This window comes from Enhydra lutris, unplaced genomic scaffold (assembly GCF_002288905.1).
Source record: "Enhydra lutris kenyoni isolate GAN:26980312 unplaced genomic scaffold, ASM228890v2 scaffoldscaffold39, whole genome shotgun sequence".
In the NCBI taxonomy this organism is placed as follows: Eukaryota; Metazoa; Chordata; class Mammalia; order Carnivora; family Mustelidae; genus Enhydra; species Enhydra lutris.
In genome coordinates this window covers 17,423,475-17,491,331 of record NW_019154123.1, presented here as the reverse complement: position 1 = coordinate 17,491,331, position 67,857 = coordinate 17,423,475, and the positions used below count along the sequence as shown (strand labels likewise).

The 67,857-nt window shown below is 51.1% G+C and overlaps 1 protein-coding gene across 2 annotated transcripts; it reads left to right on the top strand.

Annotated features, from left to right (window-relative positions):
* Positions 1-26,748: 26,748 nt before the first annotated feature.
* Positions 26,749-44,623, top strand: LOC111155112 (angiomotin like 2). Of its 2 annotated transcripts, none has more exons than XM_022515173.1 (10): positions 26,749-26,852; positions 29,433-30,222; positions 32,961-33,267; positions 34,270-34,414; positions 34,807-34,899; positions 38,928-39,223; positions 40,020-40,327; positions 41,045-41,262; positions 41,839-42,015; positions 42,803-44,623. In XM_022515173.1, exons 2-10 carry the CDS (start codon positions 29,489-29,491, stop codon positions 42,859-42,861), a joined length of 2,337 nt encoding a protein of 778 aa, XP_022370881.1. In that variant the 5' UTR covers positions 26,749-26,852; positions 29,433-29,488; the 3' UTR covers positions 42,862-44,623. The 2 variants fall into 2 exon arrangements, with proteins under 2 accessions (XP_022370881.1, XP_022370880.1); XM_022515172.1 differs by having other exon boundaries at positions 41,836-42,015.
* Positions 44,624-67,857: the final 23,234 nt, after the last annotated feature.

Here is a 67,857-nt window from a genome sequence, read left to right as displayed (position 1 = left end):
CCCCCCCCCCCCCCCCCCCCCCCCCGCTGCCTTTAGCTCCTCAACAACAAAAGTGGGCCTGCCACTCGGTGTGCTGGGTCCTGCCTCCATTTGCCTTGGACTCGCCCGATTTGTTCGACTACCCTAAGGGCTGAACACTCCCCTAAGCTCACCAGAGTGCCTCCCTGACTTCAGGAAAACTTGAGGCCGGAGGGGATGGGCAGAAAGGGCTGCGGTCCTGTCTCCTGCTTTGCCCGATTCCGGTTCGCTTTGTTTAAGGGGCACGAAGCCCAGGGAGGGGACCTGGCCTGCAACAGCGGTTGCGAAAGCCTGCGGGCTTCGGGGCGAAATGACCGTTCTAGAAAAGGCGCTCTGCCGCGGGCGCACCGACTTGGCCCCAGCAAGTGGCAGAGCCAGGGCCAGGCTGCAGCCCTCCCAGCTCTGACCCAGGGCTTTCTGTGTCGCTGCCCTGGCTGAGAGCCCCTGAGACCCTGATAATGGGGCCTGTCGCTCCACAGCAAACGCCTCTGTGCCAGCAGAGAAAGCCCCTGCGCCTTTGGCGCGGGGCTCGCCACACCTGTGACCGTTTCAAGGCCTCCCTGGCCCCGAGCCCCGCGTGAGCGGAAGCACGTGAGTGTGCGTGCGCGTGTGCGTGCCCGAGCACACTCGCGGCTCCGGCTGGGCACCCTGGCCCAGCCCGGAGGCTCCGGCGCACTGGCATGGGCGAGCTCTGCCCGCGCCGCACAAGGGTCCGCCCGCCCGGCTGGCGCGTGGCCCAGCCCTGCAGGGGGTGTGGGGGGGTCGGAGAATTCGGTCATTGTTCGCAGGGCCCGGCGGCCGCCGCTGCAGCCGGCGGGCCGCAAGCCATTGAGCTGACAGACGGCGTCTCGCGCTGCGGCGGCGCGTCTCCCCCGCGCACCTGCCCGCGCCCCTCCCCGCCCGCCATCTGTCGTCTGAGCGCCATTGTAAGCAGCCGTGCCGGCGTCCTGGACGACACCCAAGGGGACCCGGGGCTTAGGCCGGGCGAGAGGCAAACAAGGAGAGTTTATTCCCATTCGCGTTTGGGGGTGACTTTGAGCAAAATAACCAAGCCGGGTGGGGGGGGGGCAACACATGACCCCCGCCCACTCTCCCACCCTCCAGCTCCAGCTTTTGGCGCAGGGTTTCTTTTGGGGCCCCTCCTGGACCCGGACACCCAGGAGCCGTGATCAGAACGGGAGCCTCCTGCTTGAGCGTTCTGGGATGTTCTCTGGACTGGCGGAACCTGTCAGCTGGCTGATCCTGGCTCTAGCTTCCCAGAAGAGCCCCTGGGAGCCCGTTTCAAATGCAGATGCTGGTTTTGTCTGCGCGTCTGATCCTCCAAGTCTACCCTAATTGTCCAGGCCTCTTGGGACACTGGATTGAAAGGAGAGTTTCTCTTTTCTGCAACTGCAAATGCAACCTTTTCAAGTCCCACCAGCCAGCCTGCTGTCCTGGCAGTCCTTTCTTCACCCACATTTGTTTAATATCTCACATCTATCTTCCTTTAATGTCACTGGAAGTTTCAAATGCTTTGATGTATCCCGACCAAAAAGAAAACAAACATACCAAAACAAAACAGAGCTATGCTCACTGTGGTCATTGTGAGCTTGCCTTTTCAGAGTAGGACTTTTGTCCCCCCCAAAGATTCTAATCCTCCCTTCCTCCTAGATACCTCTCCAGCCCCAGCCTGAGGAGCACACCCTCCCCTCGCCCTATCCCACCCCACCGTCCTTGCACCCCCCCCCATCACATCTTTTCATAGATGGGAATCCAAAAGCAGACAGACAGGAGAGGCTGTGGATTGATGTGGATATTACCTCCCTGGATTTACAACAAAAAGCAACCATATGCAACTGGGACTACTATTTCTAGCAGGCGTTTCCATGCAAAGAGGGGTGTCAGAGCTCTAGGGTGTTAGAGGTAGGGCTTCTCCGGGCTGACATGTCAATAGCTGTCTGTCTCTCCAGCCTGCTGCCAGAAAAAGGAAGCACTGGCACCCCAGACGTTTCTGAACCCGGAAGCATGCTTACCACACAAGGCAGGGTAGGATCCCATGCAGAGGCTCTCCTCCTCTAGAAATTTCAGGGCTTCTGACTCATAATTCCCCATCCAAACAAGGGCCTGATAGGGAGAAATCAGAATTAGGCATGGAGAAGCCTTGCTTGGATAATGTACTTCAGGCCTCCTCCCTTGGACAGATCTAGAAACAGAAAAAATGTACTTCTGGGAATCCCTTTTCCAATCCCCATCAACTCAAAGATGGATTCTTTAAATGCATTAATATTACACATGATTCCTGGGCCTGTGTGTGTGTGTGTGTGTGTGTGTGTGTGTGTGTGTGTGTGTGTGTGTGTGTAATACATGCATGTGGTACAGAATTCAAAAGGAACAGGTGATTATTCTGTGAAAAACAAGTTTCCCTTCCACCCTGTACCCATAAGATCCATGTTTGGTTTTCTGTTTCTGCTTGGCCCCAAGAAAACTAGACTTCCCTCTGGGCCTCTGGGCTCCTGATTTTCCTCCAGCTGTGGGGTCTGGTACAAGACTCTCCTTCTCCCTGACCCTCCACTGCCTCCCCAGTACAACAAGGACCAATGAGAACATGTAAAATGTGTTCTAGGACTGTTGAAGCATTGTGAGTTATCACTACTAGAAACAAAGCACTTTTCTCATACCCCTCCCCTGGTCTAGCAAGATCTGAGGAAATGCGATTTGAAGGTCTTGGATAAGAAGAGGAAAGCTTTGGGGACACGTGGGTGGCTCAGTCAGTTAAGCACCTGCCTTTGGCTCAGGTCAGGATCCCCGGGTCCTGAGATTGAGTCCCACATTAGGCTCCTTGCTAGGCGGGGAGCCTGCTTCTCCCTCTGCCTGCTACTCCTCCTGCTTGTGCATGATCTATCTCTGTCAAATTAAAAAAAAAAATTTTTTTAAGAAGAGGAAAGCTTTGGCAACTGGGAGACTCTAAATTGTTACAATGCAGAGGACAGGTGGAGTTAAGAAAAAATGGGAACCAGAGGTTGAAGGGAGGTATGTGTGTCAGTCAGGTTATGCCACATAACAAACAACCACAAACTGTATGTGACAATAAGGATTTTATTCTTCCTTAGCATTTGTGGGTCAGCTGCAACTCTGCTTGAGGTGGTGAATTTGTGGGGTAGTAGGAGTGGTTCCATTCCACATGTCTTATTCAGGGGCTAGACTGAGGGGTCAGCTCCCTAGGGGGTATTCTTCCAGCAATGACAGAAGCATGAGGCACGAAGCCAAACTACACATGCATAATATCTACTAACATCTTATTGGGCAAACTAAGTCACATGGTTAATCCAAAGTCAAGGGAATAAGATTCACTCTACCCAGTTTGAAACAGTGGCAAAGGTATATATTGCCATGGAGCCAAGAATTAGGAGCAGTCTTTCAATTCCTTCTCTCTACATTCCCTGCCTAGATAATACCCATCCTTATGGCCTTAATACCATGCATTTGCTAAGGATTCTCTAACTTACATTCCAGTCCCACAGCTGTCCCCTAAGTTCCAAACAACCTTCCCACCCCCATCTCTACTTACAGATATCATGCACTTCTCTAAGTGAAACTCCTGGTTCCTTGTCCCTACCCCAAATCTGACTCCAGCAGTGGTCCCTCCTTCTACCCTCCTACTCAAATAAGACACAAAGGATCACCTTTCACCCATTTTCTCCCTTACCCCCAGCACCAAACTTGACTCATCAACCTGAGGCTGTCTCCACAGTGTGCCTCACCCTGGTCCAAAGCACCTGAATGACTATCATATCTCCATAACCACTCTCCCTGCTCTGCCTTTGCTCCTTCAGTCTTTCCTTAACACAGCGACCAGAGTGATACTCAGAAGCTCTAGACCTTCAGCTCCTTACCCCAATGGTTCCCATCTCAGAGAAAAGCAAAGTCCTTATAATGTTCTACAAAGCCCCATATAATCTGCCCTCTCTCCTCCACCTCTCTAGTACTCTGGTCTTCACATTTTCTTCTCCAGCCACACTGCCCTCCTTACTGCTCTGCAAACACCATTGGGCATACACTGGCCTCAGAACCTTTGCATCTCTGTTCACTCTACCTGGAAAACTCCTCCCCCAAACTTCAACACTGTTAGTCTCCTTGATTCACCTCCCCACGAAAACTCCCACTAGCCATCTTATCCAAAACTTCACCCTTCACCCAAACTTTCAGATTCCCTTCCTTACCATTATTGAACTAATTAAACAATTTACTTGTTTGTTTTGCTTATTTTCTATGGTCACCATCCATGGATGGTGACCATCCCAGTTTGGCCAGTGTGGTCCCTATTCTAGCACTGAAATTACTGTGTCCCAGGAAATCCTTGGAAAACTGGGCTATAGGTTACCTACAGGGTAGGATTTTTTCTCTATTTTGTTCATGACTTCTTTTTCTGGTGCCTTTCACATTGCCTGGCACTCAATAAATAGTGGTTGAATGAATGAATGAACAGCCACAGGAATCATCTGAGAACTTTGGTCAGATCACATCTTTCCCAAGCTAAAAATTTTTCAACAGCTCCACGTTGCACTTAAAACAAAATCTCAACTGCTTACCATGGCTACAAAACCTGCTTATGCTGGCGCTCGCCCACAGCATCTCGTACCTTCTCTTCCAACACTCTCCCTGAGCTCAAGACAATCTAACCCTCTTCCTACCTCCTCAAGTACACCAGCCCTTTCACGCCTCTAGATCTTTGCTTGTTTTCTTGGCCTGGAATACTCTTCCCTTGAGGCTCCTAGTCATTCTTCAGTTCAGATGGGGTCCTCAGAGGAGCCTTCCTAGGGTACCCTATCTAAAAGCACCCTCCCAGCCCTCCAGCTCTCCACCCTGTTTATTTCCTGCACACCACTCATCACTAACTGTAATCACTCCTGTTTATTTATTTGTCTGTTTATGACCTGCTGCCCATGAGGGCAGGAGCTGGGTTTGCCTCATCCTTTGCCATAACACCACTGTCTAGAATGTACTGAATGCCCCTGAATGTTTGCTGCAGCCATGCTCTGTGGTCAGGAAAGGAATTGGCAAGACATCGTGTCCAGAGAAAGGAGTTAATTTCACTGGGAACCAAATGGGCTTTTTGAGCAATGAAGGCCATCTTTGGACTCTGTCGAGGAAGATACTAACTATAATAAAAATAATATATACCATTTATTCAGCACTTAACATGGGCCAGGCATAGCAGTAAGCACCTTCTATGTACTACCTCATTTAAACCCACAATGACCTCATTATTATCTCCATTCTCAGGTAAGAGAACCAAGTGTAAAAGACACCATCCATTGCCTGCCTAATACCCATTCTCTACGTCTTCTTTGCTCCTTTGTGTGGGGTGAGAATGTGTCTAAGCCTGGGTGACAGCTCACAGAAATTCTACTCCCAGACTCTCTTGCAGCTAGGGCTGGCTATGCAAGCCTCATCTAGACAATGTGAAATAAGCAGAAGTCTAGTGGGGAAGGAAGTATTCTGAGAAAGCTTCTATTCCACATCCTTCTTTCTGCCTTAAAGTAATATGTTGTCTGGAGCCATGGCAGCTATCTTGTGGCTATGAGAAAATGAGCCCAAGAGTGAAAGCTAATAAGGCTAAGCATGGCAGATCAGAAAAGGAAGGCCTTTGGTATTCTGGTAAATAACCTGAGCCAACACAAGCAACTGCCTACCTCCACTGCTTGTGTTACGTGAGCGAAATAAACCCCTATTTCTTCAAGGTACCATTATCCAAATTCATTGTGACTTGCAACTGAATGCATTTTTAACCAATAGACTGGAGGTCAGACAACTTCAAAGAGAATCAAACCTAGAGAGGAAGAGTCAAGGCAGTAGGTTGACTGTGGAAATCCAGCAGGTAATGACTGGAACTTGAGTTGAGATTTTATTGTGGTGATTGAGAGTAAACAGACCTTGAAGACATTGATTTTGAGGCCACTTAAAAGACAGAAGGCCAGGACACCTGAGTGGCACAGTCAGTTAGGCATCCAACTCTTGGTTTTGGCTCAGGTTGAGATCCTAAGGTCATGAGATAGAGCCCTGTGATGGGCTCTGTGCTTAGCGCTAAGTCTGCTTAAGACTCTCCTCTCTCAGGCCCTGCTCCCCACACTCTCTGTCTCTCTAATAAATAAATAAGTTAAAAAAAAAAGTCAAAAAAGGGAGGCAGGGGGTGTCACATATATTCCTGACCAGGATATAATGGTGAAATTTCCAAAAATGACAGAGGGAAATCTACAGGGAGGGTTAGGGATAAAAGATGCAAGGTTTTGTTATAGAACAAGGTATTAAAAAAAAACTAACAAATTTCAGTTTCTATTATGCCCCAGGCACTGTCAGAAATTTTATAGTATGAGCTCATATGGACCTCCCAATTGCCTTGCAATGCAGGAATCATCTCCACATTAAAGAAGAGGAGATTAAAGCCCAGGGAAGAAGTAAAGTACAATATACAAGATTTATAAATTCAAAGCAATCCCAATCAAAATCTTGACAAACCTTTTTAAATATAAATTGGCAAGCTGCTCCTAAAAATTCATATGGGAATACAAATGACTTGGGATACTCAAAACAGCTCTGAGGAAAAAGGTAAAAGTGGAGAGCTAACATGTGATTTTAGAAGTTATTATAAAGCTATAGTAATAAAAACAACTTAGTGTTAAATAAAAAGCATCTGCACAGTTAAGAGAACAATCAACAAAACAAATCAACAAAACAACAAAACAAAATCAATGTACTGAATGGGAGAAGATATTTGCAAATGACATATCTGATAAAGGGCTAGTATCCAAACTATATAAAGAATTTATATAACTCACCACCCAAAAAACAAATAATCCAATGAAAACATGGGCAGAAGACATGAACAGACAGACATTTCTCCAGAGAAGACATCCAGATGGCCAATAGACATATGAAAAGATGCTCAACATCACTCATCATCAGGGAAATGCAAATCAAAATGACAATGAGATATCACACCTGTCCGAATGGCTAAAACCAACAGCCCCGGAAACAAGTGTTGGCGAGGATGTGGAGAAAAAGGAACTTTGCATAAGCAAAGTGGTGCAACCACTGTGGAGAAGAGTGTGGAGGTTCCTCAAAAAGTTAAAAATAGAACTAAACTATGATCCAGTTATTGTACCACTGAGTATTTACCCAAAAAAATACAAAAACACTAATTCAAAGGGATACGTGCACATCTCTGTTTATAGGAGCATTATTTACAATAACCAAATTAGGGAAACAGGTCAAGTGTTCATTGACTAATGAATAAAGAATATCCTATATATACATATATATATATATATATGATATATATGTGTATAGATATCTATATACATAGGATATATATATCCTATGTGTGTGTGTGTGTGTGTGTATCTCACATATATGTGGAATATTATTCAACCATCAAAAAGAATGTAATCTTGCCATATGCAACAACATGGATGGAGCTAGAAAGCATAATACAAAATGAAATAAATCAGTCAGAGAAAGATACCATATGATTTCCCACATATGTGAAATTTGTTTTAAAGATTTTATTTATTTATTTGAGAGAAAGAAGGGTGAGAGTGGGGGGAGGGGCAGAGAAAGAAGGAGAGGAAATCTCAGACTCCACGCCAAGCATGACACGGATCTTGATCCCATGATCCTGAGATAATGACCTGAGCCAAAATCAAGAGTTGGACACTAAACTGACTGAGCTATCCAGGTCCCCCTCATGCACAGAATTTAAGAAATAAAACAAACCAGCAAAGGGAAAAAGGGAGAGAGACAAATGAAGACACTGACTCTTAATTATAGGCAACAAACTGATGGTTACCAGAGGAGACATGGGTAGGGAGATGGGTTAAATAGGTGATGGGGATTAAGGAGGGCACTTGTGATGAGCACAGTTTGATGTAGGGAATTGTTGAATCACTATATTGTACGCCTGAAACTAAAATAACACTATATGTTAACTAACTGGAATTAAAATAAAAATTTCAAAAAAATAAAGTCTATCTTGTCATAAGATAGGAAGGAAGGAAGGAGGGAAGGAAGGAAGGGGCAAAGATAAACAAAGAAATCAATAGACTAGAATAGAGAATCCAGAAGGAAACCATGCATATAAAAACAACTGGTCTCTGACAAAGGCACAAAAGTAATGTGTTGGAGAAAGGACAGAATTTGCAACAAATAGTGCTGGAGTAGTTGGATATGTACATGCAAAATGAAGACAATGAAGAAAGAGGAGAAGGGCTGGGGAGGAGGGAACTTGGAGTCACTTCATAGACCACTAATAAAAATTAACTCAAAATGGATCACAATCCTTAATGTAAGAGCTGATACTATACAAGTCTTAGAAAACAAAGGCGTAAATCTTCATGACTTCGTGTTATTCATTATTCATAGCAGCTTTGTGTAAAATAGCCAAAAACTGGGCAGAAAGAGCAAATGTTCCTCAAAAGATGAATTGATCCACAAATTATGGTACAACCATTCAGTGGAATGCTACCTAGAATCAAAGAAAGCGAACTACTGAGACAGACAACGGTGTGGATGAATCCCAAGGGAACTATGCTGAGTGAGAGGAGCCAGATAAAAGGAGCACCTATTGGATGATTCTATTTCTGTAGAAGTTCAGAAAAGGCAAACTCATATATAGGAACAGAAAGCAGATCAGTGGTTACCTGGGGAGAGGAGGGGCAACCAAGGGGCACAGGAAACTTCAGAGGTGATGGGTATCTTCATTACCTTGATTGTGATGTCAATCTCGTGGGTGTATATATTAAGCCAACAGTTGACGCATGGTTCAGTGTAGTGTACTACATGCCAATGGTACCTTCATAAGACTGTTTTTTTAAAATATCCAAAAGCTTGTAGGGGCTCAGCAGAAAAGCCCTTGCCAGATCGCTGGAGCTTAAGAGCAGAGCTCACTCCACCACCACAGGCTGCCCCCAGATGGCCGAAGTCTGCTGGCAGGAGCTGTATGTGTGTGAAAACTATGGCTGGAATAGCTGGAATTCTTCAGATAAATTCCAGGAAATCCAGGGACTTCTGGGCACCAAATGAAAACACAAGAAGGAAAAAATGGCTCATTTTCTGAGAAAAATTGAAGCATATTTTATGGGGTCATGGAGCCTCTGAAACACCACCAACAGCCCTTCTTACTGCTCGTTGGGCTGGAAGACCCAGTTCTGCCTGCCCTTTCCAGCCAGGATCTCACACAGAGGCAGGCCAACATGGAAGCCAGGAAGGGGGCTGAGGAGATGGAATTCCCACAGGCATCCAGGGAGGTAGAGGCAGGCTGGTACAGGAGCCCCGAACTCAAGGGCTCTTGAGTGGCTCAGTCAGTTAAGCGTCTGCCTTTGGCTCAGGTCATGATCCCAGGGTCCTGGGATCGACCCCCACATCGGGCTCCCTGCTCAGAGGAGAGCCAGCTTCTCCCTCTCCCACTTCCTCTGCTTGCGTTCCCTCTTTCGCTGTCTCTCTCTGTCAAATAAATAAATAAAATTTAAAAAAAAAAAAAGAAGAAGAAGAAAGAAAGAAAGAAAAGAAAAGAAGCCCTGAACTCAGAGACAGGAAGTTGAGCCATTCAGGTGAGTCAAAGCTTTGGCGCCTGCAGGACCCCAGGGAGGCTGTGTGTGCTTTCCCTGTTGTCCAGATGGAGGTGGAGGCTGTTCCCAGCCAGGGCCAGCTCCTCTCTGCAGGTAAAGCTGTACACACATACACAGCTGTGGCGGCCAAGGCCCTGGCGCGGCAGCAAATTGAGGACCCCGTCTTCCTAAGCAGCTCTGGCTCCTTCTTAGTACCATTAATCACCTTGTAACAAGCCCTCTTCCGTTCAACCGATACTGAGTGTTTTCCTATGCTAGGAATTCGTCTGCAAGTCCCGGCCCTCACGGAGCTTATATCGCAGTGGGAAACACAGACCATATACAAGACAGATGTAAACACACAAAGTGTCAGGGAGCTGCGAATTCAGTGCCACAAGATAAAGCAGAGACAGGAGGTGAGGAGCAAGGGAGGGGGTGCGGGTACAACCAGGAGAGGAAAGCGGGGAAGTCACAAGAAGTTCTAGTGGGACCCTGTCTTTTCTCTCTGTGGTGAGTTTTTCCCTCAGAGCAGACCACGAAGAGTCCAGGTGAACTTTCTTGTTCTCCTGGCAGCTTTTACCAAGACCCACTTGTATTCCTCAGCAGCTTCTGACAGGAAGAAATCACGGTGCCCTCCACCCGCCCACCCACCCACTGCCCCATCACAGGTTGTTCCTGGGGGCTATTCAGCCCTGGGCCCAGTAGCTAGGCTAGTCTTGGAAGTAGCTAGGCTGGTCTTGGAAGGGAAATGAAGAAAATACTAAATTTTGGAAGGTAGTTAGCCCTCCAAAATTCAGTTATTTTCTCCATTTCCCTTCCCAAACTAGTTTCACTAATCCCACCTTCTAAACTCAGGAAGGTCCTGCCCCTCAGAGTTTCATGACTTTGAGTTGCGATCACATACATACCTTCCATTTATTCAGGCCGATTTGCCTGCCCAAGGTCATACTGCACCAATTCCCATTTCTAGGCCTTTCTCCTATGCTGCTCCTTGCCTAGAATGCCCTCCAATTCAAACACTTTTCGTACTCAAAGGAAAACTCTAACCCACCTATTTCCAGAACCTCTCTCTGCCTTGTCAGCGCTATAAATCCCCTCTTCTTGATCTCCAGTAGCGCACTACATTCAGACAGTGTTGTCCCCGTGCCTCTCTGTTGTCCCCCTAATGCTAGCCTGGTCCCTGCAGCAACTTAGGTGTTCCTCCTGCGTCTTTATTTCTTCTGTATGCCTGAGGTGCAAGTTCATGCTTGAGCACACAGAACTACGCCACAGTTATAATCCATGTCTCCCTCAAAAATAAGACGTTGCTTTGTGCAGATTTCCTCCTCTCCATTTGAGAAATAGAAATGGTTTGGAAAATTCCAGAGGGGAGTGTTCAGCCTTACTTGAGTTGTGCAAGTGGGAAAAAATGTACTTTTCCCCAAATTAACAAATTCCCCAGCCTTTCCTCTGAAAGCAACTCACAAACCTCTGAGCCCAGTAGTAAGCTTGCCAGTGTCTTCGCCTCTCTGAAGAATGAACTGTCCTCCTGTCTATATGTCTTATGCGCGCATGCATTTGTGGGTGAAGGAGGAGGACGGAATCAGAGTCGAAGTTAACCAATCTTGAAAGTGAAGCATGTGACAAGTGGGAAGAAGCAAGCCCTTAGAGGTCCACGTCTCCTGGCTTTTCCCACATGCTAAGAAAACAATTTCTTAGCAGCAGTATGCCCCTACCTTTCTCTGTTCTCCCTCCATATGTATCCAAATTCACTCATCCATCCATTTAACAAACACTAATTGAAAGTCCAATGTGGTTGGCAGTTTCTAAAATGGCTCCCAGTGACCGCATTTCCTGGTACTTGTATTCTTGTGGAATCCCCTCCCCTTGAGTGTGCCCTGGGTCTAATAACTTGCCTCTAATGACTAGGATACAAAGTGATGGGAAATCAAATTCAACATTAGTTTACCAAAGGCAGCAGCTTCCATCTTGCCCACATTCTCTCTGAGGTCCTTCTTGTTTCCTTACGCTGATGACGTCAGCTGCCACGTTGTGAGATGCTCTGAAGAGAAGCCTGAGTGCCGGGAAATGGAGGGCAGCTCCTGGCCAGCAGCCTGGCAGGGATCTGAGGTCCTCGGTCAGCAGATTGCAAGACAGCAAATGCTGCCAACAGCCCTGGGAGCTGGAAGCTGGTCCTCTCCACTTGAGCCTTCAGAGGAGAATTCAACCACAGCAGTCCTGGCCAGAGAGGCTGAGTGGTAGACCCAGCCCCCTGCATCCATGCTCCTGACCCACAGTCACTGTAAGATAGTAAGTGTTGTTGTCTCAAGCCTCTACATTTCAGAGTGATTTGTCATGAGGCAATACAGAATTCACACACCAACAATGTGCTAAGCATTGTTGTTGGCCCCGGGGACATAGCACAGGACAAAACTTGCCCTCGTGTAGCTGACAGTCTAGAAGGGGAGGCAGATGGTAAATAAACACAGAAAAGAATCAAGCAGTGGAAGGGAATGAGAAATTGCCAGGGTTTTGGGTGGCTGGTGAGGTGGGCAGGCGTGGGGGGGGTGTGGTCAGCAAGGACAGTGGTTGTAGCTTTTTAAATGGGACATTTGGAGAGGCCCGAGGTGCTGCCATTTGAGCAGAACCCTGCAGGGAGAGCATGACCCCTGGGCATCCGGGGGAAAAGTGTTCCAGACAGAGGAACAGTCTAGAATGAGTTTTCATTTTGCTCAGCAAAATAACCTTCGCAAAGGAAAGACTTTCAGCTTCTCTTTTTAGCCTTTAGAAAAATAACTAAACATAGACCACCAGAAATGCATTCCAGCTTTCTTCCGGCTCCAGAAAGAGCTCAGAGTCCAGACAGAGGTAACTGCATTTCTATTTTGTTTGTTTCCTGTGTCCTTGGTAGAGACAGTTACTCAGCTCCGCAGGTGGGGCTTTGTGATTTTGAGGGGAGGAAGGAGCCCATCAGATGCCTCTCTGCCTGCTGGCTTTCCTGCCTGATATGGAGGAGAGGATGTGGGGGCTGGACTGCTGGGACCCCAGCCCAGAGGGATACCCGCCTGGAGAAGACATGAACTGCCCGATTCACTCTGGGATCCTTGGGGCCTCCAGTTCTCTTTGGGCCGACCCTCTTAGGGTTTACGAATTCCAGCCAGAGCCACTCTGGCTGCCGAGCGTTGGCTGGAGTTGGGGGCGTAGAAGACCCCTCACCTGCATCTGCAGAGGCCTTAGTCTGATCTGAGGAATTCATGGGGAGAACAGTTCACAAAATGTTTTTTGAGTTGCCCTATGACGAAAGGAGGCCTGGGCAGCCTGGGTGGCTCAGTCGGTTAAGCTTCTGCCCCAGCTCAGGTCATGATCCCAGGGTCCTGGGATTGAGTCTGGCATCAGGCTCCCTGTTTTGCAGGGAGTCTGCTTCTCTCCCACCCTCTGCTTGCGGCTCCTCCTGCTTGGGCTCTCTCTTGCTCTCTCTGTGTCCAATAAATAAAATCTAAAAGAAGAAGAAGAAGAAGAAAGAAAGTAGGCCTGATAAAGTTCTTCTGAAGTGTGGGAAAGTGAAGGTTTGGGTAGACACAGCAATTCTCCTCCCCACACCACCTGCTCACAGGGAGGCTGGACACTGAGGCCCTGATGACAGGGCTGCCCAATGGACAATGCTGATTTGTCCCAGGGGCTGCCAAGAACAGCTCTCCTTCCCAAATCTGACCAGAGCCATATCTGATCCCCTGGCCCCAGTCCGAATTGAATGATTGCCTCTGACTTTTGTCAAACACTGGCTTTACTTGATGCCTCTCGCACCCAAGAAACAGGATGTGAGCTTTCCACCCGGCCCATGTTATCCAGAAGGGCAGGCTGGCTCTACAGGGGCCTTCCCTTGGCGGTCTTCCAGACACAGAGGAAGGATGAAATAAAGATATTCCCAACCAATAAAAATGGGGAGCGGTGCTACCGGCAAGCCCTCTTTCAAGGAACACTTACAGAGCGAGAGGAAAATGATCCCACGTGGGAGCATGGAGATGAAGAAAGGAATGGAGAGTAATGACAAGGGTAAATACATGGGTAAAACCAAATAAATATTGGCGATATATAAGAAAATCTTAATAATGTCTTGTGAGGTTTAAAATACATGGAATGATGGGGCACCGAGGTGGCTCAGTCTCCTGACTCTGGGTTTCAGCTCAGGTCATGATCTCAGGGTTGTGAAATCGAGCCTGGGGTTGGGCTTGGTGGTCAGCGCAGGGTCTGCTTGAGATTCTGTCTGCCCCTCTCCCTGCTTCAAATAAATAAATAAAATCTGTAAAAAATATATACGCGGAATTAAAATTCATGACACAAGGATGGGAGGGCAGTCATGAGATTAACATGTTCTGAAATCTTTGCATTGTCCGGAAGTGGCAAAACTAGAAACTTATATTAAACTTTAATAAGTCACGGAGTGTATTGTAATCTCTAGGATGAGCCCTGAAAACATTAATAAAATATTACATAACTAATGAGCCAAATGGAACAGGATAATAAAAAGTACTTATAAAGCAAGAAAGGAGGATAAAGGGAACATAAAACAAGTGAAACAAATAAAAAGACAGTGACATGGCAGATATAAACCCAAATATGTTAGTTATTTCATTAAACGTAAATAGGCTAAATGCTCTAGTTAAAATCAAAAATGGTTAGCCCAGATTTTTTTTCAAAGGAAGACTGACTCGGGGGACATGTACCCTCTTTCCTGACTCCTCTTAGCCTTAACCCTCTAAATATTTGGGAGGCTAACTTGATAGCTGGAGCTGCAGTGGTCATCTTGCCACCTTGCAGCTCACACTAGAAACTGTGGGCAAAGGATGAAGGAGCAGAAGGATAAAAGGAGCCTGGGACACCAAAAATGCTGAGAGCTACTATAACAGCCATCGGAGACCTACCTCCAGAGTTCATGCCTTATGAGAGAAAAGTAAATCCCTAACTTCTGCCACTCAGTAGGTTGACTCTTCATTTTGTCGATGGTTTCCTTTGCTGTGCAAACCTCCTTATTTGGTTGTAGTCCCAGTAGTTTATTTTTGCTCTTGTTTCCCTTGCCTAAGGAGACATACCTAGAAAAATGTTGCTAATGCCAATGTCCAAGAGATTACAACGTATGTTTTCTTCTAGGAATTTTATGGTTTCAGGTCTCATATTTAACTATTTAATCCATTTTGAGTTTATTTTTGTGTGTGGTATAAGAAAGTGCTCCAGTTTCATTCGTTTCTATGTGGCTGTCTAGTTTTCCCAACACCATTTGTTGAAGAAACGGTCTTTTCCTTATTGTGTATTCTTGCCTCCTTTGTCATAGATGAATTAACCATATACACATGGGCTTACTTCTAGGGTCTCTATGTTCAATTGATCTCTGTGTTTATTTTTCTGCCAGGAGAGAAGGAAACCCTCAGACACTCTTTTTTGGTGGGAATGTAAATTGGCACAACCACTGTGGAAAACAGTATGGAGCTTCCTCAAAAATTAAAAGTACCATGTGATCCAGGAATTCCACTACTGGGTATTTACCCAAAGAAAACAGAAATACCAATTCAAAAAGATATATGCACCCTTGTGTTTACTGAAGCATTTTTTTAAAGATTTTTGAAATTTAATTATTTGAGAGTAAAAGAGTGTGTGTGTGTCAATGCATATATGAGCAGGGGTGGGGGGCTTGAGGGCAGAGAGAGAAGCTGACTCATGCAGGGCTCGATCTCAGGACCCTGGGATCATGACCTGAGCCGAAGACAGATGCTTAACCAACTGAGCCACCCAGGTGTCCTGTGGCGTTTTCTTTTACAATAGCCAAGTTATGGAAGCAACCCAAGTGTCCATCCATAGATGAATGGATAAAGAAGATGTGATATGCACACATACACACACATACACATATACAAGGGAATATCACCCAGCAATAAAAAAGAATGAAATCTTGCCATTTGCAATGACATGGATGGAACTGGAGGGGGTTATGCTAGGTGAAATAAGTCAGATAGAGAAAGACAAATACCATATGATTTCACTTATATGTGGAATCTAAACAAACAAAGCAAAAAACAGAAACAGAATCATAAAACAGGATAAATTGGTCATTGCCAGAGGGGAAGGAATTAGAGGGATGGCTGAAATATGTAAAAGAAATTAAGAGGTACAAACCCACAGTTATAAAATAAATAAGACAAGAGGATGAAAAACAAGGCAGAGGGAATATAATCAAAGATATTGTAATAATGTATGATGACTCCACTTACCATGGTGAGCATAGGGCACTGGATAGAATTGTCAAATCACTGTGAATCTTGTACACCTGAACCCATATAACACTGTATTTCAAATGTATGTCAATAAAAATAAAATAAATCCCTAACTTGTTCAAGCCACTCTTTGTGTGTTGGTGTCTAATACTCACACCCAAGCACAATCCCTGATACACAAGGTTTAGGATGTTACAGCTGCAAAACTCACTCGACGTCAATACTGACCTTAAACCAATTAAACCCACTGGGTTGTGTACCATGTAAAGCTTCTGAGGATTACAGTGTGACCTCACTCTAAGAGCAGAGGCCGCTTAGACCAATTAGACCTAAGGGGAGTTTAATGGATTGAGACCAGTCACACAAATTCCCCTAAGTGCCCATCTTACAGCCAAAGGGATGTTGCTATAGGGCTTCTTAAGAAAATTAAATGAGTTGGGTGGGTGCTATTTCTTGTAGGCAGCCAACAGTTATAAAACAATATGGATCTTGCCATGGCAAGAAAAAATGTCCATGAGTTTATTCCATTCATTCAGCAGTAGCCCCAGAGCACTTACTCTGTGCCAAGCATTGTGCTAGCCATCAGGGATACAGCAATGAACAAAACACAAAGCTCACCAGCCTCGCACAGTTCACACTCTAGTGAGGGAGACAAACAATAAGCAAATACATACGTGAGACTAATTGCATGTAAAAGGTCAAAAAGTTGATGGAGGAAAAAGTGGAAGGAAGAGAACAGGGAATGGGGTAAGTTGCAACATAAATAATGATCATTCAGTATGATCAGGGAAGGTCATCCTGGAAGATGATATTTGGTAAAAGACCTGAAGGGGGTAAGGAGGGGACAAATGACAAGGTAGTATGTTTCACTCAGCTTATGCCAAAGCAAGAGGAAAGATTTGGGAGGGATATAACTTGTCCTCATGGCTGGCTTTGGCCGAGGCTGTTGTTTGCTGCAGAATAGCCCTTGAGTCTTAGCAAGGGGGAACGTGACACGTGGGAGGTCCCACTGCTAACTGCCGTGAGGTGAGAATTTAGAGAACTGCTCTGTGGAGAGGTTATTGTTCTGTGCACATCCTGGATACCACTCGAAAGAATATTCCATTTCATGCTCCCAAATAACCCTACCTGTCTGAGGTAGGTTCTGTTATGAGGCTTGTTTTATAGAAGAAGAGAGGTAGACTTGTCTTTCTGCCCAAGGCGGCAAAGCCAATGGGCACAAAGGGAGGCTTCACCTCATAGGCCCACCCCTCCATCTCAGCAAACGCCCATCACGGTGACAGGCAGGAAAAGCAGGGCTGAAGACATCATGGAAGAAAAGGAAAGGGAAAGGAGATCCAGAAGACTTGCCTCTCCCTCCCACCTTGGAAGGCCTGGGCTGAGCCTGTCCCCTGTCTCCTGACTGTGGCATTGACAGGGATTTGAGGGTCCCTGAGGGTAGTGGCAGCAGAGATGCAAGGGACAATTGGCCAGGTCTCAGCATTAAGAGCTTCCCAGCTGCAGAGACTAGGGGCTCTGCCCTCAGCTCTGCCATATTCCACCCTTCCATCCCACTCTGCCATCCCTACTACTACACTGGACCTTCCTCCCTTGGCCAGTTGTACCTCACTGAGAGGAGATGGCTTTCTTGGCAGCACTTTTACAGGACCCTGACCCAAAAGGAGGGGTCTGGAAGGTACAGCAGGCATTAGGTCTCCTAGGGAGAAGTTATGGGAGATCTCTGCTTCTCTATCTTCCTGCTTTCTCCTTCCTGCGGCCAATGTACCTATGTTCCTTCTTCTTTTTTTTTTTTTAATTATTTATTTGACAGAGAGAAATCACAAGCAGGCAGAGAGGCAGGCAGAGATAGAGGAGGAAGCAGGCTCCCTGCTGAGCAGAAAGCCCGATGCGGGGCTTGAACCCAGGACCTGGGATCATGACCTGAGCCGAAGGCAGCGGCCTTACCCACTGAGCCACCCAGGCGCCCCCCTATGTTCCTTCTGACCTCAGAGGAAAGTCTCCTTGTGCCTCTCCAGGGTCACTCCTTTGTCCCAGCGCCAGTTTTCCAATCTCCTCCACCATTAGCCATTTTGGATCTGGGCTGGGGTTAGAGAAGGGTTTGCCGAAAGGATATGAAGAAGCAAGCCAGGCAGCAAGACCCACTGGGCTTCCAACCGAGTTTAGGCACAGACTAACCTAAACGTGGGCTGCATTGTCCTTGTCTCCAGTCCTAGAACTCTCTTTTTTTCCACCAGGATAGACTCTGTACTCTGATTTGCCCAGCCTGATACCTCCTAAGATCAGTCTGGTTTCTTTCAGCCTGTCCTTGCCTATGTGGGTGCCTTAAACAAAATATATGTTTGCTTTCCTGCAGGGATTTTTAAAGTCTTTGTATAGATGGAGGCCATTCTAAATCTCTAAGAGAAGAACACTGTTTATGGAATCTCTCTAGCCCATCTGACCACAGGTTTCCGGGAGCACCTCACAGGACCAGCACCCACACGGCACACCACGAGAGTCTCTGCACAAAGTAAGCCAGACATTAGGATGCCTTCCCAGTGACTCCAGTGCCCTGCCCAGGCAAACAATAGAACTTCTCCGTGGGGCTGAAAGGCCAGTGCTCTGCCCTTGACAGGCAGTCAAGGTGGGCCTGGGAGAGGGAGTGTTCTTCTGGCCACCCTCTCCTGTGAATGCACCAAAAAGAAAGGGGCAAGAGCGGAAGCGAGCCTTGGATGCCCAGGCGTGGAGAAGGTGAGGTGGCATCGAAAGGGAGTAGCACAAGCCTCCTAGAAGCAGGGCTCAGACCCTGGACCTCTAAATCCCCTCCAGCTGAAAAAGCCTCAAGTTTTCTTTGCAAGGTCTTGGTGGCAGCCCCGTGGTACCAGTGCAGCAGAGCACCATCCAAAGGACCACTGTCACAGAAGCACTCCGACCCCAGTCTTAGCCTTGGCAACTGTTTGGGAACCCAGCTCACAGCAGGGAAAGCAAGCCCTGAAGTTAGTCGTAGAACCGGTTGAACAATCCTGCGTTTGCCAGCTTCCTGCCCCAAGTGCCCACACCAGTCCCGACAAGGTCTGGAATGAGCCACCTCAGTGAGAAAAATCAAGAGGAGCCTGAATCCAACCAAACGGGGAGGAGAGAGGTGCACCTTCACCTTGGCTCTGTTCCAAACCTGCCTACTGGGCAGGAAGGAGAGGAAAGGAAAAAGCCTGATCCCTTAGCAAAAGAAGTCAGGAGAGGAGAGAGAGCAGGAGAGGGACATCAACGAAATTCTGGAAAATAGAATGCAGACGGATGAGGGTTTAGCTTTCTCCCCACAGCTGAGGGTTTGGGGAGAGAAAGAAGCAAGTTCCCCAGAGCCTCAGACAATCTTAGCAAATGGAGCCACTAGACACCTCCAAGACAGGGGCAAGGGTGAGGCTGAAACCAGGTGGGCTGGTTGAAAGCTTTATGAAGAGGAGTCCCCTCTCTTGCCACATGAGAAGATCAGCACCTTATTCTGTACACTCTCCTCCCTCCACCTTTGCTGCCAACCTGGAGAAATGCTGGGGAGGCGGGGGGGGGGGGGTCTGGCATAGCTCACTCCTTCAGCCCCCTTCTACTTCCCGTCCCTGTTCTGCTCTCAAAACACTGGCTGCCGGGCTTTCAGCTTCCAGGCAGAGATTAGGAGGGTCCATTCCTGGGAAGCTGACCAGCCCAAGAGAAATGACCTACACATTCTGCTATTTGGGCATCCCTATCATCAAAGCCAGCACCTTATCCCAGCCTTTTTTTGTGAGACCCTCCAAGAAACCAGCTCTGTGTCTACACAGGGTTTCCATCAGCTGTTAAACGCCTCCTCCTTCTCTCTTTTTTTTTTTTTTTAAGATTTTATTTATTTATTTGACAGACAGAGATCACAAGTAGGTGGGGAGGCAGGCGGGGGTTGGCGGGGAGAAGCAGGGTCCCCGCTGAGCAGGGAGCCTGATGCGGGGCTCAATCCCAGGACCCTGAGATCATGACCTGAGCTGAAAGCAGAGGCTTAACCCACTGAGCCACCCAGGCGCCCCAAATGCCTCCTTCTTAAACAGGACCAGACAGCCAACTATCAAAGTCATTTGAGGGAAGCCTTAGCTACAAGACACAGAGACCAAAACAAACAAACAGAAAAAATGAACTCCAAGGAAACGGAGATAATGTGAAGATTGGATAAGAAAATAATTTTCATTATAATTACTACTCCTGGAGAGATATAAGAAGATAATTAATTCATGAAACAAGATGATATTATAAAAGGGAACACTGGATTAAAAACAGCTCTTAAACATTAAAAGTGATAACAAAAATATAGAAGGGTTGAAATTTCCCAGAAAAATAAAAGATAACAGGGGGGGAAAAAATCACTTAAAATTTAGAGAATTGTTTTGGGAGTTCTAACATCCAAATAACTGGAGTTCCAAAAAAGAGAACAGTTACATTGGAGAACAGTAACAACAAAATTATGTGGGAAACCACTCAGCATGTACGGACACAAGGTGCCAGACTGCAGGGCACACAAAGGGCCCAGAACAAAGGACAAAAACATACCAAGGCACAACGCTGGGAAATTTCAGAACATCAGACATGCAGAGAAAATGCTCAGAGTTTCCAGAGCAAGAGAAAACAGTTTAAATCCAGGGATGAGCAATTAGAATCACATCATTATTCTCAACAGCAACAAGGGAAGCTAGAAGACAATGAAGCAGCCCTTCCCAATACAGAGGGAAATGATTTCTAACCTAGAGTTTTATACCCAGCCAAGTAACAATACTGTATGAGGGTAGCATGAAGCGTTTTTGTTTCGTTTTGTTTAAGATTTTTATTTTATTTATTTGACAGAAAGAGTCAGTGAGAGAGGGAACACAAGCAGGGGGAGTGGGAGAGGGAGAGGGAAAAGCAGACTCCCTGCTGAGCAGGGAGCCCGATGTGGGGCTCTATCCCGGGACTCTGGGATCATGACCTGAACTGAAGGCAGATGCTTAACGACTCAGCCACCCGGGCACCCTGAATGAGGAGGTTTTAACACACAAAAGATTTTGTGCCTCCCACAGATCTGTTCTTAGGAAGCTACCAGAAGACAAAGACAAGGAATCTGGGAAACAAGTGAACAGAGAAGTGGGAGAAGGGCCTGTGATGGAGATAAAGGAAGGTCTCAAGGTGAATGCTGTTTGGTGAGACCAGACAGCAACCCCTCCCAGCTCCCCAGAAGAGAGGCCGTCAGACCAAACTGGACCAGATAGAGCACCAGTGGGCCTACCACAGGCATGGAATGGAATTTTAGGATTCTGTCCATCCATTTGGGCACAGGTTAAAGCTAAATATACAGCACACCAAGAAAATGAAGAATGAGGCAGATATTTAATGCCAATAAAAACAAAAGGTGTGTAAGAAACATGGCACAGCATGTAATTCAGCTAGCAATACTATTTAAATAGTCACAATCATATAAACACTGAATAGTAATTTACTCCCCAAAAAATGGCATGTGGCCACATCAAGAGAATGGAGGAAGAGGGACACCTGGCTGGCTCAGAGAAGTGTGAGACTCTTGGTCCCGGGGTTGTGAGTTTGAGCCCCATGTTGGGTGTAGAGATTACTTAAAAATTAAATCTTAAAAAACAAACAAACAAACAAACAAACAAAAATCACTTTTTTAAAAAAAGAGAGAATAGAGCAAGAGAAGTGTGCATATGTGTAAGTGTGTGTGTGTGTGTGTGTGTGTGTGTGTGTGTGTGTGGTTAGTAGGAAATAATAGTTAATACCTATAACAGAAATACCATGAAATAAAGAAGTCTATCTTTTTAAATTTAGGTTTAAATGATAGAACACCTAAGACTTGAAAGTGGTTGTCTTGGGAATGGAACTTGATGAAGAAAGAGTGGAACAGGGCACTATTTCTTTTTTTTTTTTTTTTTTTATGATTTTATTTATTTGACAGACAGAGATCACAGGTAGGCAGAGAGGCAGGCAAAGAAAGAGGAAGGGAAGCGGGCTCCCTGCTGAGCAGAGAGCCTGATGCGGGGCTCCATCCCAGGACCCTGGGATCCTGACCTAAGTTGAAGGCAGAGGCTCTAACCCAGTGAGCTACCCAGGTGCCCCAGGGCACTACTTCTTATGGTATAGTGCTCTTTGATTTTTTAATTTTTTTAAATTGAGGTATAATTGCAATACTAAACTACACCTATTTAAAGTACACTATTTGATGTTTTGGCATATATATAGCACAATGTGTCCCTTTGTAATCCCTCCTTCCTGGGAATATTCCTGGAGAAGGACATATGGGTGGCTGGAGCTCAGAAGCTCAACATTTCCTGCTCCTATTTTAGTGAACCAGGGAGTCTGTGCTTCCAGTGCAAGTTGTCCATATGCCAGCCTGGGAAAGACACCTCACAGACCATCTTGGCCTTCAGCTCAAGAAGCACCTCCTTCAGGAAGCCTGCCATGACACCCTCCCTGTGTACCTAGTACCTTCTTTCCAGATGGAACTCTCCACTCTCTAGTGTACTACCCTCCTTCTCCCCTGTACCCTGTGACCTATGCATCTGCAAGGAGGGAAACCTCCTTCCATTCATAAGGCCTGGTTCAGAGCAGGTGCTCTGGAAATTGTAGAACGAATACATGAGATACAAAAAAGAAATGCATGGAAAGGAGAAGAGGTGAGTAAATGCAAGGTATTTTCCCATTGCCAATGATTTAAGGTTGTTTGTGTGAAAACAGATGCTATTTCTCTCTTTAAGGCCCATGCAAAAGCCCAGGAGAGGCTGACATCAGAGGAAAGCTCAGAAACACAGCTGGAGCTATTCATCCATTCTTGGAGGGGCCTGGGAGACCCCATCCCCTGCATGAAACCCTGTTCCAAACAACCCCCACTCTCGACCCTTCTCAGGTACCCAAGACTCACCTTGGGAGCCCTCGGAGGAGCTGACTGAAGCAGCTGGAGAGGAGGTTCGCTAGGGGGCACCCTTTCATCACACTGGCCCTGCCCCAAGGGCCACAGAAACCAGCCCTGGGCTGTTTTCTACCAGGACCCTGCAAGCTGGTGGGGTGGGGGGGAGGTGTCGGTTACATGCCCCGCAGCATGTTGTTGAACAGAGAGGGTTTTTCCAACCAAACTAGTACCCACTCAGTACAAGGTAGCTTTCCAGAAAAGCCAGGTATCTGGGGTCACATCAATGTTTCGGGTATGATCTCCCCATCTTTAATGCCTTGAGTGTGTCAGTTCTTAGATCCCCAACCCCAGCGTGACTCCTGCAGTTCATCTGCTTATTCACAGGACGAAGGACTGTTGAGGTTCTGGGCTGTTATAGCCCCAGAGCAAGGGGAGGAAATGAGAGCAGTGTTCATAGCTCCCTCCCCAGTGTGGGACCGTACCACCTTCAGGAATCCTCCCAGCCTTGGACCTGCAGGAACATCAGAAGTCAAGGGTCACAGAGGAAGACTAGGGGCTCAAGTGACATGTGGAAAGTCAGGCCTCCTCCATTAGGAGGAGGACAGTACTCTCTAACCTCAACCATTGTGGGGCTTAATTTCACTGATTAATTTCACTGATTCTCTGAGTCTGGAGGAATTAATCACCCAAACACAAAGACTCTGTGAGGCCACCCAAACCTGATGGAAATTCTGGACCTGACTCCTAGAATGGAAGGGAAAGGAGAAGTAGGAGAGGTAGTAGATGGTAGGAGAGGATTGGGGGAAAAAACCTGGATGGGAGAAGACATAGAGAAGGGGGAATGCAGAAGAACAAAGAGAAGAAGGCTCTAGCTTGGCTCCTGGAACTGGAGCACTGGAACTCCCACCCCAATGTTTAGGTTCTTCCTGTGAATTTGCTACCTGCTCCAGATTCTGGTGGGCTTCCTGTTTCCCATAAACTGCCAAAGGAGGTGTCCAGGGGAGGCTGAAAGGGAGAATTCACAACTACCAGAGTCTTCCTTTGATGTTGCCACCTGGGCCCTGGAGCCCCTCCTCCACCGATCAACCATTTGGGAAATAAGGGGACCATTCTCTTCCCAGCTCCATGGCCATTAGAGCTCAGCTCAAAACCTTACTTCCTGTTCCTGTTTGGTACAGCAGGATGCAATGCCAGACTGAGGCTGTATCACAGATACAGACCCAAGCCTGAGCCCAGGTCTAGGCTAAGAAGGATCCCTTGCTAAGCCCTGTACACACCTATGATGCAACCACACCCCTAGGAGCTGAACTCTCCAGAGCAAAGGCATAAAGACCGGCTTACTCTGAGAACTGGGTCACCTCTGCATCTTTCATGGGCAAGATTCCAGACCTAGCCAGCCACACTGTCATCTGGGAAGAATTGTTAACTGCAGGGAGAGAGGTATAAGAGAGAAGGGGACAAGAAAGGTGGAGAGGGACAAGGCTGGGAGGAAAAAGCACCGGCTCACTAGGCAAGCCCCTCTTCCCCTCCTGTGAGTGAAGATGTACATACTAGCCGGCTTGCCAACCCAGTGCCTACCTGCGCACACCTGCCTCTGGCACTTCCGAGCTGGGGTGACCCTTTCACCCAACCACTTGCACAGCCAGTGTGGCAACCAGCTCAGGCAGGCTTCACCAAGGCCCCTGGCTCTGCCCTGCCTGGGAGGCCCTGCCCTCCAACCTGCTCACAGAGAAGAGGAGAAAAGGAGAAGGAAAAGAAGGAGGAGAAGGAGAGAAAGAGGAAGGCGAAGACGAGGAAGAAGAAGAGGAAATGTGTGTAAATTTCCTACCCAGGTTTTGGGACTCCTCCCCACTCCTATTGCTCTGGGACACAGAGATGAGTACCCATGGAGGTGCGTTTAGGTCTCCAGCAGGCTTACCCTCTCCAAGATGTACTTCCTTGACCCTAACCGCCTTGAGCAGCCCCTTTCTGCAACCATCTCAAAAGTGTTTGTCAAGCGTTTTGTCAGGTGCTCCCCGAAATGTCCCTGAAAGATGGGACTTTACCATATGACCTTTCCCCTGATTTTGCAACCCCAGAGTGCAGCATATCCCCGCCTACTCTCATACCTCCACCAAGTATCTCCAAGAAGAATGCTGTCCACAGGGTAAGGCCATCTGGCAACCTCTTCTTCTCTCTTCCTTTTCATTTCTAAAATTTCTACCAAGTGTATCCAGTTGGGACAGTGGCATTATGGCCTTAGCTTCTCTTTGTGAGGTGGTCCTTGGAAGGCCAAATATCCCTTAGCCTGGCATAAGTGACTTATTTTCTCTTTTGTCTCGGAGCCAATCATTATTTGTGATGCAATTATTTGGCTAACAAGTAAATCACACACACATACACACATTGTCAGGGAGGGATTTATTAAAAATTAACAATGTCCCTGGCTAGTAAATAGCTCTTTGAACTTAACAAAGTTTTCTTGTCCTGGGTCTCTCCACCAGATCTGGGACTTGTAAACTCCATGGTGAGGGAAAGAGGACCCTACTGGGGTGAGGTGGCGGGGTGGGGGGGGTAGGACTCAGCCTTTGATTCTCTCAGTGGACAGGCCTGAGTCCCCCATGCAGACGGCGGGAGGCCCAGTGTGGTCAGGGCTCAGGAATGGCACCCTGAACTGTGGTCATGGAGGAGAAAGGCAGGTGGGGACAGGGGGTGAGGGCAGGTGGGGAGAGTGTGTCTGAAAAGGTGTGTACCAACATGGATGGACCAGCTCAGGGGACTGGGGGGTAGTGAGGGTCAGAAGGGCAGAGGAAAGCACTCCACCCAGAAGAAGAATACCAGGAGCAACAGAGGTAGACAACAAGGAAGGCCCCTGACTGGCAGAAGTGTTGGGGTAAATGAAGAAGAGACTGGAATGGAGCCCCTTTTTTGGTCTCACAGGGTCTGTCCTGTCCCTCTATAGGGAGCCTGGATCCTGGTGGCAACGGAAGGGTTTTGAGAATGAAAAATAGCAGCCAGTGGTTACCTGGCTTCATCGCTTCTGCTCTGTATCAAGCTAATTAACCTCCCTGAGTCTTGGCTTCCTCCTGTATAACACAGAAAGGATAACAGAATTCCCTGGGACGATGATTTAGGAGGGCTGACCCGGATGACGAGGCGAAAAGCGGGTGGTGGCAAACCGTGCGCCCTGCGTAAATTTCGGGGTGCCCATTAGTCCCTTTTCCGGAAGAGTTGGACAGAGCGCCTGGCGGCGGGTGATTCAGTGGGTTAGGTGGATCAAATTAACCGGAAGATTTTCAACCCAGATTCACACTTCCTGTGGAGACAGGCCCCAAAAGAGCTGGTGAAGGTGTTTGTAAACAATAACAGGGCAATTCAAAGGTTGCCGCTGGCAGTGAAAACAGTAGGGGTTAGGGAAGAGATAGAGCTGGAAGCGGCTTCTCTTCACCAGGAGCGGGGGTTAGGGTCAAGCCAGGCAGGTATGGACATCATTGCAGTCACATTGCGCGCGCGCACAGACACACACGCACACGCACACGCACACGCACACGCACACATTCCCCGAACCCCTCCGCCGCAGCAAAACCCAGAACCCCTCAGGGACACACGATTGTCCAGCTTCGGGTGTCCCTGTCCGCGCACAGGGATGAAAGAGTGGGTGGAAGGCGGAGACGGGTTTGCGGGACGGTAATGGCCGAGGAGATGAATTCGTCCGCAGCAGCCCGGAAGGCAAAGCGTGGCGGTGGGGTGTGGAGGCGGGAGAGGTGTAAGGCGTCCTTAGAGGGCTCTGGGCTGCCCGGGAAGGGAGCTCCAGGCCCAGCCCGCAGCGCCGCCTCCCGAGAGGAAGGCGGGGGCCGGGAGGAGGGAGCGGGAGGAGGCGGAGGGCGTAGGAGGGCGGCGCGCTGAGAGGTTATTTGTGGTTCGCTTTGATCCCGAGGGGGAACCTGAAACTCTCACATTCCTGGCATAGCAGCCGCCTCCGGCGCGGGCCGACCCTGGGGCTGCGCGCTGGGGCCCGAGCGGCCAGAGCGTCGGCGCCACCGCCGAGTGCACACCTCCGCTGCCGAGCCGAGCCGAGCCGGGCCGGGCGGGCCGGGCCGGGTCGTCGGGTCTGACTACGCCGAGCACCTGCGGGCCACAGCGGTAAGGAAGGCGGCTCGGGCGCTTCGGGGAGCGCGCGGGCCCGGGGAGACGCGTCCAGCCGAAGCCAGAGACTCCGTGCAGCCCGCCCTTTTCCGGGAGCGGGAGCCCGACGTACCGAGCGTCCCCTGGGTGAAGTGAGCCCTTTCGAAGAAGCCGCGGAGGCGGCCCTGAGCCGTTCCTCGCTGCCGGCCCCTCGCAGCGTGCCTGGGTCCGGGGCTGTCGCTGGCGCGCCGGTCCCTTGGGGCGGGGGCAGGGGGGCAGCCTTTGGGGAGAGCGGGGTCCCCTCTTGTGGGTCGTGGGCCTGGGAGAGGGGCGCCGAACAGGGCAGGAGGCGCGGCTCCGAGTTCAAGTTGCAGGGCCCTGGGGTTGAATTGGTTGGGTGGGAATTACAGGTGTCTTTGCCCCCAACTAGTCCAAGAATTCCTTTTTGTCTTCCTTGGAAAATCCTCTCTGGAGCCGCGGAATGGCTCTCACTTAGAAAGAATGCAGCCGGCCGTCCAGCCCGGTGACGTCAGCGTTGGAGCATTTGGAAAACAAAGAGGGCTTGGGAGGCTGGGAGGGAAGCGGACCCGCAAAGCTTAAAGAACTCAGTGGGCTACCGGCTACCCTCGCCTGCTCGCTCTAAGCGCCCCGGCGGCCTCCGGGTGTTCGTGGTCGGCTTGGAGTCCGGGTAGGGCTGGATCCTGGCTGGGTTTTCAGTCTGACTTTGAGACTTTCGCTTTGGGTTCCTTAGGCCAGCGAGAGCCGGAGTTGTGTGCTTACTTAGGAAAAGAGGTGGGGTGTTCAGGGAGTTGGGTGCGCTGGTGCACCAAAGGTGCATGGCTGGGGTCGTGGTCCCAGATTTAACTACGGCTCAGCTGAAAAAATGTGCATCCGAGGGGTCTGACGGGGACAGACTCCGCTGAGAGGCCGGGGAGGTGTTCCCCGCTCCCAGGCACATTGCTGCGGGGAGGAGACTAGGAATCTGTCCAGGAAACTCTGCATTCGGTACACCCCACCCCCCTCTTCGATCTCAGCGGGAGTCAGCCCAAACTGAATATTTTTTTTTATTTTACTTTTTTTTTAGAAAATGCCCCGTGGATGAAACTCTAGGGTGAATTGATTCCGGTTTGTTTTGCCTCTGGCAACTCTGGAGTCTTGGATCTCCACACCTACTGTGTGTAGGGAGAGGGGACAGCGTGATTGAGTGCCGGGAAGGATGGGGACAGAGATGCCTTCCAGACTCCACTCCGTCTCCTCCTTTCTGGGCCGCCAGGAGGAAGGAGTGCCAGCCTCCCAAATCCAAAATGCAGTGGGGCCCTGGGGCTACTTTTGAGGCAGGGGAGGGGCCATGTTCTTCCCACTCCCCTCTCCCCATAAATAAGGACCTATGGAGATGTGGGTTTTGTTTGGTTTTCCCCAAATCTCCTTTGGAGGTTTGTGTTGGAGGAGGCTGTGGGAAGGAAGCCCAGTGAGGCGGGCAGTTTTCCAGGACCTGAGCCACTGAGAGCCCAAGCTCAGAAGAGAATCCCTTCCTCAGGACACATGCCCTGCGCTGCAGGCTCCCAGCCCCAGCAACCAGGAGCCTCTCCCTTGCTCCCTTACTCCTCCAGTTGGCTCAGATGGGTGTTAGTGATGTCAAGATGCCCAGTGCCCACCCCCACAATGTGGCAGAGGACCATCCAGGTCTTTTTCTAAGTAGCAGGTGTGTGTGTGTGTGTGTGTGTGTGTGTGTGTGTGTGTACACATCGGTCGGACGGTCAAAAATCAAAGACATGGTGCCATCCTTTGTCTTTCCGAGTGCACCCAGGCATTTGTTGTCCGCACACAGACTGTGTGACTGGCCCATAAACCTTGATGCGTGGCCTCTTTTTGCCTCATTTCACAAAACCATGGTCCTTTGGTAGCTAGCCTGTCTTCTCTCATCCCTTATTCACCAAACCAGATGAATTTTGTCCCTTCTTCCCGTTCACCTTGCAGAGTGACTGCCAAGGTCATGCCATGACAGGGAGGGCACAGCGTGGGAAAGGGGGTAAAGGGTGATGAGTTAACCATGCCAAGGCTAGGGCTCAGGAGTGCTACATTCTAGAGGGACGTAGGGACTGTTTGCCCAGGGCTTCTACTAGGCTGGACTGATTCTTCACCAGGTGCCAAGAAGCTGGGACCCTCTCTAACCCTGGACTGGTGTGCTTAGTGGTTATAGCTGATCTACCCCTACGCTGAGGTCTCTCATCAGCCTTTTCATTGGGAAGCTGACTGCAGGAGGCTGTGGTTCCTGGGTGATAGACTGCCTTCAAAGTTACTGGGGTCTTTCTTTGGGCCTAGTAAGTCTCCGCGAATAGGACTGTAATGGCAGTCCTCTGCCAAGGATTTACAGTGCACCAGGAGCTTGGCAGCTCTTGGCTTATTTAATTTTCAACTCCACCAGGCAAGCATTACTCTTTCATTTTTCCAGTGGAGAAACTGAGTCTCGCAGGTTAGGTCACTTGCCTTCATCAGTAGGTGGCAGCATTGGCAGCTGAGCCCAGGCTTGGGTGACCCTCCACAGCCTTGCTCTTTCCTGCGTGCTGCCCCTCATTGCTCTTCTTTCTCTCCTCCCAGGTGCCCTGGGGTGAGGTGCCACGAGCCGCCAGCGGGTGTGTGGCAGCCAAGGAAGCATGAGGACGCTGGAAGACTCCTCCGGGACAGTCCTACACCGCCTCATCCAGGAGCAGCTGCGCTATGGCAACCTGACGGAGACGCGCACGCTGCTGGCCATCCAACAGCAGGCCCTGCGGGGTGGGGCAGGGGCCGGGGGCACGGGTAGCCCCCAAGCCTCCGCGGAGGTCTTGGCACCCGAGGACGCTCAGGTGCTGCAGCAAGCCACCAGGCAGGAGCCCCAGGGCCAGGAGCACCAGGGCGGTGAGACCCACCTGGCAGAGAACACCCTCTACCGGCTGTGCCCGCAGCCCAGCAAGGGTGAGGAGCTGCCCACCTATGAAGAGGCCAAAGCCCACTCCCAGTACTATGCAGCCCAGCAGGCGGGTCCCCGGCCGCATGTGGGGGACCGGGATCCCCGAGGGGCCCCAGGAGCCCATCGGAGTCAGGACGAGGCCCTGCGGGAGCTGCGCCACGGGCATGTGCGCTCCTTGAGTGAGCGGCTCCTTCAGCTGTCCCTGGAGAGGAACGGTGCCCGGGCCCCCAGCCACATGAGCTCCTCCCACAGCTTCCCGCAGCTGGCCCGCAGTCAGCAGGGCCCCGCGTCCAGGCCCCTCCCAGCCGAGGGCCCAGAGCCCCGTGGACCTCCACCTCAGTACCCCCACGTTATGCTAGCTCATGAGACTGCCACTGCTGTCACCGACCCACGGTACCGCACCCGCGGAAGCCCACACTTCCAGCATGCTGAAGTCAGGTAACTGCTCACCCTGATCTTTCAAGCTCTTGACTTTCTTCCAGACGATACCTTGTGCCAAGGCTGGCAAGCCCCAGAGGAAGGCCACCAGTACCCCTCTCCTTCCCAAGGAGGGGCTGATTCCTGGAAGAGAGAGTAGGACGTAGCCCAGATCACAGGAGAACTTAGTGGTGTCTTTTGCTTTAATTTGGAGATGGATGCCGTTGTGTGATTAGCTATCAAGTAACTAGAGTTTCCAGGGGGTACCAGTTACAGCAGCAGGGTAAAGGTTAGGTTTTTGAAAGAACTTGCTCAAGACAAGGGCTGGGAATCATTGCCAAACTGTTTCCAAGCTAAGTGAGAAAAAGGTGAGACCTCCTTCCCCGGAGATGTTTAAGACCAAGTGGACAGTCTGCTTTCTGTGATTAGTGGGAGGCACTCCTTACTGGAGGCAGGAAGGGCCAGGTGGCCTCCTTAGAGACCTCCCCCTATCCTACACCCAGGCAGGAGCTGACCACTTGCTACTCTGCATTTCCTTTCCTGTTTCCCTATGTGCCCCAGGTGGCTGGAGCCCCTTGAGGCAGAGGACTTGAGGTCCAGACGAGCCCCTTTCTGGGACACTGGGAAAAGGCTGCTGGGGAATGCAGAGTTTGATTCTGAGTGTGAAGGGATGCCGTTAGAGGATGCGATTTGGCTTCCCTCTTTCAAAAGGTCCCTGGGGCTGCAGGTAGAGAGAATGGATTTGGAGGGGCAAGAATGGAAGCAAGAGACCAGGAGGAGGCAGAAAGCCCAGACAGTTTGCAGAAATAATGGTTCCTAGGAACGGGGCTCTGCCCCCGGATTCTCCGTTGGCCCAGCACCTTCTGAGAAGCGGACACACACTGCTCCATTCACACACTGCATTTCCCCGCGTGCTGGTCTAGGAAACCCCACCAGAGGGGCCAGAGGATTCGCAGCCTCCTTTCTTCTGGAAGGCTCAAGAATGAATTCTGGTTCTCATCATGCTTGCTGAGTCTTCATTTAGTCACCCACTTTCCCACCATTTGGCCTTTTCCTGGGATAGATGCCTTTCCTTGCTCTTGAGAAATGAGTGACGCCATGGTGTTGGTATGGAGGAGTAGAGGATGGAGCCTTGTGGGTTTTCTCCAACCTTCACCTTTCGTGCCCAGCCCCCCCAAACCCCCGCCACCTTAGCTCCTTTCTCAGAGCTTGGTCAGGGAGAGTTTCGGAAGCTGAGTCGTGGGTTTCTTCTTCTGGAACAGCCTTACTGAATCCTGTCAGGAAAAGATAATATCGTGGAAAGGAAGTAGACCACAGGAGAACAAAAAAGGGAGGGGGGGCAGAATAGGGGAAGGGAGAGCAAGTGTGAAGGGAAAGGAGACTCTATTCTTTCTCAGAGCTAAGTCATCCACAAAGAATGCCAGTTGTGTCTGCCTGGCCCAGTGCAGGGGGGAGAAAGCAACCCCAAGAACGCCACATTTAGCAGTGCAAGGAGAGTTTGCACATTCCTGTGGGGACCCTCTGTTCAGCTCTCACTGGAAGCTCTACCTTAAGCAGGGAGAGAAATAGATCTGTCTAGCCTCTCCTTTCAGCTGATCACATAAGGACTGTTCATTGGGAACCTGGGGCAGGGACTTTTCTTCTAGCCTAGGATCCTCAGGGAAGCAGGGGAGGGGAGGTAATGGCGGAGGAAGGCATGAGCACTGAGGTGATGGATCCACGAGTGGCATCCAACTCTCACGGAGCGTCTGGGACTTGGAAAATTCCTGGTGTGATGGAGGCAGTCTGTTCTTTTACACTTGGAGTTCCAAGGCCCCAGAAAGGCCCTGTGACCAGGCTTCACCCCATGCCTCTTGCTCTTTGCTCCTTCCTTTAATGGGGCTCTGAGAGTGACATTACAGCATTGTTAGAGGCCAGTGGAACATCTTCTTTAAACTCGGGCTATCACGGTTGTCCAGAGGTAGCCCCTATGCCTAAGAAAACCAGTGTGTGGGTCACATTTACTCTTTAAACAGACAAGACGCTGCAGTTACCTCTGGGAGAGATAGAGGCTGGGCCTCCATGGTGGGAACACGTGCTGTAGGCCCAGGATCCTGCCAGGCTTTGTGTAGGCCTGGCCAACCCCTTGAGGCTGGGAATGCTAACCCTCGTGAGGAGCAGAGGCATGCCAGCACCCCAGAGACTTGAATGCCGATTTTGTAGACTGCTTCCCCAGACATCCATCTCACCACTCTGCTCTTAGCCACAGTATTCAAAAAATGTTTCTGCGATGGGTGACGGGACCCGAAATAGGGAGAAAAACGTGGTTGTGCCGAACTGGCACGTGCTGGTGTGAGAGGCTTAGAACAGACAGACACAGGGGTAGCTCCTGGGGTCCAGCCATCAAGCGGCCCAGGGGCCTGGGAGGCTGTGTGCTCAGTCACGATCAATGTGGCCTCCAGACCCAAAAAGAACCTTCTGTGAATTAGAAAGGCCAAGTGCGCAATGCTTAAGATGCCTTATTTATCTGCTGGATGCTCGTAAGGTCCCAGCCAACAGTGATGCTAGGTGTGACACAGCATCCTGATGTTAACCCCTGCTAGACTCCCTTAATGGTCTAGGGTAGACACCATGGGGAAAAGGCCTTCCCCGCTGGTCACTGCCTGATGTCGTGTGGAGCCTCTCTCGTATGCCAGGAGGGCTGGGCCTACTCAGGGCCGCTTGGGTGGGAGCCACAGGGGTCTGTGCCGTCTCTGAACACTGTCTTTTCTGCTCCCCAGGATCCTGCAGGCCCAGGTGCCCCCCGTGTTCCTCCAGCAGCAACAGCAGTACCAGTACTTACAGCAGCCCCAGGAGCCCCCTCTGCCCCCACACCCAGCTGCTCTCAGCCATGGCCCCCTAGGCTCTCTCGGTCCACCTGAGATGGAGGGGCCAGCAAGTACCCAGGCCCCCTCTGCCACCTCGGGCAGCGCCCACCTGGCCCAGCTGGAGACCTTGCTGAGGGACAATGCCAGGCTGCAGAGGGACAATGAGAGGCTGCAGAGGGAGCTGGAGAGCTCAACAGAGAAGGCTGGCCGCATTGAGAAGGTAGGCCCCACTGGGACCTCAGAAGAGAGGGACATGGTCAGGGGCAGGGGAGCTGCTGCCCACCCCTTCGTCCTTCCCATGCCCTCCCTCGCTGACTCTAGACAGCTGGGGAGCAACCTTGAGGCCAGCAGAGCAGCCCTGGAGTGTGAGCAGTTGCTGCCCAGCAATGATAAAAAGAGCCCATTCACCAGCTCCCTGCACGCCCTTCCCCTACACACACCCCCTCCTGCGGACACCTCCCACAGAGAGCCCTTTGTGTCCCCCACACAACAGCAAGTCTGTTCTAGGCCAGCCCTGGCCCCAGAGAAAGCCCCTCCTCTTGGAAAAAACGAGCTACTTATTGGAATCCCAGCCGAGCTTGGAGCAGGGCTTGGAGCACGTGCGGAACCTGCCCGCAGCCAAGTGGGAGGGGCCGCTGGGGCCAGGCTGGCCCTCTGCAGCAGAGGGTGATGGCCACAGGAAGAAATACTCCGGCCACAGGCAACTGAGGCTGGGGGCTAGTGACCCCTTCTTTCATGAAGGTTTACCTGCTGTGCATTCAGCTTTGACAGGTGGCCTCTGGCCTCCTGTGGTGTCCCAGCTAGCTCAAAACTCCCAGAACATGGCTGGAGTCTTTCTGTGCCCAGTCCTATCCCACGGGGCTCAGACTCTCAGTAGAAACTGACCAAAAGTAAAATACTTCCTTCTGGACCACTGGGCGCAGGGAAGCTGTGTTGGGTCAGTCCAAGGCAGCCTCTTCCAGAGAACCTGGCTGGGTTCACTCAGCATTGGCACAATTGCGGGGACCCTTGCTTGCTGGTTCTAGTATCGGATTTGGGCTTCTGAACATCTCACTATAGCCCCCTGGATTTTTTTTTTTTTTTGCCGTCGCCTTTTATCTTCTTCTCACTCACCCTTTATGATGGTGTAGCAGAGCAGCCTGGGCCTGTGGAGGGGACCCTGAGGCCACACACTGTCTGGGATCTGTCCCCTTCCTTCAGCTCTCCTGTCTGCCTCTTGCAGCTGGAAGGTGAAATCCAGCGGCTCTCCGAGGCCCACGAGAGCCTGACGAGAGCCTCTTCTAAGCGGGAGGCCCTGGAGAAGACCATGAGGAACAAAATGGACAGTGAAATGAGGAGGCTGCAGGACTTCAACAGGGATCTTAGAGGTGAGAGAGAGCACCCAGGGTGAGGGGCTGGCGAGCATCTGTGGAGGCCCTGATTGCTCTGGTCTAGGGAAGAATGGAGAATCTCTGCCTTCTGCAAAAATAAGTGTAAACTGGCTCACAGGGGGCCAGCTTGGAACTCCTGGGAGCCACCTTGACAGGGGGGTGCTTGTGTCTGTTCTGTGCCTTGGAGCCTCTCGCGGAACCCTCACTGATGTGCCCAGAGTCTCCCTCCTCACTTGGCTCAGAGCGCACCCAGGGGTTCCCTACCAGCCCGTCCCTGGTTTGGAGGGTGCAGCCCCACACCCAGGACCCCAGGGGACACCCGGGCAGGCAGCTTCACCTGATACTCCCAACATCTTTCCTTAAAACATTTTTTCCTTCATTTGAAACAGAGAGATTGGAATCTGCAAATCGCCGTCTAGCAACCAAGACCCAGGAGGCCCAGGCAGGAAGTCAGGACATGGTGGCCAAGCTGCTTGCTCAGAGTGAGTGGGGGTCCCACTTAGAGGCCCGCACAGATAAGTGCGTGGGGAGACTGTGGCAGTGACTGTGGACACAGAGGACTGGCCCTCCCACCTGGCAAAGCAGTGCTTCGAACACAGGATTCCAGAATGCCCACTATGTACCGGGCACTGCGGTGTCTCAGCTGGGAGTGGTGGCTTCCAAAGATAAGATGATGTTCTGTATTTATTGGAGAGATGAGTGGCTAGCAGAGGGACACTGAGGTGCAGTGATTTGCTGAACTGTGCTGCTGTGTCGGTACAGTATCCTTCAGAACTAGAGGTGCAGTGGGCAATGGGGGAGGCCAGATAGCCCTGGAGGCAAGTGGCAGCAGAGAGAAGGAATGTTGAGTTCCCCAGGGAGTTCTAGGCGCGGGAAGGTTAGGGGTGCCCAGCTGGAATGTGAGAAGCTGGGGAGGATGGTGCAACTCGGCCATAACAAGGTGGCCAGGTAAGGGTCCCTGCAGACAACCCACAGTGGGTTCCTGGAGCTTAACCATGCTGAGGAAGGGGTTTAGGAAGCCCTTCTAAGAGGGGTGGTGGAAGGCTTCTGGAAGAGAGTGGATGAATTCAGTATTGACTGGTCTATTCAGTCAGTCACTTGGTCATTAGCAGAACCATGCTAAGCCCCTCTCAGGAACTGGGCAGAGGGTGGGAGCAGGTACTGGATGGCACCAGGCTGGGGGGGGGGTCAAGCGAGAGGGGCTGAGCTTGAGAAGGAAGCAAGGTCTTCTAACCACAGATGTAAGGTAACAAAGGTGCCCCTGGCCTTGGAGACTAGTGAGTGGGAAGTTCCCACTGGCCTGAGAGAGGCTTTGTGGGGATGGCAGGGACAGAGACCTGCCCACAGGGGAAGAGGCAGTGGGATGGCTCGGGGAGGTACATAGAGTGGGACTAAAGGAAGCTTGGCAGCAGGAAGAAGCACTACCAGTCAGAAGAGACAGAGGCAGTAAGTTCCTACTGTGCTGTAATGGTGTTCGGGCTTTTGCAGAGAAATGGAATGGGGGTGGCTGGTGTCCTGGTGAGGGTGGCTTTGAGAAAGCCTACTGTATGTGAGGGGTCTGGATAGAATGGGGCGTCCAGAAGTCAGGGAGCAGCTTGAGGACTGAGCTCTGGCTGACAGCACCTCCTTCTTCTGCATGGAGGGCTCAGAGCCCCAGATAGGGCTGCCCAGGACAGCAAGTGGGGGGACACGACCCTGAAGGGATTAGGGGTTGGGGTGGAGCAGGAGGTAAGCTAGGCCATACTGAGCTGAGCTAGGTGGCAATGACTTTGGGTGCCTGGGAGGGAGGTGATGGTGGGGGCAGCCCTTGGTGTAGCCCTTGGGAGTCTTGGGGGATGGTTTACTAGCAGGAGGCAGAATGGGGGCCTCCTGGAGGAGAGGGTAGGCTTTGGGGTCTCACACTGCCGCAGAAAGGAAGTCGCTAGACAGATTTCTGGGAGCCAGCAGAGGAGAGGCAAAGTGCGGGAGGCTGGCCTGGAGGCGTTTCCGCTCCCTGGGGAGCAAGCACCAGGCTGTTCTTGGCTCCTCGCTGGAGCCGTTTATCTCGCAGCCGCGGGTGACCTGGATGCCTGGCATTCCTGAGCCGCTGGGCTGTTCCGCTCTGGGCCTGCCCCCCCCCCCGCCCCCCGACGCTCCCTCCCCTGCCTGAGCCACTGGGACAAAGAAAGGGACAGGGCGAGAGAGCTGGTGGGCCCCAGCCAGTGGCTTTCTCCAGGGCAGAAGGCGAATCCCCCTTCTGCCTGCCCTTGGCCCCGTCCCATCTCCCAACTTGTCTCCCCCTCCCCATCTCCCAACTTGTGTCCCCGTCCCCGTGTCCCCCCCCCCCCCCTCATAGGAGCTCTCCTCCCCGACAGATAAGAGAAGCCTGTGGTTCCATCCTGGTGGCTAGGGATGGCCCCTAGAAGGGCCTTAGAGGTTGTGCAAGGCAGCAGGAAGCTGCGGGGAAACAGAGGCTGGGTCCCCCCACCCCTCCCCAAGGACTAAGGAAAGTGAAGCAGCTCTTCCTTGTTCCTTAATACGCATGGAGAAAACCTAAAACTCCCAGGGAAAATGTCTCTGGTTGACCTCACCTTTTTTCTGGGGTCAGTCAGCAGTAGTAGGAAAGTGTGATCACTGTCACCAATGTCACCTACTTTTGGTACAGACCCCCCCCACACACCCCACCCCCACTTTGACTGCTCTGGTCTGGACCTGCCCTCTCTGGGGATCTGCCTTGAGTTCTGAGGCCCAGCTCTCTTAGCTCTGTCCACCTTGAGCATTTTCTTCTCACCTGAGCCTCAGGTTCTGGGGCTAGAATATGGGGCAGTTGTAAAGACTGGGAGGAGAGGCTGCTTCCTGTAAGCCCTGTGGGCTGTGGGCCCTTGGAGCACATACAGGAAGGGATCATCGCTTCTAGGCCCAAATCCACAATGTACTCTCTCTGCCGGCCTCTCCATCACGTTCCTTAGATGCTAAGTCAGCCCACTGTGGATGCCTCTGCTTCAGTATTCCTGAGCTTCCTCATCTTTTCCCTCCACACCAAGTAGTAAGGCCAGCCTGGACCCACCAGCCTTGAAAAATTCCACATTGAGCCAGAGCTGGCCTAGGTTGCCTGTGTCCTCCTCCAGTCCTAGGGCCCTAAGTAAGTGAATCTTCCCTTGGCCTGCCCAGGTCCCAAGCCTTCACTCTTCTATTCAGAACCTGTCCCCTGTGGTAGGTACTTCGCTACATGTGGCCCAAAGACTAAAATTAAATAAAATGGGATAAAATTAAAAATTCCGTTCCTTCCTCCCACTAGCCATATTGTAAGTGCTCAGTCAGTAGCCACAAGAGCCTAGTGGCTACGGCACTGTTGGAACAGGGTGGAACAATTTGATTACAGCAGAAAATCCCACTGTACTGTGATAGAGCACACTCTAGAGACAGTGCCTCGGAGTTCATCAGGCAGGCCCTACAGCCCATCCATCCCCTTCTACCCTCCAACAAGACAAGCAGCCGACACCCTCTTTGGGAGCGGGGGGAGCGGGCTGGACTGTCAGAGGGCGGGCAGGTGGGAGGTGAATTTAGACCTAGAGCATCAGCTGGAGGACTTCATGGTCTGGCTTGGGCCTTGGTTGGCCCCACAGTGTGAAGTGGGTCCCTAAGCAGAGTTCTCCCAGCAAGCAAAAAAAAAAAAAAACAAAAAACAAAACCCCTATTTAAAAGTTGGGCTAGCTAGGAGCTTAGACGCAAATCTTCAGACCATAGTCATTTTGATTGTGCCACGAAGTTTACATTCATTATGAGCCCGTCCGCCGACATCTCAGTGGTCCCCCAAACCAAGGAGGGAAATGTAGCCTTATTCTGGGGGTCTCTGGGTCCATGGAATGAGTCCTGGAGCCCGCTTTGAGAGGCCTCTGGGCCTGGGGGCCTCCCGCCACAGCCAGAAGCAGCCTGGTCCTTGGGAGGCCAGGCTGACTTGGGTCCCCACTTTAGCAGCACCAGTCCTGTGTTTTTCCCCCCATATGTTGCGGGTCACGTATCCTACCTTGAGGGGCTGTAGTTGAAGGCTTCAGGGGAATGAGATATGTAAGCGCCTGGCCCATGGTGCGGCTGGCGGTTCCTCTCTTCCCTGTTCCTTCTCTCGTGTGAAGGATGGTCCTGTCACAGTCCACCTGCACCTTCTCTCATCTGTGGGTTCCTATCACAGTTCCTATCTGGCCAGTCTCTAGTGTCTTCCTGAGGCCCAAGGAACAGGGTGAATGTGTTTTGGAAATGGTGACACGAGGTGCAGGTGGACAGTGTTTGAGGCTGTGTAGGTCCCAGCAGAGGCAGCGTAGCCCAGTTATTAACCGCAAACACCGGTACCTGTTCGTCCGCCATAAAATGGCAATGGTAACAATCGCGCCTAACTCCCAGGGTTGCGGAGAGGCCCGGACGCAGACGCATCCATGGAGCCATCCGTGCAGAGCCCGGCATGGGGTGGGCGCCCCGTGGGACCAGGTGGGGTGGTTGCCATCCCTGGCCAAGCGCCCCTGCCTCCCCACTGCAGGCTACGAGCAGCAGCAGGAGCAGGAGAAGCTGGAGCGGGAGACGGCCCTGCTGCGCGGCGCCATTGAGGACCAGCGGAGGCGCGCGGAGCTGCTGGAGCAGGCTCTGAGCAACGCGCAGGGCCGGGCGGCACGCGCGGAGGAGGAGCTGCGCAAGAAGCAGGCCTACGTGGAGAAGGTGGAGCGGCTGCAGCAGGCCCTGGGGCAGCTGCAGGCGGCCTGTGAGAAGCGGGAGCTGCTGGAGCTGCGTCTACGGACGCGTCTGGAGCAGGAGCTCAAGGCCCTACGTGCCCAGCAGGTGAGCTCCGAGACCCAAGGTGGCGAGACCTAGGAGGTGGCGTGGGGAGGGCGGCATCTGGGGAGCTCCTGCTGAGATCCGGGTGGAGGCGCCCCTGGAAAGCAGGGGGCATCTGTGCTCCAGCCTCACCCCAGCTCCTCCCAGCCACCAGCCTTAGAAGAGGCTTTGCCTCTTGGCCGGGTGCCAGCCGTGGGCTCTCAGGACCTGGGCCTGGGTCCTTGGCAGCGGCAGGGGTTGGCATTCTTGGTCTCTGGAGAAAGAGCCCAGGAGCCTCCCTGCGGAAGACTAGCCAGCTCTCAGGCGTCTCCCCGACTGGAGAGGGCAGGTGGTAACCCAGATCCTGAGTCTTCATCCTCGCTCTGGGCTGTGTTAGTAATGCTAGTGTTTACAAGCCAGATGGAGTTCTGTCTCCACTCCCCACTTGACCCTTCCCATGGGACTAGAGTGACCACAGGCCCTGGAGTGACCACAGGCCCTGGACTGCCCAGGTGGGCGCTGGTCTGCACCAGTTGTCACGGCGTGATTATTGAGAGCACCCCTTTCCCCATGTGGAGGATACTTTCTCGGGTCCCCTGTGCAGAGGCAGGCCTGATCTTTCCTACGCCCTCAGCCACGCGGGTGTCAGGAGGCACAGCACCTGCTTCCTCTTTGGTAGCAGCAGGGCATGGGATGGGGTGGGGGGGCAGGTGAGCTGGGAAGGGCAGAGGAAGCCCCTGTGCCTACGGGCCTGGGGTGAGGACCTGGGGCTGCTGCACCCCAGCCTCCGCCCTTGAACACAGTGCTCCCTTCTCCACAGAGACAGGCAGGCCCCCCCACTGGTGCCAGTGGCAGCGGTGGGTCCCCAGAGCTCAGTGCCCTGCGGCTGTCAGAACAACTGCGAGAGAAGGAGGAGCAAGTCCTGGCGCTCGAGGCGGATATGACCAAGTGGGAGCAGAAGTATCTGGAGGAGCGTGCCATGAGGCAGTTTGCCATGGATGCAGCCGCCACGGCTGCCGCACAGCGTGACACCACTCTCATCCGACACTCCCCCCAGCCTTCGCCCAGCAGCAGCTTCAACGAGGGCCTGCTCACCGGGGGCCACAGGCATCAGGAGATGGAAAGCAGGTTGGGCCAGCCCCCTGAAGGGTCCGGCTGGCACTGTCCAGTCCCTGCCGTGCCCCTAGCTCCTGATAAACACCCCTCTCCCCATGAGGCTCAGCAGTCCCTCCTCCCTCTGGGCCGGTTCCCATGGGTCTGGCACACCAGGCGTTACGCACGTGTTCTTTCTCAGAGATACCAGCCGACTCCTTGGTCTGCCCAGGGGACCGTGGCTGTGCAGGTGTTGGATGCTTATCTAATGCTCTGGCCTCTCTGTCTGCTCTTCCCACCCCCAGGTAGTCGGGAGAGCAAGACTTTCTAGTGGAGTCCACACCATGAGCCACCCCAGAAGGAAGGTGGACTAGGGCCCTGGCTTCGGATAACTAGTATTTTCTCTTCAGAAACAACCTCAGAGGCCCCACAAGATTTCTGTTTGACATATGTCCGACTCTAAGGCCAAGCACGACAGCTAAGCCCATTAGATGGTCAGCAGCTCTGGGGCATTGCCCCACAGGGCAAGGGTCGTGCCCTTGCTGTCATCTGAAGAATCCAACCCACCCCTTGACCTGCCTTTGCTGGTATAAGAAAGGCCCAGTGCCTTGTGCCCTGGTAGTTTTCAGGGCTTCGGATTCCAAATCTGTGATGACCTTTCTGAAGGCTCTCTCCGGCTTTCATGAGGTGGGGAGGGTGGAGGCCGTTGGATTGGCGGGTCTGACCATGTGAGTGTGGTCTCTCTCCCCTCAGATTGAAGGTGCTCCATGCCCAGATCCTGGAGAAGGATGCAGTGATCAAGGTCCTTCAGCAGCGTTCCAAGAAAGACCCGGGCAAGACCATGCAGGGCTCCCTGAGGCCCGCCAAGTCTGTGCCATCTGTCTTCGTGGCTGCCGCAGCAGGGACCCAGAGCTGGCAAGGTCTGTCCTCTAGTGAGCGGCAAGTGGATGCCCCTGCCCGGCTGGCTACAGGTGAGAGGAGGCTGGTGGGAGGCATAGGTAGAGGGCTAGGTTGCTGTCAGGCCTTTGCTCCCAGAACTGAGGCTCAGACAGGGCTTCCCGATCCTTGAACCCAAGGGAGCCAGCTTCCATACTGGCTCCGGTAACCTGGCAGCCCACAGCTGTCCTGCTGGTGTGAGGGGGCATGTGCTAGCCCCCACCCCTATAAATTCCAGCACGTTGGACCCCAGCCACCTGCCATCTAAGCAGAAATAGAGCTTCCTGTGTAGAGGGACCTTGCAGGCAAGGTCCTCCGCTCCTCTCTCAGCGGATGCCACAGAAGTTCAAGAGTCCCCGCTGGTTCTCAGATTTCACCCGCTAAGAACGCTTCTGCCACTGAAGAGCTTTGGAAACCAATCCAGCCTGATAGTTATTCCTATTGGGAAACAGGAGTACCCACCAAATCTTGATCGAAATTCTTGAAAATCAAGAGCAATCCGTACCACCACGCGCCCCCAGCGGGTACAGTTAACTTGAGGTGTCTGTCCTTCATGGGGCTACCACTAGTTTCATGAGGCAATAACTGTCAGCCTCCTGCCTTTCCAGCAGACCGGGCCCCTGAGGAGGAGCCAGTGGCCACAGCTCCCCTCCCTGCTCATGCCAAACACGGGAGCAGAGACGGGAGCACCCAGACTGACAGTCCCCCAGACAGTGTCGCCGCTTGCCTCGGACTGGATCCCGACAGCCTCCTGGGGTACAGCGGGGGCCAGAGGACAGCCTCACTGGGTGAGTCCCCCTTCCTGGGACCTCTGTGCCGCACAGGGCTATGGATGCGCTGGGGCGTGAGCTGGAGCATGGGGCCCTTCATTCCCAGACCCCTTGGCTCCCTGCATGCCACGGGGAGCCGCACACAGTGCTGGGTGAGCGGGCTGTGTGGCCCCCTCCATGTGGACGTGAGGGCTGTTGGCATGCACGGATGGGAGGAACTGAAAAGCTTGACCGCAGACAGATCCCGAGTTCAGAAAGAAAGCGGCCGTGCGGGAGGCCCTTCGTCTCCTCTCTCGTAGCCTTCCTTACATATTTCGTTTCCAATCTAAGCATCTAAGATCATGCAGCTTGGCAAGTGACCCGATGGCAATCTCAGGTTAGAAGAGTTAGTTGAAAAAGAGTCCAAGACTGAGATATCTGAGAAGATGCCTTTTAAATGTTTTCTTCCCTTTCACATTAGCCCTCGGGTGTGGGCCTGCGCCTCACCGTCCCAGAAAACCACAGGCGCGGAAAGAATGCTGCAGCCTCCCTCCTTCCCTCAGGGCTCCCCCTCCCTCTGAGCCTCCAACCAATTTAAAGTTATAAATAAATGTGTCCTCCACGTTGGACGCTGACGGTCTGGGTGGAGAGCTGGGGGGCGCAAAGCCTTGTGCTCAGTTGGTCAAGTGGGATGGGGTGGGGGTACCCGGTTGCTGAGGAAAGCAACGTTGGTGAAGGGAGATCCTATCTTGAAAAAGTGCCAGGATTTAAAAGGGCCATCTTGTGATGCTCACTGGCGTTTGCCTGTGCTCTTATCTCTCTCCAGACTCTGTTGCTATATCCAGAGTCCAGGACTTGTCAGACATGGTGGAGATACTGATCTGAAGGAGGTAGTGCTTGGGGATTCCGAACCATTCCCCATTTCGTCTGCCCTCTGCCGCTCTCAGCCATTCCAGCAGCCCCTCCCAACTGCTGCTGCCCGGCTTTCCCCAAACCAGGCACTCATTCCCATTGACCGGCTGGTGCCCTGGGGCTTAAGAAGGATGCTACAGGGGTGAGGGGAGCCGTGAGAACACCTGCGTGCAGAAGACCCTGCTTCTCAGCCCCACATCCCTCCTCCTGAGCCCACGCAGAATGAGGATTCCCAGGCTGACTGTTGGGGTAGAAACTGGAAACCCAGAAGGGATCTGAGCCCTCTCTGGACCCCCAGTTGGTACTCAGGCAGGAAGGGAGGGGATATATTGGTTTGGGAGACTGATTTCCCAAGATGGCTACCCATGGACCCCAGGTGGGCTGGTTCAGTGCAGAGTCGGCCATGCTGTTCCCCTGTGGCTAAATGTGGCCCCTACCCACCTCATCTGTTCTCAGCTCCTCACTGCCTCCCTGAGATCACTGAGACTTGCATCTTCGGGGCACTGTGGAGGGTGTTAGTCCGAAGAAGCCACAGCCTCACCCCCTCAGCTGGAGTGGGCAGGGGCCATTTGAGTGGACTGAGATAAGCTGTGCAGTTTGTACATACCCCCCTTTCCTGTGAAGCAGAAGATTGAAGCATGCCGCTTCGGATCTGTGTCCTCTCTGTTCGCCTGTCCCTACCGCCACGGTTCCTGTAACTGCTGACTAGCCTCTCAGCTCTCTCCCTTTCTCAAGTTCTTGGTCCGTGGATTTTGATACTGTTTGATCCACGTGACATTGGCTGTCTTCCTCCACCTTGAGCCTTGTTTAAATGCCCACGGGACCCCCATTACCAGCCTCTTGACATGGCTCCACAGCTCCTGTCCCTGGGACATTCTGTCGGTTTGGTTATGAACCCTGAGCCAGATGAAATGAGCCGCCACACACAGACATCTGGGGGGCATCCCAGCACCAATTCTCTTGAAGGAAACTGGAGAAGTTGCTTTGTTCTCATCAGAGTCTTTGTTCCCACCTGGAGGGATTGGGAAAGGGAGCTATGCTGGTGAAAAACTGGTCAGTGAGCTACAAGATGTGACTGAACTCGTCCTCTAAATGGAGCCCCCAGCACAAAATGGCGCCCGTGAGGCTGGTTCCTCAAGCTACTGGTGAGCAGCGCCCTGAAGCAGGGCCAGTATTTCGGAATCAGAGCAAAGTGTCCACGTGACAGCCTGCCAGCCGCAGGGACTTTGACTTCAGGTCTTAGAGTCCCCCAGCTCAGCCCGAGGACCGATTGGTGGGGTTTAGTAGTTTGTCTTGACTGTTTTTAGTTCTCTTTGAATCTTTGTTTTTTCCTTTACTGTTGTTAGGTTCGGTATGTGTTTTTATTCCTATAATTCCTCAAGTTTCTTTTTTAAACATTTGCATTTGCTGGACAATTGCATATTTTTTTTAAACCCTCTACCCTTCTTTAAAGCTGAAAAATACATTTGGTTCATGTGCATTGTTTACAAAGCAACAAGAAAAAGAAGAGGAAAAAATGGCAAAAAAATATTGTGAAAGAAAAAAAAACAACTTAATATATTTTGGATTAATATTTGGTATTTCTTTTAAAGTATTTTTTGTGCTGTGAACGTTTTCTGCCAAAGACCATGACGTGTGTCTGTATGTTTAAGTTATCGTAAATATTTAAAATGTAAACATGGCTGTTTTGTTATGCCACCCTGTACCAGGACTGCTGCTGCATTCCACTGGGTATAACAGTATTTTAATAAAAAAAAAAAAATTAAAAGTGGTGTCTTTGCCCAAGTGAGAGACTACGTGGGGACAGAAGGAGGGAAAGGAAAGGGTTGGGGAGTTGGCGAGTCACCCGTGTCACAGTCCCTAAGCACTCTTGGCTCTGAACCGTACCCTCCCTCCCTCACCCCGTGCTCCTTACACACTGGCCAGACCATACCCATGAGTGGCAGCTCAGGGTCACTGCTGTATCTTGAACATAATGTTTTTCTCAGTCTGGGAGGGGCTGGCAAGTGGGCAGCCTCCCCAAGGGTAGCTCTGTCCCAGCCGGTTTTGTTTGGCCACATGCTATGGTGACTCCATGGTAGGATTGGGAGTCCCAAAGCGGCTTTATCCTCCCCCCCCCCCCCAGCTCCACCTAGCACAGGGAGTCCCAGAGCCGCCCAAGAGCCCAGACACCATGCTTGTCCTCTGCCTGGACACAAGCAGAGGGTGTCCATGTGTGGCACATTCTGGGGCTCTGCCTCTGTCTTGCTGTGGTGTCATTTTTGCCCTGTGCCCAAGAAAGCATGTCACTCCAGGACGCCTGGGTGGCTCAGTGTGTTAAGCATCTGCCTTTGGCTGAGGTCATGATCCCAGGGTCCTGGGATCCAGCCCAGCATCGGGCTCCCTGTTCGGCAGCAAGGCTGCTTCTCCCTTGTCTGCTGTTCCCTCTGCTTGTGCTCTCTCTCTCTGACAAATGAAGTCTTTAAAAAAAAAAAAGCGTGTCATTCCAATCCATAAAAGAGAAAACCATTCTCAGTCTCAGATGTTGGAGTAAAAAGTGTCTGTCTCCAGGGGCCAGGCAGCACAATCAGGTTCCCAGTCAGGATGTGGGCTAGCCGTCACGCTGACAACGAGGCAGCAGGCAGCCCCACAGGCTGTAGGTACTTGAGGGGAACATTCAGCCCCCACGACTGGGGGAATTATTCTCAGGGCAAGTGTAGGGACTCAGCAGCAGTGTTGATGAGAAGCCCAGTAGGATCCTAGAGAACATGTCTTCTTAAGCCAGCCTACCTGTCCACAAGAAAGGGAATCAAACAAGTGGAAGAATTGGAAATAGTCAAGGACTTTTTCCAGCAACTTTGCATCCCCGACTTTGATGGGCCCCAGCAGATGGGGAGCTGTCCATGCAGGATCCTCACCCAACACAATGCCAATGCAGCAGTTCCCTACCCTGTGGCCACACCAACACTCTACCCTTCCCCAGGCTGCCTTCCTCTGCCTGGGCAGCATCAATGCCTGTCTTCCTGTTAGCAGGCCCTGGCTTAGGGTTTGCCGTGTGGACAGTTTGCTCTCTGAAGATGCATGCCACAGAGCTCCCGTTCCCACACCTCTTCCCTCAAACACATCAGCCCACAGCTGTACCTGCTAAGATGTGGTGTCCCAACAAAATGGCGGAGCCCGTGGTGGGGCATTCCAAAGAACACCCTCGGCAAAGACGTTCCTGTTCACCTCCATCTGCCCCCAAAAGAGCTCTGGGAGGACAGCCCACACCTGGGTGCAATAAGCCTTGACAAGACTGCCATCCCATTCCCAGCACCTTTGTCTGGGGACTCAAAGCACCTGTGCCTTTTGTAGGAGCTAATCCGGTAAGAGTCATTTTAGTATTTCCTTGGCATGGACCAGGAGGGACAAAGAAAAATCCATCCTGTGTACCCAGCACATGGGCATGCATGTGTATTTATTTATGTATCTGTGTACGTGTGTGCCTGAGCATGTGTTGCAGAAAAAGATGTGAAGAGCGCCAATACCTTCTGGCTGGTCCCCTTGTAGGGCAGTGGGGCCCTCTAGCTACAGGGTTACCAGTGCATCTGAGGAGCCATTTCTTCTCAGAAAAGGTGTTGAGCAGGCTGCTCAGTCAGCCTAACAAAGTTTTGGAACTGGTAGAATGGCAAGCCGCTGGGGACAGGAGTGTTTGCCCATGTGCCCAGGCATCTGTGATGAGGGAGCCTAGGTCCTACAGGTAGCTCTGCTGGGCCCTTTGGAGGCCAAGTTTCTCTGCGAGGGACAGCCCTGCCCTTCCTGTCCAATCCTCACCCAGCGTCTCCACTAACAGGGCTCAGGGTGTGGCTCAGAGGGGCACCACACCACCTGCCTTAGAGGGCTGGAAGGCCACTTGTCCCAGCCATCTCTCTCTCTCTGTCTCTCACCTCCCAGTTAATGGTTAACTCTTCCCCTGGCCAGGGCATGTATCAGGCTCAGAGGGCTTGGCAAACGTGTCAAACTAGCAGCAGTAAATTGGGGACCAGCCACCCAGAAATGGCATGGTTCCCAGGGAACTTCACTTCACTGCTCCCAGGGACCCCAGCGGAACAGGAACCTTGTCTGCAGTACCGCCATCTTGTTTCCTACCCACTGAGGACGCAGCTGGGAACCAGTGGTCCCTGAACAATGCTGTGTGGCTGACACCACAAAAGGCAGCCCAGAAACCCTGGCACCAAAGCAGTGCTTTCCCATCTGCCTGGAGCCAATGGAAGAGAAAAGCACCACAGTAACCAGACTCTCCGCATCCCTATGGTGTGGTTTTTGTTTGTTTTTTTTTTTTTGAGATATAAATCACATATCATAAAACCCACCCGTTTAAAGTCTACAATTCAGTGGTATTTTATATCAGAGCATTTGTTTTCAACCAGCGGCCAAACACGGGTCATCAGCGAATGCCCCACCAGGGGGCCCAATGGACGGAATTAAAGTGCTATTCGATCTGGTACACTCGCACTTGTCGGCCATTTCTCAGAATGACACTTGGGCCTTCCTATAGCCGATAGTCTCCTTCCATCCGGCCCAGCTCAGCAGCTCCAGGTCACCCCCTCTGGGCCACAGAGAGGATGCTATCTACGCTGCACCTGAGCCCTCCACCATCGAACCCCCACGGCTGCCAGGGCAGAGGTCCCAGCCAGAGATCTGGGAAGGAGACCTGTGAGTCCTGGAGTCTGGACCCCTCAACCACTCACCGTCTCCTCAACATTTTCCAGGGTTAAGGAGTTTTAACAGGGAGGGATGGGTTCAGTTTTGTGAAGCCTTAAGCTTATATAATTTGGGGACCCTTTTTAAGAAAAAGAAACCAAAATGGGCAAATGCAAAATTAGGTCTAGGGTCTTGGAAGGGGCTTTTTCAAGCGAGCACCTGGAGGCATACGCCCTGTAAACTTCACAGGGCGTATGCATCCAGGCATGGGCATCGTGTCTCCACAAAGAAGAGATCTTCTGGCAGACACCCATGTCTCCGGCTTGACCTTGTCTGTCCCTAAGGAGGCACAGGGCTGGGGATCAATGAAGCTCCAGTTTTTTCCCATCCAGGACAGATGGAGTGGTGCTTCCAGGTACCCACCTCAACCAAACCCTCTCCCCAAGGGGCAGCGGTGCCCACATATGTGGAGTCCAGCAGAGAGATCCAACCATGGAACCTGGATATAGGACCGACTAGCTTGCCAAGGACCAGCACCGTGGCCGGCCCACATCCGTGCCCTGCTCTCACCTGCCAAGCAGTCTCTGGCCCCTAGCCAGAGTTTGGCAGAGGGGGAGACCCCTGCCAGTAAGTTCTGCAGGGCCCTGGGGACCCAGGTCCCTCCGTGGTGCCCCCGACATTCTCTATGCATTCTTTCCTCTGAGGGCCTGTCAGCTTTCGATTCTGACCTGCCCGTGTCACAGACTGTCCTCAGATAAACGCCTCTTGTAAATCCAAAGGCTCCTACCTGGGGCCACATTCCAGATGGTTGGGCAACCTCCGGGCCACTTCCCCGCACAGGTTTGCCTGTTCTTGCATTAAGGCGGCTGCTTCTCCAGCTCTGGGAGGCCCCGCCCAGTCTCCGTGGCCTTCACTTGCTCAACACAGTGTGCTGGGGAAATCACCACGGCACGTTGCATCAGTGGCAAAAATGCCAAAATCTCAACCGGAGAGTGACTAACAGCACAGGCCACAGCTATGGTTTGCCCTGAAAACGACAGCAACCTTCTTTAATGACGAAGAAGAAATCGCCCTCCTTCCCAGAGGCTTTCCTCTAAGGTCTGGGTTCTTGGCCTCAGCGATACTGACTTCTCTTTACCCCATCCTGTTTCTGTGGAAGTAGGTGCCATCGTTTCATTTGTTCCCTCACCCACTCACTCGCTCACTCATTCATTCGTGGCCATCGCAGATGTCTGCTGAGCGCCCACCATGTTCCTGGCACCGTGGCAGGCCCTCAGGGCACAGTGATGAAGAAAGCAGCTCATCCATCCAAACATTTTCATGCTCCTACCATCTGTTTTATCTTTATACCCTGAGCTGGGGCCGGCACAGGGGTGCTCCAAAGTGTTGGTTAGAAGAGTAGTCTTGGCAACAACCGGCCCCCATGTCGACTTCTCTGGCACTGGCTGCCATTGCCTTCCTGTGCACACCTGGCCACGTGGACGCCGGGGAAATGGCAGAGAGTTCCCTGCCTGTCGTCTCTCGGACCACCAGGCCTTTGCACATGACGTTCCTTTTCTCTGGAAAAGCTTCTTCATCTCTCGACACCCATCTTTTGGCCTGTTTAATTTTAAACTCATCCTGGGGTGCCTGGGTGGCTCAGTGGGTTAAAACCTCTGCCTTCAGCTCAGGTCATGATCCCAGGGTCCTGGGATCGAGTTCAGCATAGGCTCTCTGCTCAGCAGGAAGCCTGCTTCCTCCTCTCTCTCTGCCTGCCTCTCTGCCTACTTGTGATCTCTGCCAAATAAATAAATAAATCTTTTTTAAAATGTTTAATTTTAAACTCATCCAACAAAATCCAGTTCGAGCTTCACCTCCTCATGGCAGCTTCCCCTCTCAAATTCCCTGAACTTCCCCAGGACCATGAGAGGGATGTGAGGGGACACATGCAGACTGAGCAGACATTAGTCTGTGCCTGTGCCAGTTCAACAGGGAGCAGGGGAGAAGGTACAACGGGCCTTTTTGGTGACTCCTTGTCCCCGGGTTGGGGTCACAAGTGGCCCTGAACATTGTCTGGACAGTAGCCCCTTAGGGCCCACTCCCCTCCTTCTCCGCCAAACCCCCACCGTTCATTGGAGGTAGGGAAGGATGAAAGGGACTCTGTGGGTGGAGTCCTGGGGTCAGAGAAGGAGAAGCGGAGCCCCAGGGCTTGGGGCAAGGTGGAAAGGAGGGGCTGGGCAGGCAGCTGTGGGTGTGTGAGCCCAGAACCGGCCCTGCAGGATGGCTGGCCCATGAGGCAGGCCCCAGCACTGCCAACCACGTGGGGCCCGGGCAGCCCCAGCCGTGGGAACAGCCGGTGGAACCAAACTCCCTCCACCTCTGAGACAGCCGCTCTGGCCTGGCTCTGCCAGCCCTGGGCTCCCTCCAGGAACAGGCGAGGGGCAGAGGCAGAGACAGAGTGGACCACTTTTTATCAGGACGACGTTCCCAGCCATGCCCTATGGTACTGGAGTCCCAAGAACAAGTCACAGGGTTCAGACCCAGAGCACCGTGCTCATAGCCCAATAAGGGTGGGGGACAAGGAGCATGGCTGCCATCCCACCCCATGTCCAGCTAATGATGCTCTCATCACCTTCTCAGACCACCTCTTCCACATTCGCTCATTCAGCGAATATCCATTAAGCACCCACTGTGTGCCAGACACTGTTCTAGGTGCTGAGGAGATCATAGGGCAGACAAAACCCCTGCCCTTTGGAACTTTCATTCACTCAGTGGTGGGGTAGGGAAAGGCAAGCAGGAAACCCGACACCTTTTGCAGATTGTGTTAGATATGGTTCTTTTTTTTTTTTTTTTTCAGCGTAACAGAATTCATTGTTTTTGCATCACACCCAGTGCTCCATGCCCTCTACAATACCCACCACCTGGTTCCCCCAACCTCCCACCCCCCGCCCCTTCAAAACCCTCAGGTTGTTTTTCAGTGTCCACAGTCTCTCATGGTTCACCTCCCCTTCCAATTTCCCTCAACTCCCTTCTCCTCTCCATCTCCCCATGTCCTCCATGCTATTTGTTATGCTCCACAAATAAGTGAAACCATATGATAATTGATTCTCTCTGCTTGACTTATTTCACTCAGCATAATCTCTTCCAGTCCCGTCCATGTTGCTACAAAAGTTGGGTATTCATCCCTTCTGATGGAGGCATAATACTCCATAGTGTATATGGACCACATCTTCCTTATCCATTCGTCCGTTGAAGGGCATCTTGGTTCTTTCCACAGTTTGGTGACTGTGGCCATTGCTGCTATGAACATTGGGGTACAGATGGCCCTTCTTTTCACTACATCTGTATCTTTGGGGTAAATACCCAGTAGTGCAATTGCAGGGTCATTGGGAAGCTCTATTTTTAATTTCTTGAGGAATCTCCACACTGTTTTCCAAAGAGGCTGCACCAACTTGCATTCCCACCAACAGTGTAAGAGGGTTCCCCTTTCACCACATCCCCTCCAACACACGTTGTTTCCTGTCTTGCTAATTTTGGCCATTCTAACTGGGGCAAGTTGGTATCTAATGTGGTTTTAATTTGAATCTCCCTGATGGCTAGTGATGATGAACATTTTTTCATGTGTCTGTTAGATATGGCTTTTAAACCCAGTATGGCAAGAAGACAGTTTTATTGTTTGTTTGTTTTACTAATCTACATTTGGATTTCTGGGCATTGTAAATTGCTATAAATTCTGTAGTATCTACAGATGCCACAGTGCAGAAGTTCCTAAATGCTCGCTCCGCATTTCTGCACTCACGTCCTCATGCGGCGCTGGCTCGCACTGTGCAAGAGGGTGGTGAGAGCTTTGCAGGAAAGCAGAGGAGGGCAAGAGAGATAAGGTGGCAGGCCTAGGGGGAGAGTTGCAATTTTAAGGGGTGGTTATTGAGAAGGTGACATTTGAGCAAAGATCTGAAGGAAAGGAGGGAGAAGGCCACACATGAGTCTGAAGAAGCTGTATTCAAGGTTTAATAAAAAGTAGAGTTTTACCAATGTGGATTTTGACTGGTTGAGGACTTATTACTAGGCAAGGGGCAGGGGGTAGGAAGTGAGGGAGCACGGTAATAGGGGATGAAATGGGGATCCCTGGGCAGGGGCGGCCCCAAGGACAATGACCCTGAATCCTGCAGGGGCCGAAGCTCCCTGAGGTGGCTTCTGTGCCTGGGGTGGGTCTGGAGGGTCCCATAAACCGGAAGAGCTCCACATGCCTCTCAAGCCAGACAGGGCCTCCCCGGAGGCACTGTGATCCTGAACGGGAACACAGTTTCCCTGATGCTGGTTTCCTCCCTCCTTTCTGAACCTTCTTACTTCATGAGCCAGCTCTCAGTACCTGATAATAGGGTCACCCAGGACACCAAACACAGGCCATTCTCTTGGTAAAAAGACATTTTTTTCCATGCTCAATGCATCTGACTCCATCTTTGAAGAGAAGAGGCACTTTTAGCACAGGAGGTGGTTTGAACCCTGGTAGGAACAGGGCCTGGACCATAGCGAAAGTTCAGTCTATCAGATTCGTTTCCGCATCTCATCCCAGCAAATGTGGCACAATGGACGTGTGGAGGTTCCTTTCTCTTGTTGAACACACTTTCACACCTGCAAATGCTTATGTAGTCATATACACACATTTGCACCCCAAACGCATGCCCAGACTCGAAATATCCTCCCACGACATCTCCCCACAAACATGCATCAGGAACTTTCGGGTACACTAATGTGGCTGTGCACACGTCCACACACCCATGTACATGCTCTTGTGGACCCGTACCCGTACCGACGTCCACCAAACACATACTGCCCAGAAACACGCCCATATTCCCTACACGTGGAGACTCCCCACCCAAAAGAGTTTCTATTTGGAGCAAACACACGGCATCCGTGGGGAACGGCAGAGGGAGGGACCAAAGTTCGCCTAATGTGTCCAGGTGTCTCCACCAACACGGCCACAGAGGAGCAAACAGCAGGCTCGGCCCCTTCCCACTAGGCCTTCAGGAGGGCAAGGCTTGGGCGGGGTCAGATTCGGGCAGGAGTATGGCAGAGCTCCTGGCTGCTGACTCAAGGCCCAGAGCAGACAGCCTTGTGCATTCCCGACAAGTAGGTCACCGTGACAGGAAGGGCTGGCCTACATGTCGGACCTAAGGTCAGTTGGAAAAAACTTGGGGAAAACCCAAACCTCATGGGGCAGCAGGTGTTCAATAGGGGCTGCCTTTCCTTCCAGCCCTTTGGTTAGGTCTACACAGCCCTGGGAAGCAGGTGTCAGGGGCAAGCACTCTTGCCGGGTGTGCAAGAGTGCAAGAGGTTCCCCTCTATTGAAGGGAAGAGGACAACAGCTTCGGAGGGGCTGCAATGTGGGATGAATGGGGGAGGCAGGTGGACATATCCCTGATATTGTCTGTATTGACTGCCCCTGCGTAGTAAGCACTGTGTGGGTGTCCCTGTGTACGCCCTTGCAGGACACAGTTTTACACATTAGAGATTACTAACTCCCTTTCACAGATGAGGAAGCTAAGTCTCAGAGGGCTTACCTAAATGACTCCAGATTCCCAGCTAATAAAGGCAGAAGGAGAGTGGGAGTCCAGGTCTGCCAGACTCCAGAGCTCAGAATCTTTCTACATCCCCATGTGGAAGCTAAGACTTCCATTTTAAACTATCACAAGCAAAAGGAACCTAAGGAGATAAGACAACCATGTACTATGGTATGTTATATGGGATTCTGCAACAGTAAAAGGACATTAGGGGAAAACTGAGGCTATCTGAATAAAGTATGGACGTCACTTAACGGTAATGTAAGAATATTGGTTCATTCATTGTAACAAATGTACCCTACTGATGAAGATGTTAAAAATAGAGAAAACTGGGTGCAAGTGCACAGGAATTCTTCGTATTAGCTTCATAATAACTCTGCAAATCTAAAACTGTCCTAAAATTAAAAGCTGATTAAAAAAGAAAAAAAAAATTCTTTACCAGAAGCAGGAGACCACAGGAAACTTACATTCCAAGGTGCAGCCTGTGCCCAAGGCCTAAAGAGGCAGGGCCTCTGCAAAGTGTCTTGCTGCCCTCTCTCAAAAGAAAAGGCCATTTTGGATTTTGTAGCACTGAGTTCCCATCCCCCGCACCACCTGAAGTACAGACACTCATCACAGAGCTGTTATATCCAAGGCCACCTGAATCCACTTCTTCAATGGGACAAAAGGGCACCGAAGGCAGACAGAGCCAGGCAGTAGGGCACAGAGCTCTGTAGCTCTGCAAACTGGCACGAATTGCTGGGACTCAGCAGGGAGGTCGTGCTGGGTCTGCCTGCTCCCCCCCACCTTGTGGTATGGCCCAGTCCGTCTGATGTTCCCATTGTCTTAACTGTTCCAATTGGAATGTAGCTTTTGAGGTATAAGTCTTGCCCTTCTTCTGTTAAATGTATTTCTAGGCATTTTATCCTTTTTGATAGTATTATAAGTGTAATCATTTTCTTGATTTCATTTGAGAGCTGTTTATTGTTAGTATACAGAAGTAAAACTGATTTTTATATATTGGTTTTGTGTTTTGCCACCTTGCTGAACTTGTTTATTAGTTCTAATCATTTTTTAGTGCATTCCTTGGGATTTTTTTAAAGATTTTTTTAATATATTTGAGAGAGAGAAAGAGAGAGCACGAGCAGGGTAGAAGGGGGTAATGAGGAGCAGAGAGGGCTGAGCAAGGAGCCCAATGTGGGGCTCGGGCTGGATCCCAGGACCCTGAGATCATGACCTGAGCCAAAGGCAGATGCTTAATTAACTGAGCCACTCAGGTGCCCTCTTAGGATTTTCTATATATGAGATTTTGCCATCTACAAAAATAGTTTTGCTTCTTCCTTTCCATTCTGGATGCCTTATATTTAATTTTCTTGCCTAATTGCTCTGACTACAACTCAAGTACATATGTTGAGTAGAAGTGGTAAGAGCAGATATCCCCATCTTGCTCCGGACCTTAGGGGAAAGCATCCTGTTTTCCACCACTAAGTATGATATTAGCTGTGGGGTTTTTGTAGGTGCCTTTTATCAAGTTGAGGATGTTCCTTTCCATTCTTGGTTTGTTGGTTCTTTTCATCATGAAAGAGTGTTGGATTTTATCAAATCCTTTTCCTGTGACTATCAAAATGATCATGCGTTCTGTCATTAGATTTATTCAAATGGAGAATTACATGGATTCGGAGGTTCTAAACCAACTTTGCATTCCTAGGATAGATGCCACTTGGTCATGGGATATAATCTTTTTTACATGGATTCATTCTGCTAGTATTTCACTGCAGGTTTTCCCGCAGGAATATAAGCCCAAGAAGGCTGGGGTTACAGCTGCCCTGCTCACTACGGGATTCTTAGTCCCTATAGCAGCACCAAGAGCGGTGAGTACTCAGTAAGCCTTAACAAACAGAAAAACGAATCTGCAAAACGTAGGCTCTCAACAGCCTCCAAAGAGCTCACATTAAAAATAGTGACCATTACATTATCACAAATATCTGAGCGTGCTGATCCCTGCAAACCACGGAGGCAGGGGAGATTATGAAAAATCCAGGCTTAGAATGAAGCCCTCTCCCAGGTAAGGGGAACGGTGCAGCTTGGTCCCCCAGTCCAGTGTATCCCCCCTGGGGCCCAGACTCTAGAGGGAGAAGCTTATGGGGACTCGGAGCCTTCCCTCCACATGCAGTTCCCCCTAGGCTGGGGAAACATGGGGAGGTCTCAGGGTGATGACATGCACTCTAGGGACCTTGAGAGCAAACAAAAGATAGGTAAGTGTAGGTGTTAGGGACAGAAGGGTCTTCCCTGCTGTGGTCCAGGGCAGGTGGTGTGAAGGCGGGTTCTGGACACTGCAGCAGCCAAGCCTGTCCCCACTGACAGGTCTGGCCTTAGTACAACTTCTAAGCAGGTTTGTAAGCTCATCCTGAAACCAGGACTGTTAATATGAACCATGGGAGTGGGCATGAGGGTTAAATGAGATAATGTACGAAGAGCCTTTAGTAGGATGCCTGGAGTAGAGTAATGTGCAGTAAATCACTTTTTATCATCATTATTTTAGGTCTATCATTTTTTATGTTTATTTTTATTATTTTAAAAATCATTCTAGAACTGGCTCAGTCAGCAGAGCTTGTGAATCCTGAACCCCGGGGGCATGAGCTAGAGCCTTACATTGGGTGTGGGGATTACTTAAATAAAATAGTATGTAAAATTATTCTAGGCGAGGGGTGCCTGGGTATTTCAGTTGTTAAGCATCTGCCTTTGGCTCAGGTCATGATCCCAGGGTCCTGGGATCAAGCCCCACATCAGGCTCCCTGCTCAGCAGAGAGTCTGCTTCTCCCTCTCCCACTCCCCCTGCTTGTGTTCCCTCTCTCACTGACTCTCTCTGTGTCAAATAAATAAATAAAATCTTTAATAAAATATTAAAAAAAATAAAATTATTCTAGGAGGAAGTCCACGGACAGCCAGATTCTCTTGTAGCTTCATTTTATTCATAACTTTAGAAATCCCCCATAGGTGCCACTTGGACCGATCCAAGACCCAGAGAACATCCCAGGAGCAACCACTAAGGTTGCACCCTCACCACCTACGTGGGCACAGGTGAAGCCTTCTTCAGGATAAGCAGAAACATCTCCCCCTGCCTCCCTCAGTAGGAGCTTCAAGGGCAAGGAAAGCTGCCCTTCCTCTTGCCCCCTCTATCCTCCTCTCCCCCCACACCATGTGTCAGGCTGGCCTTCGACTCCTATGGTAAGAACTGTCCAGTCACAACACAAAGGGAATGGTACGAGAGGGCACCACTGGAAGAAAGCTGGGCCTGGCCAGATTGCTGGGCAATGCCTCTGCCCTCCTGCTCTAAGAGTCGATCCCTGCTTCTTCCGTCCCCACGTGGCGGGAATTCCTTCCTGGATTCTGGCGTCCGGAGGGAGCTACTTATCTCCTCCACACTAACCTTATCTGAGCAATCCAGTGACTCCACCAAGAATGCTTGTGCTGCCCTTCCAGCAAGCAGAGTGTTTGCAGAGCTGGCCTTGGGCCCTTCTTTTCCAGGAAGCAGATCCCACCGAGTGAGCTGGGCTGGGGCTCTGGCTGAAATAGGCCCCAAGACCAGGACCAGCTGTGCCCCCTCATCCCAGGTGAGAGCAGCTGAACACCTTCTGTGGAACCACATTGCAGGCCACCTCACAGACTCTACCAGTGGTGTGGACTGCTGTATGGTTTTGGCCAAGTTCACTGAGACCTTGAAGGGAATGGGAAAATAAACAAACAAACGAACAAACAAAAACCCCAGGAACAAAAAGAGGGAAAACGGAGGTATCACGGGACATGAGGCATGGAGGATGATGGAGAGAGGGGCCTGGCAGTGAGGAGGCCATGAATGACTATTTGCAAATTTTCATGGCTAGGGAAGGTGTCAGAGTTGTCTGTACACGGATGTTCTTTACAGCATTGTTAATAACAGTGAACACTTGAAAATAAGTTCAAGGTCCAGCCACCGGAGACAGATAACTAAATTAAGATTCAGCCATGCACAGGTGAAATCTGACGGTTGGGGTGAGAGGGGAGGGGGCAGAGGAGGGATGTGCTGGCCGAATACATAGGATGTTTAGGGCAGTAAAACCACTCTGTATGATACGATAGTGGTAGATATGTGTTATTACATGTTTATCAAAACCCATACAATATACAGCACTAAGACTGAACCCTGATGTAAACTACGAACTTAGTGTGTTTATGATGTGTTTGTAGACGTTTATCAATTACAACATATGTACCCCTGGTGGGGGGGATGTTGATAGGGAGGAGGTTACACATGAGGTGGGACCAGGAGGCATCTGGGAAATCACCACACTTTCTTCTCAATTTTGCTGTGAACCAAAAACTGCTCTAAAATAATTAAGTATTAAAATACAAAAAAAAAAAAAAAAACAAAACCTGAAATCTCACAGGTTTTGTTTGGCATTAAGGAGAATGGGATTATTTGCCAACATTAAAAAGATTGAGAGAATTTTCTGGGAAAAAAAATATCCAGATCTCTAGCTTCTCTTGAACACCAGAAACCCTGGCAATTCTGGGCCCCCATGGCCACTCGGTAAAACTCTGGCCAGAGTCAGAAGCAGCCGCCTGCTCCCTTTAAATGAGAAAGCCTTGCAGGTGGCTAAGGTTTCCACGTGGCCAAAGCTAAGCATGCAGTCTCACATTGTGTCTCTCGGATTTTGGTGTAGATCTCTTGGTCATGCTGTTCTCTTACGTGAAATATTCTCCCCTTTACCCCCAACCCTCTGCCAGACTAATGCGTTTTATTCCTACAGAAGTTATGGTTAATGTCACTTCTTCAGGGAAGACTTCCCTGACTACCACAGATTAGGTCAGGGCATTCTTGTTTTATGTTCTCATTGTATCCTTGGAAAACTCTTCACTGCTGTCACAGAAATATTTGTGACAGCTCTCCCTTACAGAAGAATTTCCCTTCATAAATTTAGAAGAAATGAGGAAATACAAAATGACCGTTAGAATATCAGATCTCTACAGACAAGCCACCCACGGATGTTAAATTTAGTGGGCAGAGTGGCTAAAATTAACAACTCAGGAAACAACAGATGTTGTTGAGGATGCGGAGAAAGGGGAACCCTCTTACACTGTTGGTGGGAATGCACACCAGTGCAGTCACTCTGGAAAACAGAATGGAGGTTCTTCAAAAGTTAAAAATAGAACAACTCTATGACCCAGCAATTGCATTACTAAGTATTTGTCCAAAGAATACAAATGTTGTGTCTGAAGGGGCACCTGCACCCCAATGTTTATAGCAGCAATGTCCACAATAGCCAAACTATGGAAAAAGCCCAGATCTCCATCAACAGATGAATGGCTAAAGAAGGTGTGATATTTATAGATATAGATATAGACAGATAGATAGATAACTCAGCCATCAGTTAAAACAAGGTGAATGGAACTAGAGGGTATTATGCTAAGCAAAGTCAGTCAGTCAGAGAAAGACAAATGCCATATGATTTCACTCATATGTGGAGTTTAAGAAACAAAACAGTTGAACATAGGGGAAGGGAAGGAAAAATAAAGTAAGAGAAAAGGAGGCAAACCATAAGAGAATTTTTTTTTAAAGATTTTTATTTATTTATTTGAGAGAGAGAGAGCACGAGTGGGTTGAGGAGCAGAAGGAGAAGCAGACTCCCTGCTGAGCAGGGAGCCCAATGTGGGGCTCAATCCTGGGACTCTGGGATCATGACCTGAGCCAAAGGTAGACACTTAACTGACGGAGCCACCCAGGCACCCACCATAAGAGACTCTTAACTCTGGGGCGCCTGGGTAGCTCAGTGGGTTAAAGCCTCTGCCTTCGGCTCAGGTCATGATCCCAGGATCCTGGGATCAAGCCCCGTATCGGGCTCTCTGCTCAGCAGGGAGCCTGCTTCCCTCTCTCTCTGCCTGCCTCTCTGCCTATCTCTGTCTGTGAAATAAATAAATAAAATCTTTAAAAAGAAAAAAAAGAGAGAGAGAGACTCTTAACTCTAGGAAGTAAACTGTTGCTGGAGGGGTGGTGGGTGGGGGATGGGGTAACTGGGTGATGGGCATTAAGGAGGGCACTTGATGTAATGAGCACTGGGTGTTATATGCAACTGATGAATCACTGAATTCTATCCCTGAAACTAATAATACACTATATGTTAATTAATTGATTTTAAATAAAAGAAAAGGAAAAGAAAATAAATAAATTTAGTGGGCGAAAGTTTAAGAGGAAACAAGATATCTGCATTGTCTCAAAGTATTCTCCCCCAAACGAATTTTTATTAGCTTTAGAGTGGAGAAACCTGGCAGATGTTGTCTTAGGCTAAGTGACAGATAACATCTCCCATAGTAAGACATGCTGACATCATGTATCTTCATGCACTAAGAAGGTCACGCCACTTCTGTGGCATCCTTTCTGGTAATGCATAACCTCAATCCCATTGTGCAAAAAACATCAGACAAACCCACATTAGGGACTCTTCTACAAAGTAACTGACCAGCGCTCTCAAAAGGTCTCCAAGTTCTCCAAAGACTGAAGAATCCTCGCAGATTGGAGGACACTAGGGAGACATGACAACTCAGAGTAATATGAGACACTGGGTTAGATCCTGGAGTGGGAGAAATACACACACGTAGAAAAGAAAGTCCATACTGAGTAGTATTGCACCGATGTAAATTTCTTGGTTTTCAGAATTAGAATACAATTAGTTGTAGGAGATGTTGAGGCCCAGGCAGCTGGGTGAAGGATATATGAGAGCTCTGCATCATGTTTGCAACTCCTCAGTAAGTTGAAAACGGTCACAAAATAGAAAATCAAAGACGTGTTTGTGTAATTATTTGCTCAATGCCTGTGTCCCCTGCTAGGCTCTCAGCTTTACAGGACAGAGACTGTGACTACACTGTCTTTTCATCCTTGCATCCTGGGGTTCCTTAAAACCTCTGAAACATAGTTGATATTCAATAAATACATGCTTAGTAAATAGACTTATAGGTACAGACGTAGAAAAAGTCCATGGTGTAATTACTGAGTGGGAGGCTGGGCACCAAAGTGTGCACACAGTATGTTAATACTCACAGACGTGAAGAGACTGATGATTTATGAGCCAGTGTTGACTGTAGTTGTCTCTCGAAGATAAAGTTATGGGGCATTTTTCTTTCTTCTTTTCGCTTTGCTATATTTGTTAAGCCTATTTAAAGGTTCACAAACTGCTTTTATGGGCAGGAAATGAAGTGTGTGTGCACACAAACATACGATCACATCTGCATTTCAGAGAAAGCCACGAGCATTGTGCCTGACAGCTGGGGAGCCAGACCTCCAGAGCTGGGGAGAAGATGTGAGGTTCTGAGCCCTAGACAGTGGTAACAGCAGCCAGTGCCAACAAGGTGGCCTACCTCCCTTATGAGTCTCAGTGTCTCCACTCCTCCAGCGGCATTCTTTGAGCAAAGCCTTTGAACTCATGTGTTAATTTCCCAGGGCTGCTGTAACAAATTGCCACAAATTAGCAACCACAGAAATTCATGCTCTACCTCTGGAGGCTAGAAGTCTGAAATCAAGGTGTCAGCAGAGCCATGCTCCCTCCAAAGGAAGGAGGAGACAATCCTTTTGCTTCTTCTCAGCTCCTGGTGGCTCCTGGCAATCCTTGTCCTTCCTTGGTTTGTCACATGTCCTTCTTCTCTGTGTCCCCTCTGTGTCTCTGTATCCTGATCTCCCTCTTCTTTCCCTTATTAAGACATCAGCCACTGGATTTAGGGCTCACTCTAACCCAATGGCCTCGTCTTAACTTGATTATATCACCAAAGACCCTATTTCCAGAGAAGGTCACACTCACAGGTGCTGGGTGTTAAGACTTGAACTGAGCTTTGTGGGACACACAATTCAACCCTCTACAACTAAGAACTGCGCTGTACCCGTCATCTATTACTGTGCTACACCCCACAGGTTGTAAACAGGAACCATTGTATCAGCTCACAATTCTGAGAGTCAGTTTGGACTGAGCTCAGCTGGGAGATCCTTCTGCTAGCCTCACTGGAGTCATTAGTGCGGCTACAGTCTTCTAGAGGGCTCTGCGGGGTTGGCAGGTCCAAGAAGACCTTATTCATGTCTGGCTCTTGGTCACGTGGTCTCTTGTGCTCCAGCGGGCTAGCCCGAGCATGTTCCCATGCAGCTTGGCAGATTCTAAGATTCTTGAGATCTAGGCTGGTGCATCCTAGCAGTCAAAGTTGGTCACAGGCAAGCCCAGATTCAGGGGTGGGGCAATAGACTTCAGCCCTTCAGGGAAGAAGCAGCAGAGTCACACTCTAAGGGGCATACACATAGGGTGGGAGGAGTTACCAAATTCATTTTGCAAATAGCCGCTCCCCAGGCCTCCAAACATCCTTGGAGGAAAAGATGAACAGTTGCAGTCCTTGCCCTCAAGAAACAAGTGTAACCCTGATGACAATGCGCTGGAGGAAGTCCCAGTGTTCGCACAAAGGCAATGGATCCCCTGGTGCGGGGAAGGAGTAGGAGGTGATGACTGAGCAGCCCCCTGGCCCACCACATCCCAGGTCAAGGATCCTCTCACCTTCATCTGCTTCTGAACAATGACCCCCATGCCCTGAGCCCTTATGGCTCACCACAAGCTCAGATAATCATCGTGGGGAATCGTGGTCTAACCCCACAACAAGGATGGCATAATCTCAAATCCCCAAAGAACCAGGTATGTCCTCATGTGCAAAGTTGACAGATGCAAGAGGAGATTGTCCAACAAGAGAGTTGGTAAAGAAATGGGCTTGGAGATGAGCCTTGGCAAAGTCCCCTCTTCCCTCCCTCGCAGGCCAACGCTTGTCCTCTCCTCCAGACTGCCCACAAGAGGTCTAGCTGCCCAGATCTGTGTGGGAGGAGAGCCTCCAAGGACACACGTGTCATATGCCGAATGGAGGTGGAATCCTGGCTGCTTTTATTTACTGAGTGACTTTGAGCTTCCTTCCTCACCTGTGAAATGTGGGGTGATAGGAGTTCAGTAAGAGTTAATAAGAATGGTTTGCAAACACCCAGAAGCTATACCGTTGTCTATTAGGACACACGCTGCTCTTGGCTCTTTCAGTCAGTCCGTCATGCAATGTTTAACTTTGTTTTGTCTGCGCAGAGTGGCACCCTCCTCCTAGGATCTGCTCTTGACTTTTCTCCAACCACGTGCTCTGAATGGGAACTGCCATCTTCCAGGATGATCTCCTCCTAGTAGCTGGTTCAAGGATGGGTGACTGGCTCAAGCTGGGCCAACTGGCATTCTTCCCTGGGGTTTTTTTAAATATGAGAATGTGGAGGTGGCCCAGTTCCCCCAAAAGTTTGGAGCCAGAAAGCTCTGGAGTCATTGGTGGGCATGTCCCTCACCACAGGGAAGAAGCAGAAAAGAGACCGGAAATGCAAGAGAATCCTGGAGCTGTGTCCATTGTCGGTTCCAGTTCTGTCTGAGACCTGCCTACCTCACCGCTTCCTGCAGTTATAAGACTTGCCCCCAAAAGATTTCTCTTTGTCTAAACTTGTAACCAAAAGAGTCTTGACTAAGGTTGATTTGTTCAATGTTTATCAAGCAATTCCCTTTGTCAAACCCTGGAGATACAACAGAAAAGACCTGGATCCTCTCCTCTGGAACATCAGAGTCTGAGGGGGGCGGGGTACAGGAGACAACAGGCAGCATGATGAGGCTGTCACAGAGCAGACATGCTCCTCTTTGCTTGGGGGAGATGCCCACCCTGGGCCTCAGGCCCATTGGTGAGTCTCCCTGATGATGGAGGAGCGTGAGGAGAAGATGTGGGACATCTTAGACAAAGCCTTCACAGGGTGTATAGAGACCTAGGATGTGGATCAATGCAGCCCCTCTGGGAAACAGAGGTGTTTTCTGGGGCTGGGGCTCAGGTGGAGAAGGAGGTAGGGTCAGGTCAGAAGGGCCTGGTGGACCAGACTGAGACAGGGGCAGTTGTTACAGAGCTGGGTGCCTCCAGGGTCATTCTTAGCTGGTCCGAGAGGCACTCAGTGAGGCCAGGGGCTCGCAGGACTGCTCACAGGGTATCAGGGTCGTTACTCAGTTCCCACTTATAGCCTCCACCCTGCAGCTTGCCACATACATCTGGAGGTGGCCAGCTAGTGGGAGCGGAGTTAGGTCCCGCAGACAGGCTCAGCCTCCTCCAGCACCCTCATCAGGACAACAGGGGCCAGCCCTTCTGTACATCCTGACCCCACACAGCAGCAGGCAAGGGCCAGCAGTCACATCAAGGTGGGCTGGGTTTGCTGTAGTTACCATGCTCTCTGCTCCCATGGAGGCCTGGAGCAGACTGCCCTGCCCACAAACACATCTGCTTTGCAACTTCAACAACAATAGGTGAGCGCTTTGCTTCACATGGAAGGGAGGCAGAGAATGCAGAGGGGAGGACTTCTCTGGAGGACCCTCAGCTACATAGGACCAGAGAGGTGGTCTTCTTCTGGGGACCAGAGCCCTTCCTCGCAACTCAGCACACCAAGCAGAAAGACCCTCACTCCAGGGGCAACCGAGAGGTCAGCCCACGTGGAACCAATGATGGGGTCCCAAGAACAGGTGGCCAGCTCACGGCAACGGGACTATCTGGACACACATGCCCAGAGTTGCGATCAGGAATCAGTGAACATCCCTGGGCAGAGATAGTGTGAGCAGGTGGAGGGCAGAGGTCAAATAACCAGTCTGTGAGGGCTCAGACACATCCTCTGGACCCTCTGTCCCATTTGCCCTCCTAGTTCCCACAGCACCCCATTCACCTCCTATGGTAATAGGTATGTCTGATGCTATAAGTTGTTGGTCCAGCAGGCTGGGAGAGCCCCGAGGACAGGACCTGCCATTCACAGGGCAGGCCCAGCTCTAGCCTCGGCTTGGCATAGGGCAGAGACTGGGAGTGGGAGTTCTCAGGGAATAATGAACACCTCAGAAGCTCTCATAGGAAACTTAGGAGAATGAGGAGCAGGTGCTGGGTCAGTGCAGCCTCAGAGACCAGAGAGCAAAGTCTCAGACAAGACAGAGAGGACATGCAGTGGATTCAGACCCGTGGAGGTTGATGGAGACCAGCTCTGGGGTGAGCAAGTCCAGTCTTCCCCTAGCAGCGTTCCTTCAGAAGACACCCAGAGCAGGGAGAACAGAGATGCAGGGAGGTGATCTTGCAGAAGGGAGCCCTACAGGGGCAGAGGGGATCCACAGGTGAGGGGGCTCAGTGCAGAAAATAGGGACCCAGGGGCCTGGGTCTCCATAGAAGAGCCCTAATATGACAACATGAAAGATGTCAGTCCTGGCCAGGACATCTCCCTAACACCCATGATGATCAAGGCCCCACATTCAGGCTCAGTGAACCCCAGGAGCTGGTGGGGGATCGGGGCGTGCTGGAACCCGTACTTAGGGAAACTGGGGAAGCTGGCTCCTGGTAGACCCAGGTGTCCCTCGTTGTCGGACAGGTGCTCACATTGTGGGAGCCTGCAGGCTGAGGAGGTCTGGGCATGGGATGCAGGGAGGGACTGTTACCATGGGATCCTCAGTGACCTGGTTAAGAGCGTGACATCTGAGCCCACCTGGCAGTGCACTGAGCGGGAGCTGTGGGGCTGCAGGAAGGAACCGGGTTGGGTCAGAGCCTCTCTGCTCCCAGGGCAAGTGGAGGGTGAGCAGGACTTACTGGGTGCTGGGTGGCCTCAGAGGCCCAAGCACTGGAGCAGAGAGAAACAGAAACTGATTTGCCAGGGGGGAAGAGTAAGAGGGAGGCTGGAGAAGGGGGACTGGAACCACAGCCCAGAGGGGCTCCCAGGCCGGGGCCAGAGACCAGAGACAGAGACCAAGCTTGCCTGGAGGGCACCAGGGAAGGATTGGAAGCAGGCAGTGGGGAGGGCAGTCTTGCATTTTAGGAGACTGGAGACTCACCCTGGAGACTCACCCTATCACCCACCATCCCCACCCCAAGCCCTACAGCACTAGACAGCATGGTATTTCTTAGGTACTCTGGCCTTGAGCTCCCAACTGTGACACCAGGGGAGGTAGTCACGGCCTGGGCAGGCAAGTTGCCCAAAGGCAGCTCCACCCCTGGGGGTACCCACCCCAGCAGATTCCCTGCTGGGCAGTGACCATGGGAGGGACCAGGCTCAGACTCGCCCAGACCCTGGGCATGGAATGAAGCGTGACTATCTGGCCTCAGGCCTCACCCAGAATGGAGTCCCCTTTAACAACAGCCCACTGGCTTCTTGAGGCACTGGCCTGGCCTGCAAGCCTACCCCAGCCTTCCTGGCTCACCTAGCCCTGGCTTCCCGTTCGCCTGGTCTGACTGAGTTAGAAGGCCTCAGGGCCCCATTTTGGGCCCTGCCCTTACCTGCCTCAGTCAGTGGGGCTGCCTGCCTCCCACTTCAGGCTTAAGGAGAGGCCAGCAGGGCCTTGAATACCCATCAGCTCCCCAGAGCTCCCTGATCCCATCACCGGTCAGGCAGTGTGGCTGGGTTGAGCTTCTGAGCCCCATTCTCCCCCACCTCTGCCACTGCTCAGCATCTGCTAGGGATATCAAGCTCCCAAGACCCATCTCAGCTGAAGACCATACCACTGCCCCTTTGCACAGCCCTGGCTGACAGAAACCAAGAAGATGCTCGGGGCAGTGTTGGAGGGATCCCGGGATCCCCAACCCCTCCCCACCACACAGGTATCTGCCCCCCACCCCACTTGCTCCCTATGACAAGGCCGAGTCCCAGTCTGAAGCATTTCCTCCATGCTCCTGGGAAGGAGATTTTCACCTTGAGGGGCTGATGTGGGGACTGGTGATTCATCACTTTCAACAGCAAAAGGATGACATAGTATACAGCTCCCTGCAGGAAGAACGGAGGAAGGGAGAGGGACACCAGGAAAAAGCCCAGTGGGTGTGAGAGGGAACAGGGAGTCACATGGCCAAGCTCCTTTTCAGTAATACTGAGCCAAGCGCAGATGGCATGGCAGGCCTGCGTTGGAGGAACTCAAGCTGGCTGGAAGCAGGTGATAGATCACTCACAGTATGTGAAACAGGTGTTTCTGAAGTAGGAAGAAGAGGTTCCATAGGAACTCAGAGCAGAGATCCCTGGCCTGGGAGGAACCAGAAAACCTCATGGAGGAAGAACATCTCAGTTCAGGCCTAGAGGTTGAACTGGCCAGTTAATGATGGGGAGTGAGAATGGAAGACAGACGGCCAAGGTGAAGGCTACGGAGAGCAAGGCATGGGGAAGGCCAAGGCGGACATCCTCTGTGCTAGAGAGAGTAGGGTCAACTCAGCATGAACCCCAGGAAATGCCCACTGCCTGGAAGGGAGCTCTTTGGTCAGAGAGCAAATTGGGGAAGATGGTTTCTCTCAGTGTTCCTGGCCATGCCCCCAGGATCATGCCCTTCAGAGTACTCATTCCTGCTTCCCGCCCATGAGCCCTGGACTATAACTCTAAGGTGAAAACCACAGGAGCATCCTGTAATATCTTCCTGGGACCCCCAGCCAAACCTGCATTTGCTTTCCTGGACCACATAAGGGACAAATTTTGCAAATAGGCACCCTGAAGTTCAGAACCTCCAAGGATGTGGCACATCAGGCACAGAGACGGCCCAAGCCTGTCTGAAGCCAGAGCTCCGGGCAATGTTAATAGGTGTCACACCTGGGTCACACACGTACACAACAGGTTCCTTGTCAGGTAAACTTGGGAGGCTGGGTTAAACTCAAATAAGGACTTTCGGGGTCTTTAATGTACTAACTGGTGATAAGGGATATACAGCATGGAGAGATTCCCAAATGCGTTTGGCCATGGAATCCTTCTGCCCTTGCTGGAGCTGTTGTCTCTAAGGAACCCACCCAGGGGCCTGCTGGTCTGGATGGTAGAGTTGGAGACTGAACTTCGGGAGCCTCCCTGCTTACATTTTGTGCACACTCACCACAGTGCTGTTCTTACATTTGGAAGGGTTGGTTCACTGGGGGGTTTTACATGAGCTTGGGTAGAGCAGAATGGAGAGGCCAGGCTCCTCTGACCCCAGCCTTCATAAGAGCTCTCTTCACTCTGTGCAAATTGTCTGTGGCCTTGGATCACCTGTCCGTGGTTCAGGAAGGGACAACCCCAGGCAAAAGAGCCATTCCAGGTCACCAAAAGCACTAGCATGTTTAGGGAATGCTTCCAGGAAGTGGTGACATTTTCTCTGTGAAGGATGAGTGGGTGAACAGCAAAGGCACAAGAGAAGAAGCCACATTACAGGCAGCACCAAGGCCATGGGGACCAACATTGGGAGGGCCACGAAAGGGAGCTGGTGCTAGTAATGGAATCTTTGAAAGCTATCCAAAAGGGATTTGGACTTGAATCTAGGAATATCAGAACCACAGAAGCTGCTTGAGACAACTTGAGTGACTTGATCAATCCACAAATAATTCTAGCCTAAATCATTCTCGATCCTTCCTTCCTCCCCGTGAGCTCCCAGGACCTGCTCCCATCCCCCCATTACATGACCTTAGTCACAGCTTGTGACCTCCCAACTCACCCCTGTTGGATGTGCCAGCTCTGATACAGCCCATGCCACTTCTTACCTCCTCCTCCCTCCCTACCATCTCCTTGGCCTGGTGTCTCCCCTTGGTTCCCCGCAGATGGCCTCACATGGCCCTAAAAGAGAACCTTGCACAGGCTGCTTCCAGGATTCCTCCCTTTGGAGCAGCCGCCTCAGGGGGACCATCTGCAGACACCATCTCCCTGTTCACTAGGTGCGGCCCCCAACACATTTAAGGAAGGGTAGCTATGGGGCCCAGGGTGGCTCAGTCATTA

Excerpts from the sequence above, each read along its gene's own strand:
- LOC111155112 (XM_022515172.1), top strand. The coding sequence starts at position 29,489 with ATGAGGACGCTGGAAGACTCCTCCGGGACAGTCCTACACCGCCTCATC. Across the intron at positions 39,224-40,019 it reads AGGCCCTACGTGCCCAGCAG|AGACAGGCAGGCCCCCCCAC; the intron begins GTGAGCTCCGAG and ends CCTTCTCCACAG. Across the intron at positions 41,263-41,835 it reads CCCTGCCCGGCTGGCTACAG|CAGACCGGGCCCCTGAGGAG; the intron begins GTGAGAGGAGGC and ends CTGCCTTTCCAG.